The 72,089-nt window shown below is 33.4% G+C and overlaps 4 protein-coding genes and 1 non-coding gene across 7 annotated transcripts; 1 reads left to right on the top strand and 4 right to left on the bottom strand.

Moving 5' to 3' along the window:
- Positions 1–1,258: 1,258 nt before the first annotated feature.
- LOC131603721 (uncharacterized) lies at positions 1,259–7,296 on the bottom strand. The gene is made up of 12 exons (XM_058876139.1): positions 6,807–7,296; positions 6,157–6,317; positions 5,987–6,064; positions 5,245–5,324; positions 4,801–4,885; positions 3,713–4,132; positions 3,283–3,390; positions 2,482–2,549; positions 2,238–2,325; positions 2,028–2,099; positions 1,887–1,940; positions 1,259–1,637 (listed from the first exon to the last, which is right to left on the bottom strand). The coding sequence occupies exons 1-12, from the start codon at positions 7,207–7,209 to the stop codon at positions 1,557–1,559; spliced, it is 1,698 nt and encodes a 565-aa protein (XP_058732122.1). The 5' UTR covers positions 7,210–7,296; the 3' UTR covers positions 1,259–1,556.
- A 93-nt stretch (positions 7,297–7,389) lies between these two features.
- On the bottom strand, positions 7,390–7,462 carry TRNAA-CGC (transfer RNA alanine (anticodon CGC)). Its single transcript has one exon. It is a non-coding gene; the product is annotated as a tRNA-Ala (tRNA).
- Positions 7,463–14,947: 7,485 nt separating this feature from the next.
- On the bottom strand, positions 14,948–17,943 carry LOC131603720 (putative RING-H2 finger protein ATL21B). Its single transcript, XM_058876138.1, has 2 exons — positions 16,892–17,943; positions 14,948–15,579 (listed from the first exon to the last, which is right to left on the bottom strand). The coding sequence occupies exons 1-2, from the start codon at positions 17,637–17,639 to the stop codon at positions 15,095–15,097; spliced, it is 1,233 nt and encodes a 410-aa protein (XP_058732121.1). The 5' UTR covers positions 17,640–17,943; the 3' UTR covers positions 14,948–15,094.
- A 1,032-nt stretch (positions 17,944–18,975) lies between these two features.
- Positions 18,976–34,652, bottom strand: LOC131603719 (putative RING-H2 finger protein ATL21A). The gene is made up of 2 exons (XM_058876137.1): positions 33,716–34,652; positions 18,976–20,066 (listed from the first exon to the last, which is right to left on the bottom strand). Exons 1-2 carry the CDS (start codon positions 34,596–34,598, stop codon positions 19,603–19,605), a joined length of 1,347 nt encoding a protein of 448 aa, XP_058732120.1. The 5' UTR covers positions 34,599–34,652; the 3' UTR covers positions 18,976–19,602.
- A 1,450-nt stretch (positions 34,653–36,102) lies between these two features.
- LOC131603717 (uncharacterized) lies at positions 36,103–38,696 on the top strand. Of its 3 annotated transcripts, XM_058876136.1 has the most exons (3): positions 36,103–36,259; positions 36,510–38,291; positions 38,328–38,696. In XM_058876136.1, the coding sequence occupies exons 2-3, from the start codon at positions 36,574–36,576 to the stop codon at positions 38,548–38,550; spliced, it is 1,941 nt and encodes a 646-aa protein (XP_058732119.1). In that variant the 5' UTR covers positions 36,103–36,259; positions 36,510–36,573; the 3' UTR covers positions 38,551–38,696. The 3 variants fall into 3 exon arrangements, with proteins under 3 accessions (XP_058732119.1, XP_058732117.1, XP_058732118.1); XM_058876134.1 differs by having other exon boundaries at positions 36,510–38,696; XM_058876135.1 differs by having other exon boundaries at positions 36,116–36,259; positions 36,526–38,696.
- The last annotated feature ends 33,393 nt before the right edge of the window (positions 38,697–72,089 follow it).

Below are 72,089 nucleotides of genomic sequence, written 5' to 3'. Positions count from 1 at the left end.
AGTTATTTTTTTGTCTGGACAACTCGTGGTTTTTACTATCATATTGAGAGATTTTCCACGTTAAAATATTGATGTTCTTTTTTGCCTTTATCCATATATTTGCTGTTGATTCTAATAGGTTTTTCCAAGTTTGAGAAATTTTATATCTGTTGCGTATTGGTCTATTATTGTGTCTTAATTCTTCACCAGTTTCAGAGATGCATATCTGAATTCTGTCTGGTGTGAATACAGAGATGCATCTCCGGATCAAGTTGTGTAAAAAAAAACGTTTTATTAATGAATGCATGGGTGTACATGAAATGGAACCGGAGATGCATTTCCAAAATAAATATTGAAAAAAACAAAGAGATTCAACTCAAAGGTGTGTGATTTGGTGAGATGGATGATGTATTCGAAAATATATTTCTGAAATCAATATTTTTTTAAAAATTTTCATAAAATGTTTTTCCACCCCTTAGTGTGATTAACAATTCCCGAAATATACGTAGCTTTGAGGTTTGTCAATTTTTTATTTGGCATATAAGCTAGCATATGCCTTTATCTTATTGGAGTTGCACTTTATCATCACAAGCCATCTGTTTCTTTTCAGCCAACCTCTTACTATTATAGTAGCAAGATACCAGCGCATATTAGACCTTCAAACTTCCAACTTTTCTGGTTGTAGCCTTGTAGGACCATTTCTATAATAATTTCTTTATTTAGTAGTACTTCCAAATCATAAGACAACATGGAATATGAGGTGCTGTTTTTTCGTTCAATCTCTTCTCTCCTTGTTGAGAATAAAACGAAATTAAAAACAATGATACCCAAATTAACAATAAAAAAAGGAAATCAGTGAGGACTAATAATAAAACATGGAAATGGAATCATCTTAATAAATTTAACAATCATTGCATGAAAAATCGACCAACATGCTGGCGACGGTTGTCGGTGGTTAATCCAAGAAAAAGTGCTAGTAAACAATTTGTGGAATCCTACCTAAATTCAAGTGATGGACGACACAATGTGCCACAATATTTATCACATTTAAAAGAAAAAAAAATTATTTAAAAATAATTGTTACATTTAGTTTTCAATACAACCTTGTTTATTTTTTTAACTGTGCTATTTAATTAATTAATGTAAATCAGTTTTAGGTTGTTATTACTCTCTAATTTGTGTTTATGATAATAGAAATATATTAATCTGAAGTCTACCAGTTGATCAAGTTTTATCATTATATAATTAGCATCTTAAGAATTCAATGGATACATCCTGATTAATCGATTAATATTAATTCACACAATATAAATATACATAAGTTAACAATATAATCCTTATAAAAAACAGTACTAAGATGATTAACAGCGGATTTACAACATGGTGTCACATTTATGATCATATACAAGACAGCACTCCTAAAGACATGATGAACAATTTTTCAAAATTTGCTGCTAAAAAGATACATGTGACAGGAAGCTGTGCTCTTTTCGCTCAGTCAAGAACAGATCATTGAACAGAGAAGTGAGGTTTCAATTAATAATGTAGCGGCACGAATCAGATATATCCATATATCTTTAAACTTCGTCCAATGGCAGGGGCTGGGAGCTAAGAAGTCTTTCAGCCTCATCATTTGCTTCTGCTTGCATTTTCCATCTCTGCATAACAAAGTAAAACAACGTATTTATATTACAAAAAGCAAGGGCCGCGTTTGTTATATGGATTGAATTGTTACGATCGTATTAAAACCAAGAACATAATTGGTTTCATTGTTGGCTTTCTGCTTGGTAGTCTAAGAAATTTATTATAATTTTAGGAGGTATTATTTTGCATGATTTGGTGAAAGAAATTGGTCATGTTCACGACTACAATGCCAGATAATAGGCTTGCATTTTAGGAGAATATACCTCCTCTAAATTTTCAAGCTCCATGATTTGCTCTATCTGTTCGGTGAAACCATCCTGTAAAACAAGGATATTCCCAGCTAAGTAATTAAACTTCTATAGCAAGATTTCACGACACAAAGGAAATATTGATCAAGTGTTTACCACATCACTAGTCGTTTCAGCAGCAAGAACATCAGTTTCCATCTCCACTTCAATTTCAATCATTGAGGAAATCTGACCAAAGAACACTATTAACACTCATTTATTGATTTTTTATTTTATATACAAAAGCAAACAGGAGAACTGTTTTTTTCTTCTGTATTTCTAAGATGGAGAGAATGTTTCCTATTCATACTGTTAAAGAAAACATACCCTAGCAAAGCTAGCAATCAATTCAACTCGTCCCTGGAGGGAGTTCTGCAAGCTCTCTCGGACCCTTTTGACTTTATTTATCCTAGTCCTAGATATAAATTGATAATGTTAACTTCAGACAAGATCAAAGTAAGAGAAGGCAGACAATTAGCTAAACTTGAGGACATAGATCTTTGTTGGAGAAAATTATCATTTCATCAGATATAGTAGAAATATATATATGTATGATGGTATTGCAATTTACCGATAAGAAGGCTCTCCAACAGCAGAAATTTTATTTTCAAGTTGGCACATCCGGGCTAACATCCAAACCTACAAAAAAAAAATCATCAAATTATATAACTCAAACAAAAGGTATGTTTCAACAGAAGAAGAGGAAAGAAACTATTATCTTCAAAATTTCATACAATTTTACTCATCATTGAAATAAGATATAAAACATAAATTTTGTGCAAATAATTTCCAGAGGATGATAGTGACATTTTACAATTTTTCTATCAGCAACTAACAACCAGGTCAATTTTCTATCATTTCAATTGTGAACATATTTTGCATTCATTTCAATCAGGCTACTTTTAATCTAGAGCACAAACAGCAGCATTATGCATGAGATTTCATACAGATTAGACCCCGGTATGACATTGTGTTTTTCCTTCTTTTCTTCCAGGTAAGGAAGGCATGTGGAGCAAAACTTATGTGAAAATGCAGAATGATAAAGAGTGGATTATGTATGCATATTATTGTCATATAAAGTGCCATATTAAAAGCTTTTTGTTTAACGATGTAATATTGCTGTATGAAAAAGGAACTCAACCACGGAGGGGTTTTATTAGCAAGAATGTACGTCTGAGATGAAGCACTTCTCCCTTAATGAGAGAAGTTATCCAAAAGAATATAAACTTGTTTAGGAAATATAAGAGATGGAAAATTAGGATAGATAAACTGCTAAAATGTTGCCCAGCAAATATAACCGACCCCTTCCGCAAAAACAAGTAAACAAAGGTTAACATCACCATGCTAATTACAAATCATGCAAAATGCAAACCTCTTTTTCAGCAGCTTCTTTTAGGTCATTGATGCGAGACTGAAGCACGTCATATTGAGATAAAAGACGTTGTTTGATAGCAACTACTTCCACTGATCTTTGCGGCAGCTGTAATCATAAAGAAATATATATGAATTTTATTGTCTTTTTTTTTAGAGGAATCATACGAATCACTTTATTTCTTTTTAAATGTCTGTATTCAAGGATGTGCAGTGAAGAAAGAAAGCACAAACCCTTCTGTTTGGAATAGGAGGTCTTAATCACTGAAAGCGATGAAAGAATCTTCATAGTTAATATTTTCAAGAAAAACAAAATTATAAGGCATTGTCAACAGAATGCTTCTTGAGAAGTAAAACAAGTTAGACGGAGAGAAGATAAATTAGCATCTATCAATGGGAAAAGAACTGATGTCATGTATTTACTACAGTACCTGATTAAGCTGGGGGATAACAAAGGAATTCAAAGCAGAGCCAACAGCAAGAGATGAAACTGCAACAACTGACAGGAACTGAGGAAGACTGGGGTCAATAAATCCAGAGGCAGCATCACCGGTGGCAAACAAAGCAAGAAGTGGAAAGAGGATGGAGGGTTTAAGTAATGATGAATTTTCATCTTTCCTAGGGGCTCGTACAAGACGTGATTCCCGTCCATCTTTGTGGTTTGTTATGCACATAGCCTCACCAGGATAGAAATTTGGTGCCCTTGAACTTAATTTAATGGGGCCTAGATTTCTATATACATTTGATGGAGCTGCCACAGCAACAGTAACCCTTTCGCCTTCTTGTGCTGGTAGTTCGACTGTCTCAGTTGCAAATCTGTGAGTACGAGCCATACCTGAAGGGGTCTCCACCTAAATGGCAGGAGAAGAAAAAAAATGTACAGGTGTTATGAGTGACAGACATTATAAAGAAATCAGGAATTGACATGAGACTATTTCAGCAACAAGCTATGGAACACTAGTTTGAATTTCTAATATGTCAGAACCAGAGCCCATTATCTAGTTGATACAATAATACCAATACACAAACATTTATTTACTCGTGGAGCTAAAACCAAATTGAAAAGATAAATGAAGGTAGGGGACTAGGATTCATACAAAAGAAAGAAAATGACAAGATGCTGACACAAAAGAAATGTTAAAATTACTTAAAGCTAGGAATGAAACCTTTAACCGGTAAGGTACCTCCAAATGAGGTCCTGTGTGGAGTGATATCATAGCAGAAGTATTTTTATCATTGAGCAGGAGGACTTAATATAGGCATATAAAAACTTTCAAAATGGTCTCTTTTTTATGCAGAAAAAACTCTACTACTATGACGAAGGCATGAATTTATAGAGCTCAAAAGGTATCTGGAAAGGCTTATTATCCAATAGGTATTCGTTGTTTCACCGGCTTCTCATAACTAACCAACTTATACCCAAGTTATATATAGGTCCCCGAATAAAACTCCTTCATGATTATATGATCAGAAAACGACCTCACAAATGAGATGTCAAAGATAAGTGTAGTGTATATACCACAATAGAGTGAACAGCAGAAGGAATTCCCTGCTTCATCAGTTTCAGGAATCTTAACCCCTTTTCCCATGCTGTAATGTCCATGCTGCGTTCGGCAGGAGGAGATCCTTAGAAAAAGTGAAGACTCCATGATCAACACCGTACACATACAAAATGCTAAATTAACAAAAGGGTAAACATTGGTTACACTAAAAAAAGGGAGAAAAAGTAGCCAAATAATTTGAACAAATTAGGAATGATGTTTCCCATGTCAGCCATGTGATTCATAGGATAGTGCAAACTCAAAAGTGAGTTATTACGTAACAATGTATTATATCATCTTGATTAAAAAGAATTACATAAAAAAAATACTAGCCATGCTAATTAATCTTATGTAGTTTGGGTTTTTTGATCAATTGGTGAGATAAAAGAAAATCATAAGAGTGAATGATTTGACTAACCAACCTGATTTCTTCTGATTGAATACTGACTATGTTTCCTGAAACAAGTTCATATTGGTAGCGACACTTTGCACAAGATACTATCTGCAATAACAATGTTTATGTCCTCGTTTATCACAACAGGAGAATAAGACAGAAAACACTTCACACTTGATGAAAGCAACTTATTCCTAGTTCTGTATGAGTTGGGTATTAATCTTCATTGATAAAATGATTAAATCCCATCAAGGATTCTTGTTAGTGAGACAAGAACTATCAAACAATACTCAAATAGTGGAGCATATAAAAAATTTCTTAGAAGAAATTGAAGAGAAGTGAAAGAGAGTAACTAATGGAATAAAGCCTCCTTGTTAGCTTTGTTAAGGGAAACAAACATTGAATTTATTTTTTCATAATCACTCTCCAATCAACAAATTAGAACATTAAACTTATGTTCTTTACAAGGCGATCTTTTGGTAAGTTTGGACTAAATGGACCAAGTTTGGACTAAGTTTGGACCAAATTAGAACATGAAATGGAAGCTTGAGAAGGTAATATAGTAGTTGAGTTATCCTTTTAATACAGTTGACATTTGCACTAAATAGAAATTAAAGGACAAGCTCACTATCATCAACTTGTCCCAAGGATTAAAAGGTAATAAATTACACAATTCAAATATCTTGTCCAAAATCGAACTTAGTAAATTACCTAGGAAAATCAAACTAAGATAAATTACCGTTGGGTATAGATAAGGGAATAATAAATACCTGAATACCTTGCTGTGGCTGTGCAACTGCAACAGCTATCCGACAACTAGGACACCTCACTATCTTCCCAAAAGGAACCTGCAACAATTCTCAAAAATCAAAACAGGTACAATTTCTGTAGCATCCTTGACATGAAATGACAGAGACATAAAAATTCATTTTAACCATACCTCTTCAGAAGGAGACACGCCCACCTCACAGATATACTTAACCACACTAAGAGCATCTGAAACCCTCAAAGATGCAGCCAAACCCTGAATCAACATTGTATAAACACGTGCATTCGGCCTCGACCATTTCCATCTCTCAACTAAAGGACCATTCTCATCAACTGATCACAGTGTACACAGACACACAAATTGTCATCAAAATCAAATTCTAACTAACTACTAAAACAGCTGTTTCGATAAACAACTTAATTAAGCAATTATAGCACATTCACATTATCATACAAGTGCTTATGTAAGAATTATTTCTATATCACTTTTCATTTAAGCATATATTACATTTATTTTTTTCCATAAGCTATCACGAAAACAATAGAGATAATGTTAAGATTCTTGATAGAATCTATAAAAACTATAGAAGCGAGAAAATATATAAAAGTGTAATAAACTTTGTATAACTAACTCTCATACAGTGTAACCAATTTGTATCTAACTTGTAACTAATAACTAACTCTCATCTATTGTAACCAATCTGTAACTAACTTTCAACTTATGCTAATATCTCTAACAAAAACTATAGAACAAGTTAAAGCTGTTTTGATATCAATACATAATAAGCCCATTCATAGATACAGCAAAATTGGAAAAATAACCTTGATGAAAAGTGGAGCGCATGGAGTAGAAAACGGACAAAGCAAGCTGATGATTATTCCGTTCAAGCGATGCAGAAATAATAGAGCAACAATCCGAAGTAGAAACAACGCCGGAATTAGTGGAAGAGTGATCGGAGATTAACTGCAATGCTTCGTCGGCGTCTTTAGCGGTGGCGGCAATTCGGTGAAGAAGCTGTTGATCCAATAGATTGGAATTAGAGGTTTCATTCTGGCTAACAGAAGCTTTGAGGTTGAGGAATTTCGATGAGGAAGAAGTGAAAATCTGAAGCGGATGAGGAGCGTTGTTGCGGTTAGAACAAGTTTCAGAGAGCTTGAAGAGAGGATGAGAATAAGGGTGAGGAAGTAAACGAGAGAATGAAGGAGTAGAAAGGTTTAGAATCATAGCTGAAATGAAATGCAAAATAAGTTAGTTAGATTTTTGAATTAATAATATCGAATTGCATGATGGTTTGTTGTGAGGGATGAAGCAGAATAGAAGTTGTGGTGGCCATAGAATTCAAATGGATAAACTACAATAATTATTAAAAAAAAAAAAATAGATATTTCATCGAAAAATAAAATTTGGAGATGCGGGGAATCGAACCCCGTGCCTCTCGCATGCGAAGCGAGCGCTCTACCATATGAGCTACATCCCCATTGATGTTTCGTTTCGGACTAGTTAAATTATGTACAATACAACGCGCATATTAATTAACACTTTCTTAGCATGCTTTCTGCTGTTTCTGGAGAGCAAAATATTGATTTTTCTCATGAGTCATTACTAATGCATTGGCCTGATAATAACCAGAATTTATTCAACACTTTCATTACACACTTCACCAATCCCTCTGTGGGTAAAAAATGCTCTGCTAAGGCATTGTTCAACTGCACATTTTTGTTCAATAACCAAACAAAGCAAATAGTAACATAATCAAATCTCCATGTAGCCCAATTTTAAGCAATGCGTTATGAATAAAACTCCGGTTATGTTTATCATAAATTTTGTATGTTATGAAGCATGTCCTGCACCTTAACTATGTTTTTAATTGATTCACAATTATTTTGCTCAACGCTTCATAAATAGAACTGCAACGTAATATCAGTCTAACCTGATGAACAAATTGAGGACATTGTATTTTGGGAATCAGACCAATATCAATATAATTTACCTCACCAATATGTTTGGGATTCCTTTGAGTATTATTCATAAAAAGGAGGGAATTGTTACCAACTATATTCCAATTATTCTGATAAAACCCTATTTGGTAACCGGGCCCGATGCTTTCCACGGATCTGTATCAAACTATGAAGCACGGACACCCCGAATTTGACCCCGACACTGACACGGCGACACCGGTAATAATTTGAAAAAAATGATAAATTGAACGTAATCACAAGTGTCGGTGCAAGTGTCCGATACCGACACGGACACGGACACGCCTTTTTACAGAGGTGTCGGTGCTACATAGGTATCAAACACTATCTTTTGAAGTTTGATCTGGACGCGTGCAAAGACGCGGTCAGACCTACCCCGAATGGCGAGTTCGAGTCCGTGCTACTAGGAGAGAATTCGGCCAGGTCGGTTAAGGTCAGGTCCGGACTTTCCCCCGAGGTAAGATCCATGTTAATCGAGTGCCTCCAAGTAAACACCGACCTCTTCGCTATCTCTCAGCACGAGATGCCCGATATCAATCCCCAAGTGGCTTTCTATCAATTAAACTTGGACATCAGTTCCTGGTACATGTCCTAGCGACGGAGAAAACAATCTCTTGAAAAGGTCAAGGTCACCGAAAACACAGTGAGAGTCCTATTAGATGTCAAGTTTATTTCGAAAGTAAAGTATACTAAATGACTATCTATCATATTTCTAGTTAAGAAGGCTTCGGGCAAGTGGAGAATGTGTGTCGACTACACAACCTCAATCGAACATGTCTGAAAGATTCACATCTACACCCGAACATCGACCAACTTGTCGATAACTCAGCCGCTTTATCTCCTACTATCCTTCATGGATGTATATTTTGGATACAACCAGATACCAATGTTCGGACCTGACAGAGTAAAAATTGTGTTCATGAACAAGCAAGCCAATTATCAATACAAAGTCATGCCATATGGGGATAAGAATGCCAAAGCAACCTACCAAAGAATGATGAACAAAATAGGAGAAATGCTGAAAGTGTATATGAATGATATGATAGTAAAGTATAACACAAATACACTTCACGCTTAACATCTCTACCAGATGTTAAAAAAATATTCGACAATACAACATGAGGCTTAATAAAAAAAAGCACTTTTGCCGTAAGGGCCAACAAGTTCCTGGTTTCTTTTTGACAGACCGAGGGATTTAGGCCATTCATAATAAATGTGAAGCATTTATCCATATGAAGGCCTCAACCTCGAAAAAGGATATTCAAAGTTCATCTATGCATTCGAGTCCTTGAAAAAGGATCCTAGCTACCCCTCTGGTACTTACTCGGCCATCGTCGGGGGAGGTTTTGTATCTTTACCAAGCATCTGCCAAAGAGGAAGTCAGTATCGTCTTCATAAGAGAAACATATATCGGACAAAGTCATGTATATTTCGTATCGAAAGCCCTAGTTGGAGCAGATACTCGATATCAAGGTTGCCCTAGCCATGATAGTGGCATCGCAAAAACTCAAAAGATATTTTCTAGCGCACTCCATAGTGGTTTGGACAGATTTACCACTAAGGCAGGTGCTCTACCGACCAGACTTGGCTGGGAGATTGACAAAATGGACAATTAAGTTATCCGAGTTTGAAATTTATTTTGAAGCAAGAAAGGCACTAAAAGCTCAACTATTCACCGACTTCCTAACAAAAATGACCCCAGTACTGTCGGCACCAGAATGCACCTGGGTGGTTTTCATAGATGGATCATCTAATAGTCGTAAAAGCGGAGAATGGTTCATTCTAGAAAACTATTTCGAACTCATGATAGAAGTCTCGCTGAGATTCAAATTCCATGCCACTAATAATCAAGCTGGGTATGAAGCAGTATTCACTTGAATATCATTAGCCAAGGAAGTAGGGGTTGTGGAACCTTGTTTTGCAGGTAATATATCTTTAATCAAGGCATCGCCTTTTAATGATGACAATGATGATGACAACTGTAAAGACAATTGTAAAAGCATCTATAAAGGTAAATTATAAAGTCAACCATAAAGATAACTAATGTTAAGTTAAGCATAGATAAGTTAATCATAATATTTAAACGGTTAAGCATACAAACTCAAGGTATATGGTTGTGATGAATTTAAGATGGCAAACAAAGTGCCCTATCTAAAGCCTCAAGAGATATCAAGTAGTATCCACACAAAAGATAATATTTGGAAAATGTCTTGTAGTAGGAGTTAGCCTCCTAAGTTAGTAATTGAGTGACCTTTTGTAAAAACAAAAGGGCTTTTCGGGAAAAGTATATGGCTACAAGCACGCACACACACTAAAACTTTTTTTCAAATACATTAACCAAAAGAAAACATTTTCAAAAATATCTTTAAGTTATGCCATATGACTTAGGAGCAGTAGAAATAGCTAAATAGAAATATTTGATCAATCTAATCGATTAGGCCTTTATGGTAATCTATTAGATCAGTTCAAACTTAAGCCCTAAGCTATTTAGACAACGCATCAATGATGTGCAACGACTAGCAAGATCTCTTTTCATTTTTGAATGACCAGTAACAACTATTTTTTATGATCTAATCGATTAGGCCAAGCAGCTAATTGATTAAACAACAGTCAAAATAATTAAATAAGAATAGGAATTTCGTTTTGGGAATTCCTCTTCTCTATAAATAGAGGTCTCATTTCTCCTTTCAATAATCCAGAAATATGTTTTGTTACTTCCCTCTCTCACATTTTTCTTTCTCTAAAGTTTTATTTAACTTTATCTCACTAGATGTTATAGCCAAATCCTTTTGTGAGAAAATTTCTTTGTGAGTGAGGATATCAATGTAATTCTGGAAGGTTAATTGTAAAATTCACCAAGAAAATGTTGTCTATACACCTTCGTGAAATACAATCAATTTATGGATTAAATATGTGGTTCGAAGCTAAACCCGATGAAAGTTTTGGTTTGGGATTGTGTGATCAGTTCCTATATAGGTTGAAGTTTATCTAGTTTTGATAATCTTCTCTTGGTTCTTGGTTAGCCGGTAACACCATGATTAGTTAAAGATTATCCGATATTAAGAATCTTCCTAGGTTTAAGATCAGCTCGACTAATATCTCAGAGTTTATTTGGTTATCCTGTTAAAACAGAATTGAACTCAAATATTTGAAACTTGAAGACTAACCGCTATAAGATCCGTGTTCGTGGAAAGGAGACTAGCCACTTTAATTTGTAGTTGGGAAGGGAGAATGACCATATCACTCTCAGCAATTTATTTGAGAAAAGACACAAACGCTCATATCCATCATTTTGTAATATTTGGTTGAAGATCAACCACCAATTCCTTGTATAAGGGGGGTTCATGAGCCTTTCTTACTAAAAGTTCTCAAGTATTATTGAAAACCCTCAACATTAATTCTTGGGGAGAGGAACATGTCCTTTAATTTTGACCGAACCTCTATAATTCTCGGTGTCCTCATTCTATCTTTTACTTTATGCTATTTATTTTCCGTTGCTTAATATTAGAAAATGATTTTAAAACTTTGATTTAAATTAATTTGCCAAAAAAAATTCAAAACCAAGCTTTTACAAACCTCACAATTCACCCCCTCTTGTGTGTGAAGTTTAAAGTCCAACAAGTGGCATCATAGCCTAACTCATGTTTAAATGACTAATCGTCTCACGAAGAAGATGACTGCCTAACTCATATAAATTAAATATTTTATATAAAAAATAATAGTTAATGGTCTGGTCTACTCTACTCATCAAATTAATGATAAAGTAGTGGGAAGACCCTATTTTCCTTTTGGACTGAAAAAGATAGACATAGATCTTTTAACTAAAGAACTTTTAATAATGTGTTTTTGATGACAATGAACTCTTCACCATTCATCATTATAAAACCACCAAAGAAATGTGGGATAATCTGGAAAGGATCTATGAAGGTTCTTTAAAATATCCGACAAGAGAAGATGAACACACAAGGCAAAAAAGAAGTAGACGTTAGCTTTAAATGTTTTTCCTAGATCGAGTCATATAGGAAACTTTATTGAATAATTATTTTACTAACAAATATATAAGAAATAAGAATTGTACAAATCAATCCAACTCTTAAATCCATATATAGAAGCCTTCATGAATTTCAGGAAAAACCAAGAAAGAAGGAGATCATAGAGAATATGAACAAGCCGATACTTAAAGATGAAGTCGAAACCAAATAATCGTCGTCCTCATCTTGCTCGTATTATACAAACCTAGTTCAATCCTTTGAAAGATCATACTCAATCATTGAAGAATCAACATTAGATGAAGGATCCTCTTGTTAAAAAAGAAAACAAGGAAGATGAAGAAGGTTCTTCAACATTAGAACAAAGAAGAGGAAAAGAAACATCAACCTTGGGGAGAATCATGAAAAAATCATCTTCAAATAAAGAAGATAGAATATGCATAAAGGCACCCAACGAGAAAGATGAGATCTTGATATTAGAAAATAGAGATCTCAGAAAAGAGAAATTTCCAGTACTCACACTCTAAATAATTATGTTTTAAATTAAAAAGCTCTAAAGGTAATCACCTTAGATCATCTATAACTAATGCACCTGGGCCTAAGAAAAATTACGGGCACCAAAGGTGAAAACCTATTTGCTTTTTCAGGATTGCTTTATAGCTCAGATACCAAATGATTATTTAAAGTTGTACAAAGCATCAATATACTCTAGAAGTATACATAGTTTGAAGTTTTTGATCCCGATGATGAACTATGATGATGAATGTCTACCATTATGATAAAGAAATACCTTTGAGAGTAATCTCAAGATTAATGATCAGTTGAATAATAAGTTTGTAATAGACTTATTCATTTTTGGTTTATCGACTCTCGCATCCAACAATGTGTGGACAAGAATACACCGTAAGGTGTTCTTATCAAGAATTATTTCGTGAAAGTGGTAAAATTATTTTAAGGTTGAAACAACCAAGAAAGTCTGAATAAACACTTGAAATAATTATTTTATTTAAAATCATTTTTGCTCATTTAATTAAAATCACGCCTTACCCATCAAAGAGCATTTGTGTAAGTTTCCTAGTTAAAGGAGCAAACAAAGATAAATGAGGGTGCATAAAGATAAAATTGCCCAACACAAGGTCCAACTAGCGCAAATATACTAAAAAAAGAAAGAACTAATCGATTAACATCTTTTGCTAACCAATTAGAAAAGATCCTAAAATATATTTTCAGAACAAATCAAAGCTCATCTTGCTCGCCAAGCAAAGCAAATCCCAACAATTATGAAGATCTCTTCCGAAACAGAAAGATTGAGAAATCTAACCGATTAGAATACAATCTATTTGATTAGGACGTCCAGAAAAGGTGGGTTTTGATCTAATTTTTGGACATCATAATTTTCATATCAAAACCCTTCAATCCACACACTCAAAAAGTCCAAAAGGTCTCGCTATAAAACGGTATCATTCCTTGACTCATCTTGCATTACATTCCTTCTTTCCATAATTCTTTTGTAATTACTCTTGTAAAATCATCATGAACCCTAGAAAGATAGGTTTCAACTCTAGCCCTATCACCGATGATTTCACAACCAAACAACAAGTAATAAGATATTTTGCACAATTCGCAAACTAAACTGTCATGAGAATTTATACCCTATCTCCAGAAGAGTTCAAAGAGTGCAACTTCTTCAAAAACTTTGAAACACTCAACCTCATTGATTTTTTCTATACCCCCTCTGAAAAGATTTATACCTATCTTGTGAAGATGTTATTCTCAAATCCCCGTCTCACTGATGGAATACTTCAGAGTGAAGTAAGAAATCATAGAATAAATCTTACAATAGAAGAATTTGAAAGGTTACTAAATCTCCCTCACAAAGACAAACTTCCCGAGCTTGGAGATGAAGCAAATAGGTACAACTATGCCTTAGTCGCATCCTCCCTAATGAAAAACCCTTTAACTCACGTATCTTATCCACTCACAACCAAGTACATTCTCCCTGAAAGTAGGATGACTGACTATGTGATAACTCACATCCTCTTCCTTAGGAAAGGAAACTTTGCTCTCCTTATCCAAATTGATGTAGAAACCGTTTGGCTAATAAAAAACAAAGTCAAGATCAATTGGGCTCAACAAATTATTGACTACATGCGAGAGATCAGAATAAAAGGAACACAAATTCCTTATGGACAAATAATCACAAAGATCCTGAAGAAAAATATATACAACTTTGAAGGAGAAGGATATACCGAAGGATAAACAAAAATAGGAACCTCTGTCTATCCTCAATGAGTTTGAGCTAAAAAAACAAGGAAAAGTCATAAAAAAGACACCCTCAAACAAAGGAAAGAGAAAAGCATTGAGACACCAATAAAAATCAATAGCTTAGACGACTTCTCCCATTTACTCACAAGCCTTGACTATCTAAAAATCCTTAGTAAAAAGATGGATGTTCTCAACGACAAAATAGACTTTATAGTGAAACACTTCATACCCAACCAAAGCCAACTACCTCCACATCTATTTCATCATGATGATCTTGAAGAAGAGTAGTTCCATTTAAGTTAGAATGCACTTTCGTTTTCTGATTTTTCCTTTATGTACTTGTTTAAATTTTTGCAGTACTTCCCTTCTTAATTTCAATTTAGTAATTTCCGTCTTGTATCTTGAAAATTCAATAATATATGTTAATTTCAATTTAGTAATTTCCGTCTTGTATCTTGAAAATTCAATAATATATGTGTGATGTTTTTCCTTTTCTAAAATTAAACCTAAAAGACGTCTAGGTCAAACACATGGCAATGCGTATGAATTCTAGTGGAGCTCCACCAACTTAACTCTGCAACTTTTCTTATGTGACTATGAGTCATATCAATTATTTAGGTTCATTTGCTAAATCAATAATATAGCATCATAGAATTAGACTTGAATGTATAATATATTTTATTTAAGATAAATTAAAGTGAATTGTCAGAATTATTTTCCATAACCAAAGAATTAAAACTAAAAAAAGATAAATAATACTTTCTCGTATATATCATCTCTGAAAATAAAACAAAAATTTCACAATCGTATAACACATGTAATGACTCTATTCTCAGTATATAACTACATTAAATATATAAGACTTGAAGTATGCCCAGTTCATCGTGAAGATGTCATTGGTGAAGAGTTTGGGGATAATAACAATGAAGATAAATAAGGAGTGGTAGAAGAATATGGCTCTGGTGAATTCCTACATATAGGACACGTGCCATTCATTTTGAGCCACTCATCAATACAAGCAGCATGAAAATAATGGTTGCACTCAGGTATACTTCTCAATGTCTCTTTAGGTTCATATTCAGATAGACAAATTGAGCAAGTATTGTCACTAGGCTTCAACAAACGTCCACTTTCTCCGATAAGAATTTTAGGATACTTTTCAATAGTGGCACCATCAAGGCCAGTTACAAAAGAAGGGAGTGGTTCTAAGGAAATTGTTATTGAAGGATGATTTGAGGTTCTTTGGTTATGAGGTAAGAGTGTCCTCATCTTACCACGTATAAAGCAACAAATTACAACTAGACAGAGAAGTCCCGGTAGTCCCACTCCTATTGATATGCAGTATTTGGCACTTGTAGACAAACCTGTATCAAATATGTTATGTAAATCAATGCTACAAACAACTTACTAGAAGAACAATAGAGAAGTTATTAGTTATCACTCTTAATATTCAAAGCAAAAACACAATAAAAATACCTTTTTAAGAGAACACTAATTAGCAAGCTATTTAATATCAAACATTTATGGAAAAAAAAGTTGATTAAATAAAAAATTGATCCAAAATTAAATCTACTTAGCATTTGAATGAAATAATAAGAGTCTCTTACAACTTAATCAGAGATTATGTATTTGAATTCAACTCTTGATACATAACAGTTTAATTCTCTTGAGATAGAACTTTGTCGTGCCTATTATAGTCGCTCCCGATTTGAGAGATTATTCTCTACAATTACATGCGGATAATATCCGATTTATATTAAAAAAAGTCAACCTGAACACTAGAATTTAGAACTACTATTTCAATATCCCTTAAAGATAGAAAAAAGATATGTTAAAGAAGGGGTAGCTTAATTGTTTTGCTTCATTGTTTTAAAGTTTCATAATTGACAATAATACTTTTTATGTTTTTAATTCTAACTTATATATTAGTGTATAGAAGTGGCTGATACTTATAAATCAACTACCTTAAAAAAATAATTAAATAATGTATATATTTTGTGTGTCCAAAAGATATTCTTAAAATGAAAAAAAATAATTTTACACAGTCAACTAGTATTTTACTAAATCACTAATATTTTTAAGTTAGTTGTATAATCTAGCTGAATCATGAATATCTGATATGAAAAAATTATTTTACACAGTCAATGCATTACTTTTATTCTTATTTGTTTTTATGCTTAAATGTTTGTTTCCACATAAAAATTGATTTCTTATGTTCAAATGTATGTTTCCACAAATGTTTGTTTCCACATAAAAATTGATTTCTTATGTTCAAATGTATGTTTCCACATAAATATTGATTTGTATAATAGATGAGGGTTGAATGCCTCATCCTTGTCATTCGGTTTCAACATGTCATAAATCATGCTTCTATTGTTCAATTATATTATTATAAGGTAACCTAAAAATTAATTGAAAACGATATGGTATTATTCCTTCTTTCTTGTTTCACACTCCGTCTTTTTTTGGGTTTATACATAAGAAATTATACATCATGAAAATTGATTTGTCACACCCAGCCACTAACAAAGTTCCAAAATTTCATGATTAACATTACTTCATTTTCTGGCCTTAATTATTTTCTAAGAAAACATCAACTATCAAAACCGTTGGTAAAACGTTAATGTCATGGTTTTGTTGAGAATCAATCATAGCCATAGAATGAAAAACACATACCTCCATTGGAAGGACTAGGGAAGCATTCAACTTGAAGACCATTTGTCTCATCATCAGAGAATCCACAAACTTGACCATTAACTGCACATTTCTCACATCTAGGTTTGTTCCACACCAACTCAACATCACTATTAAGATCAACCCAAAATGGCCACATAGTCATATCCATCCTCGGTAACGGAACAAGACCTCTTGAAATCACCTCGCATGTTTCAGACAAAGTTGTATCCTCAATAGGCTCTCCCCATGAAACAACAAGGGACGTGTCCGAATCATGTTCGCTTAGACAAGAAACCGGTGTTATAGGAAATTCAGATGATACGTTGGAAGGACAACTAAGAAGAGTGAGATTATACAAGCGGTAAATTTCCGGGTTTAGTTTGAAAGGAGAACCAGAAAGGTTGAAATTATTTCCTAAGTAACGTTTTGGGAGACAACCTTCGGGGTCGTTGACTTGGATTGTTTGGGTTTTGTAGTCGATGTTGTTGATGATTAAGTTGTTTGTATTGGGGAGGCTGAGGATTGTTTGTGTTTTTTTGTGGCATGAAAGTTGGAAAGATGGATTTGGATAATAGCTACAACGAGGATCTTGAATTTGAGTAGTTTGTGTTAAATCGAAAGGAAAAGTGATATCAATATCACCGCATGATAAGGTTTTGCAGATTGTTTGTTTGGCTTTAGAAGTTTGAAGGTCGAAAATAATGAAGATAGTGAAAAATATAACAGGTGTTAGAGTTGAGGAAGCCATTAGTAAAAGAATTTGAGAGAGAATAATAATAATAATAATATATGAATGATCGAGTAGAGAAGAAAAATTAGAGTAGAAATGGAACAAGGACTTTATAAGTCAATTTTTAAATGAGTATTTGTGAAGAAAAGTCAATTATGAGAATTGAATAGAAGAGGCAGCGTGTGGAACATGGCTAGAAATTTGGTAAAGTAATTGACCAATAATGTTAGATTATAAGAATGGACCAAAAACATTAATGCTGTGCTGGAGTCATTTCTGACTTTAAAGTGGCAATGCAATTTCAGGAAAAGTGCTATTGCTAGCTTTGATTTTGGATTTGTTTTTTAAAATTTGTTTTACATTAATGAAAAATAAAATGATTTATATTTTAAATCTATTTTTGAAATGTGAATTGAACGTTTATTTTAATATACCTTAAAACTATTGATCTGATCATACTCTTGTTTGACACTGCTATGCTTTAGCAATACTATTGACCTGATCATAGTCTAGATGCTATTCCACTGCTCTATATTTAAACTCACACTGTGCCAGCTAAAATTGTCAAAAGCACTTGAGATTCTGAAGCAACCACTATTCATTTCATTCCATTTACAAGTATCATTTCTAAATTCATCTCTAAGAGGTTTATGGAGATGAACTTGTCAAGCATATCCTGAGTGAAAAGACTTTTAAGAAGGTTCCAATTCCAATCACCACTATCAGTTATAAGATTTGAAATAGTCTTGTGACTTTGATCAGTTGCATTAGTAATAATGAAATCCTTCAGCACAATGCTAGGGGCTAACCAACAACCATCCCAAGCTCTAATTCTTGGGTCATCTCTCACTGACAAAACAAACATGTTATCAAGCAGGGAGAGCCAGGGACCAATCTTCTACAATTTTCTTCCATAAGCTGAAATCTTGTGCCTTTGCCTCAACTCATTAAGAATACTGCATTTGTTATCATATTTTCCTCTCATTACTTTACACCAAAGAGCCTTGTCTCCACTCTTTATTCTTTTTAGCATGAGCATCAGTGTTTTTGGAGAACAAGATACTAGATTTCTTATAGCCGATTGTCTGTCATGAACTACTACAGGAAACCTCTAGCACCTCCATAATGCAAGCCATTCTGTTCTCTGTATCTTTTCCATTCCAAACAAGAGAAGGTCAGCAAACATGAGGTGCGATATGTTACGACCAGTTTTGTCAGCTTTGACTCCTTCCCATCTACCCTCTCCTACTTTCTCACTAATCATATGTGATAACTTATCCATAGAGAGCATAAAAAGGCATGGAGAGATAGGATCTTCATGTCTAAGCCCTTTTTTAGTTGCAAAGTAATCTCCTTTCCTACCATTCGATAACACCTTCATGTTCATAGAATAGATAGATTCCATAACAATTTGCCTAGTCTTTTTTGGAATACCAACTTCCCTTAATCTATTCCTGATAATCTTACTTCCAAAGATTCTATTATAGAATGCTTATTTCCTAGACCTTATTTGAATCCAATGGTTAAGGTTATGTTTGAAAAATTTGTGTCAATAAGGCCAAAGAAACATTTAAGTGTTGTTTTTGTCTTGCTTGTTCAATGTTTATTATTGCTACAAAAAAAAATGCCCATTCTTTTTTATTTGGAATTGACCAACTTGGTTGCAACTATAGGCGTTAATGCTTGTCCTGAGAGTTTTTTGTATATGTAAGTCAAGCATATAGTTACTTTGTCTGTTATACTAATACTTGACACTAGTAATTTCCAACTGTATACTCATGAAAGTGTGTAATATGTTTGATCCTATTCTAATATTGACTAAAAACTGTTAATTCCAACCATGACTAAAAATTGTGCAAAATTCTTCAAATTTTGCTAGATGAATAGATTGCACTTACCTTATCCAGTTATAGCTAAATAATAACAGTAATATCTAACATACCTATAAGGACTGAGTAGTATGTAATCAGAATAACAATTATTACAAAGTCGGAGATACAGGCAAAACCGAAGCAAACGAGGTAGATATCTCTGGAAAATTTCTACACAAAGGGCAAGTAGCATTTGTCTTGAGCCATCCATCTATACAATTAGCATGAAAATAGTGCTTACATTCAGGAATAGTCCTCAATACTTCATTGGGCTGATACTCACAAAGACATATGGAGCAAATATTATCATCAAGCCTAGGCAATCGTCCACTTTCACCAAGTTGGATTTTAGGATACCTTTCAATTCTTGCATTATCAAGGCCCATAAAAACAATTGGGGGATGAGGCATAACCAGAGTTGAAAATTCTGTTCCTGTTTGACGTTGGTTTTGTGCTTGATTTCTTGTGTTCTTATTGTTGCATAGCATCCATGTTAGTATAATAATACCTAGCAGTGCAGGTATTGCCAGACCCATACTTAAACCATACTTCACTTTCTTTGATAGACCTACATCTATATACCTCAAAAGAACAAAGAAAAACAAACAAATAAGAAACTGCTATGTAAGTAGGATCTATAGGACCAATAATGCAGATTCTGAAGTCAACCGTTCAATTTTTGTGTGTAAAAAATAAAAATAAAGAAAGCATTACATTTTCTCTCATACAACTAATCAATAAAGTAAAGAAATTAAATTATAGTAAGAGTAAATATGAAAAACCTATGGATGTTGTTAATGTGAACCTAAAAAAAAATAAAGATTAACCTTTCGACCTTTCACTCACCTTTAGACTATTTTTTTCAACTCAATATTAGATATACAATTGTCCATGATACTCTTAAGTTAGAAATCCTTTGAGTGTTTTTATAACAGGCTGAATCAAACCTTTTAAATTTTTCAGAATCGAGTTGAACCAAATTATTGATTTGGTGTACCAATTATAAATTCTAAACAGATCCGAACTATTAATATATAAAATTTTCCAAGGCAAACTATTTGCTATGAGCCTATGATGAACTGAATTGTTATATTATATTTTCTTTTAATTTTTGTTTTTAATATAACAAATATTTTTTACCATCCAGTTTATTAGTAAGCATTTTTAAAAATAATTTTTGAATGAATTTTTTGCTTCATTTTTAATCGTTGTATTATGTAATATAAAGGTGTTTAAATATTTAAATTAGTCAAAATCTCAAACCTATCAAAAATAAAAATCATACAAGATTAAAATACTATTGAATATTTTATGATTTTGGTTGATTTTTGGATTAATTTTTCAAAATTAAACTAATAATTCAGATAGTTCGATTAATAGTGATTTAGTTCAATTTTTGAAATGTTTGGAAAAAATTAGTTTGATTCTTTAAGTAGATATAACTCAAAAATCACTTGAGTGTGTGCACTTCCGCGACAAACTTATATGTGATTAACAAATTGAACCTATGCGCATAAGGAAAAACTAACTTCATTGCTTAAACTTTTTTGAGAATCGATTATAGTCCGAGGTTTATTTGGAAGGAGGCCATAAAGGTGAATCTATAAGAGAAAATACAAAGATATAAGATGATGAATGAGAAGAGACTACAAATTCTTGAAAGGACCGGCGAAAGGCCCAATGAAAGAGTCTAATTATACATGGTCCAATTGAGATCATCCAACACATAAAGACGACAAACGTAGGATTCAAGGTACACTTTTCTGATTTTCATTTTTTATTATACTCATCTTAGACTCTATAACTGACTTAGGTGTTGGAATGCTAAACTTTTTACTCCACCCACCGCTACCATACTGAAGATTAGAATAATTGATTCCAGAGTCATATGTCATCAGTCAATACCAATTTTGGTTCCCGTAGGGAACAATGGGGCCGTATGTGGGAATTCGACATCGGATTCCTGCGAAATTCCACGATCAAACCCCGTTTGGTCCAAAGCTTCCACAAAGGAATCACATACGAAGTTCATTCCATCTCTAATGTTACAGTAGAGTAAATCTTTCTCTAACTTTCCTAATCTGACTATCGATTCTAAAAACAATAATTTAGAAGATACATAGAAAAACTTTAGGACGAAGACGATCCCTTTGTTATTTTTAGATCTCATCTTATCTGAAAGGGAAGCTGAAAGAAATTCGGATTAACACCATTTCATTTCAAGAGACGAGTATCCACCGCAAATTCAGAATCCTTGGAACGATGAACACAAAAGCATATCTCCTACGCACTGGCCAAAATAGACAGAGAAAGGAAACCCCGTAAATAAGGTGGGTCCATCGACCAAAGATGAAGGACGAAGACCGATCAGATTAACTCCTACCATCCAGACAAATGAACTGATGCTCGCGACAAAGAAGAATCCATTCCCTAGAGAAAGTCGAGGATATCGCTAGTGCAAGAAGACTGTTGGAAACCAATTCTATCTATGAATTAAGATACATGAAATGGATCTCTTGTGTCGTACTAGTTATGACACTTCTGAGAAATGAAGTTCTAAGCGTGTTAATCGTACTGACCTCAACGAAGCATGTCCTTCCCATTGCAAACAAACATGTAACCACCTCGTCCAGATACAAGTTATTACCATATATGGGCGTTTATCCTAGGCTAGGTTGGATACTCAAGTTCATACCATATAGCAAGGAAATAACATTTGTGATTAGACAAGCCATCTACCCATACAATGGGACACCCTTTTGATTGGATGAAGCAGTTGCAACATACCAAAGGAAGGTGGATAAGACCTGTAGAAAAAAGATAGGTGAAATCCTAAGGTTAAGTCGGAGCTCGTATCATTTTAAAGATAAAACTGATCGATAGACAATCGTACGTAGACTTCCTAAGGTCGATTATCCAAGGAAACATGTTGATGCTTCTGGTACATAAGATAAATATATTTTAAAGTTTTTTAATGCTAAATAAATAAATATTTTTCCAAGAAGGAATGTTGTACGTATGAATACTATTATAATCCTCGGAACCAAGACATAGACTATGTTTATGAAACATGATCCCACTAGGCGAAACACGCTTGAAGCGCAACTGGTGCACCCTCTCTTATGAACTAGCCACTCTAAGAGTGTAGGCAGTGGAGCCTAGAGACGTCCATCTGAACTAGGACATAACTTGGGGGTCGGGGCAGGAACCATACCTTTGCTTGGGGACAGTCCCTAGTGACGCTGAAGAAGTGCATCCATTCTCCTTGACTAAGATATATAAGAACTAAGTTTAGTAGTTACTCTGACTCATGTCAATCAGGACCACCAATTTCAACGAAGATACTGAATCTCATTGGTGACATAGGCAATAACAAACTTAAAGGATTTGTCAACTCTCGCTCAAGATGAACTCAAAGAGGATAATACAAGTGGTGTAAGACCCTAAACATTAAAATTAAATCACATTAGGGGAAATAACCATGAGGTGGCTCAAAGCTGAGAATTAAGTCAAGAACAACCCACATCTCAAAATCATTTATTGGTTTGGGTGGACGACCTTGATCGCCGCCTCATTGAAGTGGGCGAGGTACTCCCTTGGAGATTTTGAGGTGCTTAGACGAATGTTGAAAAGGCTGGTAGCAGCCATCTTTCGTGCCAGCTTTCTGCAAACTAGTGGACTAGCTTCTTCACCAAATCATGATAGTTGTAAATGGAGAATAGAGGCATGCCCATACACCACCTCGGGGCCTCATCTCTGAAGGTTTTAGATAGGAGTATGCATTTCAAGCAATTAGGAGCTCCAATGATTAACATCTGCGTGTTGATGGAGACAACATATTCATCATGGGTGCTGCACCCATTAAACTTAGCCAATGAAGGCGGTATAAAATTCTTTACAATTGATGGATTTCATATCTCATATGAGAAAGGTTATGGGTTAAATATCTCCATCTCTTCTATAAGGCTCACCTCTTGCTGGCATTGTTGGATATGGATGACATTATCCTCCAAAGTTTAGTTCTAGTGAAGTAGGTCATCTATGACAAAATGCCTCTTTACCATGGCGCTTTCCTCGCCGTCAGACTCTTCGTTGGCCAGAGTTGTTGCCTTTTTGTTCACCATGATGGACAAAGAGGTTGAACGCGAGGCACCAATCTGGCTAAATATAGTAATGGTTTCTCTTATCAGTTTTATCAGGGTGGCACGGTGGGCGCTATTTGGACTTGCTAAAAGTATAATACATGACAATCCTAATGATTAAGCATTGTCATGCTTTTAGAGTTTGTTGTAAGGATTAGAGCTAGCTCACGCAAGAAGGTGGAGAGCTCTGTATATGTGGTATATGCGTAGATTAAATTGGATTCTTCTAAACCTCGGGGTTAAGGTATTTATAATAGTCCATGAGCCTGGATTTCAGGCTCCTTGGAAATAGCAACCACTTCTAAGAGTGTGGGAATGAGGCAGTTTGTTCCATATTATTCAGGACAATGTGATATATTCCTCTGTGAATCCCATTATGCATTGTTGTGGAGTGGGACATGTCACTTCCACATTTCTCCTAGGGGGCAAGTGATTTGAGAAATGGATGCCCCATCAAAATGATGGGCGCCCAAATTAATAAACGAGTAATCAGAAAGTTGTTTAGACGATATGTTACGCCTTTCTCCTCTCACTTAGTCTCTTATGGATGCTTTGTAAATTTATCAATACACATTGACTTATTTGAGCTTACTTAGTAACATAAGTTTTTATGAGACTATTTGTTTTTGAATATTTTGTGAAAACAACTTATGATATTATGGTATTGTTAATAAAAAAAAATTAACTTATTTTTATAATTTTTTCAAAATAATTAAGCTTTAATTTTGTATTCTAATTCAAAGAATAAAATGTAATATAATAATAATAGTAATTGAATTGATAGAATTAAAAAAAAAAATTATTTATAATTTATGGCCAACCCTTAAGGTTTTAAAAAAACATATATATCTTTTCTATTTAAAAAAAAAAATTCTAATTTGACTTTAAACTTGTACATGGGCTTAGTCAAGACACCTATTACGTGGTAGGGGTGTTCGCGGTACGGTTTTGACTTAAAAAATTATTCAAACCGTAAGAAAAAAAAAGTATGTGGTTCAGTTTGGTTCGGTTGACTTTTAGAAATACGATAACATTGACTTTCACTATTATTTTGACACCTCTCTCAAAAAAAAAAAAAACTTTGGTTAATAATTTGGTTAATAATGTGTAAACAATTTATACTTTGGTTAATGTGTGTCATGATATTAAAAAGTAGTCTTGCATGGTAAAATAAAATTGCTTATTTGAGTGTTAAATAAGGTTAACATAGTTTCGTCGCTATGACATCGAAAAATAAAATCATACCAAATTAATCACCTTTGGTTAATAGTGTATTAAAAGTTGGTTAATTTAGGCTTTGTTTGGTAAGACGCATTTTTGAATTTAGTGTTTATAGTTTATAAACTCATATGACAATTTAGATATATTTAGTAACGATTTTTATATCACGAACTAATAGTTTATTTTACTAGCCTATAACTTATTTTTTAGACGCTATTTTAAATAGTTTTTTTAACTTATAGTTTATAACATATCATTTTTTCTCTTCCTTTTTTATCCTTATTATTTTAATAAAAATTCTCTTTTATCCTTTATAATTTATTTTAATTTAAAATGAAATAATTATGCATTAAATATCTTCAGGGCCGACCCAAATAATTTAGAGGCCCTGTTTCAATTTTGTTATTTTTTACAATTTTTTTTAAAAAAAGTTAGTAGTATTACTTGCTTACTTGACTATCTATTTTAACATATATATATATTATTAATTAAAAGTATATAATTATAAATACTATTATTAAAATTTAATAAAATTATTTTATAAACATAATTAATTAAATTGATAGAACATCGTGGAAATACTTCAGAAAATTGATTGAAATTTAAATCAAACAATAACTAGTTTCGTTAGCATTAAAAGAAAATCTGCTATTGAAACATAATTATTGTTAAATAAAAAGTAATGTCCTTCCATCGAATATTTAATGTTTGGAGAAAGATTTACCTATAAAACAAATAACTCACAGCTTACTAATTCAAAGATTGATTTGCACACTTGATGTGGGACCATTTTTTTTAGCCATATGCAAATTAAATTATAATTTCCAAATTCAAAACTGAGGCCCTTTAATACCAGAGGCCCTGTGCAACAGCCCTTGTTGCACATGCTTTGGGCCGGCCATGAATATCTTTCATGTTATTTTACATTTATAAATTATTTGAAGTGCAACTTTTACCAAACACTTCAATTAACTTATTAGTTATCAGTCTCACCCATCAGTCATACGTTATAAACTATTCGTCATCAGCTATAAGTTATAAACTATATGCTATCAACTAGCTTATCAGCCAACCGCTATTTTTACCAAACAAACTCATAGTATATAATTTGATTAATGAGATCTCAAACATAAAAAAAATCATAAATTATAAAATAAAGTTGGTTAATAAAGTGTAAAAGCTAGCTAGGTTAATACATTTCATAATTTAGTGTCTAAAAATAGTTAATACTATAAATTTTATTGGTTAATGAAATAGTGGTAATGGTTAATGAATTATAAGTAAAATATTATTTACAGTATAACTGGAAAAAATAGAGATTAATCTTTTGACCTTTGACCCATATTTATTGAATATATGGTTTGTTCATGTTACTCTTAAGTTAGAAATCCAACTCTTTGAGCGTTTTATAATCAAGTCGAATCAAACCTTTTAAATTTTTTAGAATTGAACGAAACCGTATTATTGATTTGGTGTACCAATTATAAATTCTAAACAGATCCGAACTACTGATATATAAAACTTTCTAAGGCAAACTATTTGCTATATAATGAACTGAATTGTTATATTTTCTTTTAATTTTTATTTTTAATATAAAAAATATTTTTTACCATCTAATTTATCAGTAAGCATTTTTTTAAACATACTTTTGAATTAATTATTTGCATAATTTTTATCGTTGTATTATATAACGTAAGGTATTAAAACATTTAAATCAGTCAAAATCTCAAACTGATCAAAAATAAAAATCATACAAGATTAAATAATATTGAATTTTTTATCATTCTCGTTGATTTTTGGATTAATTTTTTAAAATTGAACGGATAATTCATATAGTTCGATGGCTGTGGAAAATTAATAATGAGAGGTCCGGGTTGTGGATTAAAGTTTTGAACGAGAGATACGGAGGGAATGGGGGCATCATTAGCATAAGCGACAGGCATAGCTCATTCTGGTGGAGAGATATATGTAGCACGGATATAGGGAATAGCATCAACGCAATAGAATACTCAGTTAAAGAAACGTATAAAGTGTTGAGGGCGGAAGATGGGACTGAGACTAGCAGTATGTGGACAACCGTCTGGCATAAATCGGTTCCGACCAAAGTCTCATGCTTAGTTTGGCGGTTACTCCATAACAGACTTCCAACTAAAGATAATCTATTTAGGAGAGGAGTCTTAGGTTTGGATAACACTTTATGCGTCAGCAGGTGCGGTCAGGAAGAATCGGCGTCCCATTTGTTTTTCGCCTGTCCTCTGTTTGCAGGTGCTTGGATCCTGATAGTCAGGTGGCTTAGAATTATGGATGTCCTACCTATTGAAGGCAGGGAACATTTTGAACAATTTGGCTATCTCACAGCTGGTGGCAAAAAAGAAGAAAGCAGAATTAGAGTGGTTTGGTCCGCGTGTATCTGGTGCATCTGGTGCATCTGGAAATCTCGGAACAATAGTATTTTCAAGAACAAAGAAACGTCTGCAGAAAAAGTTTTCGAAGAAGTCCAAAGAGTTGCTTGGAATTGGCTGAGTAGAAAAAACTTACCTGCAAAATGTAATATGTCTCAATGGTTCTTGAATCCAAGGATACTACTAGGATAAGTAGAGTCGGTCTCGGAAGCAGGATTGTCTGTGGGGGCATCTTCAGCAGCAGAGGGATGTTACAGTGTTGAAGTTTACGGTCTCTGTTGGTAGGAGCAGGCGCTTCGTCATCTGGTCGGGTTAAGCTTTGGTTAGGTGACAAGAACTAGAGGCTAGGTGTTGGAACAGGTGGAGTCATGCCTCTTGCCATTTGCCTAATTATCTCTTGGTACATCTCAAACCATTCGTGGACAGCGGTAGATCGAGAGAGAGGAGAACGGTGTACTCATAAGGGCTGGTCTCGGTGCATTTTTGGTTGTTATCGTCACTAAATGTGATGGTGTCGGAGCTGGCTGTTTATCGGGTGGCGTAGCTGCGTCTGTGGACTACCGTCATCTTTGGAGGACAACTTGGCTCTGGGAGATTATGTGCAACTTCACAAAGGCTTCTACTGTGAATAGTTGGAGATTGGATACTGAGTTTGGAATCTGAGGCAAATCTAAATGTAACCCTGGCACAGAATATTACGCGACGGGAATTTAAATTATCAGGTTTTGACGACGCTTGGTATGGACTTTTCTGAGTTATAATGCGTTTGTAGATGCGGTGATAGCAGTGTTCTGGGGCTGAGATAACTGATATTTATCCTGGTCTGGAGGCTGTTCCTGTGTTCAACTAGCCTGGTTTGCTTGGTCGAAGCGGGAATTAGCGCATTGCTGTTCAGCTCTAGGGGGTATGCATTGAGGTCTTCGGTGCAGTGTTTTAAAAACCGGACCGGACCGGCCGGTCGGACCGGTCGAACTGGGAACCGGCCAGGTAACCGGTATGGTTCAATAGTCGGATCGGGTATGCCATCAAACCGGTGGGAACCGGTGAAAACCGGGAAAACCTGGAAAACCGGAAAACCGGCGGTTTAATTGCTTTTTTTTTTGTTTTTTTTTAAACTTTTTTTTTAAATTTTTTTTAAAACTTTTTTTAAACATTTCTTTTAAACTTTTTTTTTAACTTTTTTTTTTAATATATTTAGTAGTGTATTACTTAAATAGCATTCTCACATAGTTTTTTTCGTTAGTGACAAATTAAAAACTTTATTGTCTATTTGTTATCTTTGCTAATAAATTTTCTTAAATAGCATAAACATATTGAATTTTATTTGTTTTTCTTTTTAGGAGATCCTATTTTGAATTAAATTTGGTATATATTGGAGTTATTTTGTTATAAACTATTCAATTAGATTATGTTGTAATTAGACTTTGTTTAGATTATGTTATAATTAGACTTTGTTTGCAATTAGACTTCGTAATTTTTTACTATTTTTTTTATGTGTGATACCTTTGCTTAAAATTTGAATTTAAGTTATGAAATTGTGAATTTATGATATGATATTTTTAAAAAATTTAAAAGCTAATTATATTTTTTTAGAGACTGAATGATTCGGTTCGACCGGTTTTATACCTATATAATGACATGTCTATTCAACCGAGTTATCCGGTTTGGTCGTGCGGTTCGACCAGTGACCAAATGGTTCGACCGATAAACCAGTGACTCAGTACCCTCACCGGTTCGATGACCGGTCCGGTTTTTAAAATACCGGTTCGGTGTATTATTGTGAATCAATCGCAACTAGCCGTTATGCATCAGTGCCTGTGCTCTTCTTATAGTTTGTGTGGCTGCATAACACAAGTCAACCTCGTTTGTTGTATGTGCCAGCATTCTATCGGTTGGAGTTGGCAGTACGCTTGGTCGGGCGCTTAGCGGTTGGAGCTTCATGTTGGTTGTCCGCTTATACGTTACGGTGTTGGTAGAGGGGAGTGGGCAGGGTATCAGCTGTTTCGATCTTCCATCAATTTCTGAGTCGCCCCGCATATTGGAGCAAGTCTGTTATTGTGGGGTGTTTTTTAGGTGTGAACTCTCAATTCCTGAGCTATAATTATGTGATTATTGCTGCTATGTGGTAATTCATGGTTGAGGCATTAGTACTGATAAGCTGGTCTATAGTTGTATTTTATTCAGGATATCTTCACTATTTGATGTATTGAATACTGGCATGTCTCATGCCTTTGGTTGGTAATATACTTTTGTTGTTTCAAAAAAAAATAGTGGTTTAGTTCAAATTCAATTTTTGAAATGTTTAGAAAAACTTAGTTTGATTCATTATGTAGACATAACCCAGAAACCACTTGACTGTATGCACTTTGGCGACAAACTTATATGTGATAAACAAAAACTTATATGTGATAAACAAATTAAACCTATGCACATAAGAAAAAAACTAACCCCATTGCTTAAACTTTTTTGAGAATCAATTGTAGTCCGAGGTTTATTTGGAAGGATGCCATGAAGGTGAACCTATTGGAGAAAATACAAGAATATAAGATGATGAATGAGGAACTACAAATTAGTGATAATGACGGTTCAGAACCGACGAAAGGCCCAATGAAAGGGTCTAATCATACATAGTCCAATTGAGATGATCCAGTACATATAGACGACACACGTAGGATTCAAGGTACACTTTTTTGATTTCTATTTTTCATTACACTCATCTTGAACTCTGTAACTGACTTAGGCGTTGGAATGCTAAAATTTTTACTCCACCCCCGGGCTATAATATTGATGATTAGAATCACTGATTCCAAAGTCATATGTCATCAATCAATACCAATTTTGATTCCTGTATGGAATAATGGGGCTGTATATGAGAATTCGACACCGGTTTCCAGCGAAATTCCACGATTAAACCCTGTTTGGTTCGAAGCCAAACCACAAAGGAATTACATATGAAGTTCATTCCATCTCTAATGTTAAGGTAGAGTAAATCTTCCTCTAACTTTCCTAATCTGACTATCGATTCTAAAAACAATAATTTAGAAGATCCAGAGAAAAACATTAGGACGAAGACGATCCCTTCAATATTGCCAGATCTCGCCTCATCTGAAAGGGAAGCTGAAAGAAATTCGAATTAGTGTTATCGCATTTGAAGAGATGAGTATCCACCACAAATTTAGAATCCTTGGAACGATGATCTTCTATTGAAAATTCAAGATTTTGATCCATCATAATGATAGGCCATATCAGTTTATGAAGCTCAATCTATGTTGAAAATCAACAACGTCAGAATGTAGATCGAAATAAACACAAAAGCATATCTCATGCACAGTGGCCAAAATAGATCGAGAAAGCAAGCCCCGTAAATCAGGTGGATCCATCGACCAAATATGAAGGTGGAAGACCGGTCGGATCAACTCCTATCAACCGACCAAATGAACTGATGCACGCGACAAAGAATAGTCCAATCCCTAGAGAAAATCGAGGATACCGCTAGTGCAAGAAGACTGTTGGAAATCAATTCCATCTCTGAATAAAGATACATGAAATGGATCTATTGTGTTGTATTAGTTATGACAATTCGAAGAAATGAAGATGTAAGCATGTCTATCATACAGACCTCGACCAAGCATGTCCCGCCCATTGTAAACAAACAGGTAACCACCTCGTCAAGATATAAGTTGCTACCATTTATGGGCGTTTACCCTAGGCTAGGTCGGATACTCAGGTTCATTCCATATAGCAATGAAACAACATTCGTCATCAGACAATCCATCTACCCATACAATGAGACACCCTTTTGATTAGAGGAAGCAAATGCAACATGCCAAAGGAAGGTGGATAAGACCTGCAGAGAAAAGATAGGTGAAACACTAAGGATAAGTCGAAGCTCTTATCATTTTAAAGATAAAATCAATCGCTAAACGATTGTGCGTAGACTTCCTAAGGTCGATTGTCCAAGGAAACATGTTGATGTTTCTGGTGCATAAGATAAGTATATTTTAAAGTTTTTTAAAGCTAAATAAATAAATATTTTGCCTTGAAGGAATGTTATACATGCGAATACTATTATAATCTTCGGCAACATGACATAGACTATGTTTATGAAACATGATCCCACTAGGCGCAACACGCTTGAACGCAAATGGCACACCCCCTCTTATGAACTAGCCACTCTAAGAGTGTAAGTAGAGGAGCCCTAGAGACGTCCAACTAAACTAGGACATAACTTGAGGGATGGGGCAGGAACCCTACCTTTGACTGGGGATAGTCCCTAGTGACACTAAAGACATGCACCTACTCTCCTTGACCAAGACATATAAGAACTAAGTTTAGTAGTTACTCTGACTCGTGTCAATCAAGACCACCAATTTCAATAAAGAAACAGAATCTCACCGATGAGATAGGCGACAACAAACTTCAAGGATCTGCCAACTCCCACTCAAGATGAACTCAAAGAGGATAATACTAGTGGTGCAAGTCCATAAACATTAAAATCTAAGCACGGTAGGGGCAATAACCACGAAGTGGCTCGAAGCTGGGATTTGGGTCGAGAACAACCCACATCTCAAGATCATTTATTGGTTTGGGTGGACGGCCTTTGATCGCCGCCTCATTGAAGTGGGCGAGGTACTCCCTTGGATATTTAGAGGTGCTTTGACGAATGTTGAAAAGGCTGGGGGAGGCCATCTTTTGTGTCTGCTTCCTACAAACTGGTGGACTAGCTTCTTCACTAAATCCTAATAGTTGGTGATGGAGAGTCGAGGCATGCCTATATACCACCTCGGGGCCTCATCTTTGAAGGTTCCAAAGAGAAGTATGCCTTTCAATAAATTGGGAGCTCCAATGATTGACATTTGCATGTTGATGGAGATAACATGTTCATTCCAGACGCTGCACCCATTAAACATAGCCAATGAAAGCGGCTTAAAATTATTTACAATTTGTGCATCTCATATCTCATCTGAGAAAGGTTAGGGTCCAATATCTCCACCTCTTATATAAGCCTACCTCCTGCTGGCGTTGTTGGATATGGATGATATTATTCTCCAAAGTTTGGTTCTAGCGTCGTAGGTCATCCATGACAGAGTGCCTCTTTGCCATGGCGCTTTCCTCGCTGTCAAACTCATAGTTGGCCAGAGTTGTAGCCTTTTTGTTCACCATGATGGACAAAGAGGTGGATTGCGATGACACCAAATTGGCTAAATATTATAATGGTGGCCTATATCAGTTTTATCAGGGCCGCATTGCGGGTGCCATTTGGACTTGCTAAAAGTATAATACATGACAATCCCTAGTGGTTAAGCGTTATCATGCTTTTAGAGTTTGTTGTAAGGATTAGAGCTAGCTCACTCAAGAAGGTGAGGAGCTCTGTATATGTGGTATATGCGTAGATCATATTGGATTCTTCTAAATCTCAGGGTTGAGGTATTTATAAATGTCCTTGGGCCTGAATTTCAGGCTCCTATGAAATAGCAACCACTTATAGGAGTGTGGGAATGAGGCGGTTTGTTCCATATTATTCAGGACAATATGATATATTCCTCCTTGATTCCCATTTTGCATTATTGTGGACTAGGAAATGTCACTTCCATATTTTTCCTAGGGGGCAAATGATTTGAGAAATGGACGCCCCGTCAAAATGATGAGCACTCAAATTAATAAACAGGTAATTAGGAAGTTGTTTAGGCGATATGTTATGCCTTTCCTCTCTCACTTAGCCCCTTATGGACCATTAGCAAATATACCAATACACATTGACTTATCTGAACTTATTTAGTAATATAAATTTTACGGGACTATTTGTATTTGATTATTTGTGAAACCTACTTATGGTATTGTTAGAATTTTTTTTTACTTATTTTCATAATTTTTCGAAATAATTAAACTTTACTTTTGTTTTCTAATTCAAAGAATAAAATGTAATATAATAATAAATATATTAATATTTATTTAAATAGATAAAATAAATAAAAAAACATTTTTTATAATTTATGGCCGACCCTTAACTAAATAGGTTTTTTAAAAACATATATTATCTTTTCTATATAATTTTTTTTTCTAATTTGATGACTTTGAACTTGTATATAGGCTTAGTCAAGACACTTATTAGGCAATGTGTTTTATTTTCACCCCTAGTCCTTGTCTTTGTACTTAATTTTCTTTTTCTTTCTCTTTTTTAATATTTTCATTGACGTACCAAAAATATCTTTTAAATATTTAAATAGGTCAAACAAAAATCCTAATGACTAACCTATATAAAAATCTAAATTGCAGCTCAAATTAGTCATTAATGCAAAATTCATCAGAGATGTGATGCATTGATGAACAATTATACTTTTTAAAGACTAGATTAGTTTTTAAAAAAAATTTCAATCAAGAAAACATTTTTTATAGATTTTTTTAGCAGTAAAAAAGAATTAAAGTTGAACGAAATGAATGAAGATAGATAATTTGACCTTGTTTGGGAAGATCATAACAAGCAAGACGAAGAACATCTTCCCCAACCAAACCACACGTTCCTCCACGTTCTTCACAACTTCCACAATCTGGATTATCCCACTGCAACGGTATATTTGAGTAATAATCATTCCAGAACAACCAGTTTGTGTCTTCAACTGGCACCATAGCCGACGTAATAAACTCACACAAAGATGTCCATGGAGTTGCAAACGGAGTATCGTCAGACCTCATAGCCACCACCGGATAATCAACGTTCAAACAACTTATGCGATGTACCATAGATGAAACAGTTGTATTCGAAGGACATTTTAGGAACGAAACATTAACAAAAGTGTAGTAATCACTTAACCGAAACGGTGAATCTTTAAGGTTTAACATGAAATCATGATGATGGTCAGACATGAAACGTTTGGGAAGACACTTGTTTGGATCGTTGACCCAAACTGTTTGGTCAATGAAAGATATGTGTTTTACGACAAAGGTTTCGGAGTTTGGAAGAGTGAGTAAAGGTTCACTGAAAGTGGTGGTGATGGTGTTGCTACAGGTGAGTTCGAAACCTGGGTAACTACATAGATTGATTTGGTTTGGCTGGTTTGTTGAAAACGGGAATCTGATTGGAAGTCCAAAGGTTTCGCATGATGATGTTCCACATGTGAAGTCTTCACTTTTTGTTCCATGTAGTGATACGAGGATGATTGAGGAAATTAAATATGAGAAAGTTGTCATTCTAATGTAAAGTGTGTTTGTTCTGGTTTTAATGGATGGAGGAGAATTCATATGGTTGCAACAAAAGGTGAGAGGAAGCGTTGCTAAAAAGTCTAAACACCACTTCACCCAAAACAACAAAACAAATACTAAATCCAAAAACAAATGTTTCATGACTTGTTCGGCAATTTCTCTCTTTTTTTCAACTAATGTACTCCTCTGCCTCTATTCTCTAATTATATTTTATACTGTGTTTCTTTAGAAACTTTGATGTGCGTGACATTTTTTAAGCTTTGCGCGTTTAATGATAAGTTTTGAAAATGTCTACTAATTAGATTCAGTTTTACTATAAGTTTTAAATATATTCAAAGGTGTGGTTTTCAAAAAAAATAAATAAATCAAAGTAAAATGATGACTGAATTTTATCAAAAGTCTCATATCAGATAATATATGGCTGGAATATGTTCTTATAAGTGAGGACAATCCTCTTATTTTAAGTCGGTTTTGTATGATTGAGTTATGCTCAATCACATTTCTTAATATGGTATCAAAGACTGAGTTTTGCCCTAGAAGCTAGTTATGTAGGATTGAGTTAGACCAACCACATTTCTTAACATAGTATAAAAGTCTGGCTTAAATATCTGATTGGCCACCTGCTACCAGGTTTCTGTTATCGGGCCACCCACCATTTATTTCCATGTTCTTAATTTATAAAACAACTGGAAATAATTACTAAAAAATACACAACCATATCAAGAAATTATGAAAATGATGCTTAGAAAGTAGAGTTCTAAGTCAGGAAAGTTACTTATCAGGGTGAGTTCAATGCTCCTTCTCAGCTACCTTTAGAGAAATAAGACAATGCCTTTAGCTTTCTTGAGTTCCCAAGTGTGTGAATATGTGCTTATTTTGTCATGAAATGCCTTGAGTCTCTCTACCCAAGTCAAACTTGCAAGTGATGAAAAATGGAGTTGGATGGGATGATTTGGTGGTTACAAATGTGTGTCAATGCATATAAAAGTTTGTATATGATGTATATATGATGTTTCAATCGAAAAAAGGGTCAGAACTTGAGAGAAATAAGAGTTTCAAATAGGTGATTTCACATATGTTTTTTTAATTTTTTTCTTCGTGATTTCATTGTCTTAGTGCGACGTTGTGTTGGTCGTCGTCTTATTGCGACATTATTTAATTTTTCTATTTTGGAGTGGTGTTTGCTCGGTTCAGATTGACAATTTAGTTTCGACTCAATGTATATTCAACCGATGATTTTGACGTCGTCAATGCTGCAGACTTGGAGACGTGAGTATTTTGAGCATTTCAATTTCGTCATATTTGTAGACTTTGTCACATTTGTATGCATTTTGCCATTATATGCTATTAATGTGAGTGTGGTGAATTTGTTCAAAAATTCATCTTTTTAAATTATAGCGATTTTGAATTTGAATTATTCAATGCATTCTATCAATTTGAATGAATGTCGTTCTTAATAAAAAAACTTCATAAATTCAATCTAACATAAATTTCAATCTATTCATAAGATCTCCATAACTTCCAAATAAGTATTGGTGTCACTTAATTAATAAAAATAAGTATTGGTGTCACTTCATAACTTCATAATTATTCAAAATAAGTATTGGTGTCACTTAATTAATAAAAAGAAAACACTTGGGCCAAAATGGCCCATTTAACAAACCTTTATCCAATCCACACTCTTCTCTGCGACCAATTCCCCCAACTCCCACAGAACCCTAAAACAAAAACACTCGCAATTTCACTCCGATTCCGCCACGTGACGATCGCTACTTCATCTCCTTCACAATCACTTCCTCAAGGTTTTTCGATCTACTTTCTATACTCTTTCTACGTGTTTGCGTCGCTACTGTTCTTTCTCTTTGTTGTTATGTTGATATGTTCATCGCTATTTCAATGAAATTACTATCTATATTATGCACTATGTTAGGAACCATCCTCGTTGATTTCTAAGCTTATCTTTTACTTTACTCTCAACAAAAAACAATTGTTTATTATCTGATTGATTTGTTTGCATGAATTTTACTTATTTATAGTTTACATTTGATGCAGGTTGGATTTGTCACAGGGTTAAAATTTGGGGGAGTTCTTCAATTTAAGTTGAAAGATATTCTGTATGCCAGCCACTGCTATGGCTGTACATACAAAATATCGTCTCATTACTTACTCGTCGGAGATTGTAGATGGGCAGCCGATTTTTGTTTCGTCGAATTGTAGTCCGGCGAAGGCGTTGAAAAAGGAGCCGGCGGGTCATTCTTTTCATTCTGCTGCACTTAAACTTCTCGGTGTTAAGAAAGAAGAGATAAAGGATGATGGTAATAAGAAAGTTGTTGATGATAAGGATCAGGCGTATTTGCCGTCGGATTCTTATAGTAGTAAGAGTAAGAAGAAGAAATCCGGTGAAGAGCAGGAGCAGGATCATTATGCATTGTTGGGTATGAGTCATCTTAGGTATCTTGCTACGGAGGATCAGATTCGGAAAAGCTACCGTGAGACTGCGTTGAGGTTTCATCCGGATAAACAGGCTGCTCTTCTTCTTAATGAGAAGACTGAAGCTGCGAAGCAGGCGAAGAAGGATGAAATAGAAGCTCATTTTAAGGCGATTCAGAAGGCGTATGAAGTGTTGGTTGATCCTGTGAAGAGGAGAATTTATGATTCGACGGATGAGTTTGATGATGAGATTCCCACTGACTGTGCTCCACAAGACTTTTATAAGGTGTTTGGACCTGCTTTTATGAGGAATGGGAGGTGGTCTGTTACTCAACCGATTCCGTCTTTTGGTGATGACAAGACTTCGATAAAAGAGGTTGATAATTTCTACAATTTTTGGTACTCCTTTAAGAGCTGGAGGGAGTTTCCGCAAGCTGATGAGTTTGATCTTGAGCAAGCTGAAACTCGTGATCATAAGAGGTGGATGGAAAGGCAGAATGCAAAACTGTCAGAAAAAGCTAGGAAGGAAGAGTATGCGAGGGTCCGTACTCTTGTTGATAATGCTTACAAGAGGGATCCTAGAATATTGAGAAGGAAAGAGGAGGAAAAAGCTGAGAAGAAAAGGAAAAAAGAGGCCAGGTTCATGGCGAAGAGGTTAGAGGAGGAAGAAGCAGCCAGAGTTGCAGAAGAGGAGAAACGACGAAAAGCAGAGGAAGATAAAAAAGCTGCTGAAATTGCTTCTCAACTGAAGAAGGTGAAAGAGAAAGAGAAAAAGCTCTTGAGAAAAGAGCGAACACGTCTTAGAACTCTATCAGGACCTATTTTGTCACAACATATGCTTGATATTTCTGAAGATGATGTAGAAAAAATTTGCATGTCATTTAATATTGACCAAATGAGGGGTTTGTGCGAGAAAATGGAAGGCAAAGAGGTGTCAGAGCAAGCAAAAGCTCTAAAAGACGAACTGAGTTGCAAAAAAGATGAGGTTGATGAGAAAAGTAATCAGCAAAATGGCTCTGTCAAAGCTAATGGCAGCATTAGTATTCTTGCAGTCAACGTAGAGAAAAAAGAGAAACCTTGGAGCAAAGAAGAGATTGAGCTATTGAGGAAAGGAATTCAAAAGTTTCCCAAAGGAACTTCAAGGAGATGGGAAGTTGTTTCAGAATACATTGGTACCGGAAGATCTGTTGAAGAAATAATGAAAGCCACTAAAACTGTTCTCCTCCAGAAGCCCGAAACATCCAAAGCTTTTGACACATTTCTTGAGAAAAGGAAACCTGCTGTCACAATTGCATCTCCACTCTCAACCAGAGAAGAATTGGAAGGGATGCCAATATCAACGGTTACACCTGAAAATAGTGCTGCCACCTCAACACCAGCACCAACAACAACACCTGCATCGACCTCAACACCAGCACCAACAACAACACCTGCATCGACAAACAATAGCAACTCCGAAGATTCTCAAGGAGTTTCAGAACCAGAGGCTTGGTCTTCAGTGCAGGAGAGAGCACTGGTTCAAGCTTTAAAAACCTTCCCAAAAGAAGCTAACCAGAGATGGGAGCGAGTAGCTGAAGCTGTACCTGGAAAGACGGTGATTCAGTGCAAGAAAAAATTTGCGCTGATGAAAGAAAATTTTAGGAACAAGAAAGCTGCAGTTTGATTTAATCATTCATAGCCCATATCTATGGTATTTTTTCTTTTTGCAATTTAGATTATACCCGTCTAATTATCCATTGTCCATTGTTTTCTACTACTTAACTCGGAATTCATTTACTTATTTATATATGTACCATTTTTGGTTCGAAAGGGAACTTTTCTTCTTTAAATTTTGTTTAATTCCCATTGATCTTTCTCACTGAAAGTGTTTATAATAGGTTCTAGCCTCTAGGTTATGTGTTTATGAGGTTCTAGGTTCTGAGTGTTTAATTCCCATTTATCTTGTCAATGAGTGTTTATAATCTTGCTAGGGAGCTCTCTACTTTGTGTGGCAAGTGAATTTTTTTAGTTAGGTGCTGTCATTTTTATGTACCTTTTGTTATTTTAGTTAGGTGCTGCTATGTACCTTTTTGTTTAGGTGCCAGTTAGACTTAGATGTCAGATGAGTTCAGTTTAGTTCCTTCCTCTATTTGTTTTGAAGTTTCTCTGTTGAGTAGTTTATGGATCGGTTGCTATCTATTAAGTAATGGCAAAGTCATGTGTTTCCAAAGCGTGGGTTAGTTATCTGATATAATAGTGTAATTACTAGCTTACGACATTATCATTTGAATGCTGTTTTGGTAGACTATAGTGGGATAGTCACTACTACTATTGAATTTACTTCCTTTTGTCATGGTGTGTTATAGATAGGAATGTGATATTAGAGAGAGAGCCTATTATCAATGTCTTAATTACTACTTGGGATAGAGGGAGTAATATTCACTAGAAACACCTGTGTGAACCTATTTTGTCGCTGATGGAGAGAACATAGACGGTCTTAGGGCAGCATTAGTGTTGTGTAAATTGTCTGTACCACGCTGAGAACATAGTAGTTTACATTGAGTCAGAATGTTGGCTTCTCAAAACATAGTGTACCTTGACTGAACTAGGCCAATTGTTGTGTGTGATTCTCTCATACCTTACTCTTAACAATTCAAGTATAACAAAAACACACATTATTTATTTTAATTAAGTTCGAAGTCATTATTACGCTTGAGAATGGTGTCATCAAAAGAAGCTTCAATAACATATTATTTCATCAGAGTATGCACTTGATATAAATATTACCAAATTTAAATTTAAATTTTTAATAGGGTTTCAATTTAATCCCCTTTCCTTGTGATAAATACTTCTACTTAAAACTAATAATCATTGTTTGTCATCAAAATTGTTATTTAACATAATTTATTTCAAGTACATTATGATATATTAATATCAACAAAGCCCAACTAATTAATTAAGTCTCATAATTATCCATAACTCTAACTCCTCATTACATAATCATTACTAAGCTTATGTTACTAACCTAATTGATCATCTTACAAATGAACAACAGTATGAATTTTATGATGACATGCTGCAATGGATTTGCAAAGAGGCCACCAAGTTGGGGTTTGGTGAAGAAGTGCATTTGTGACATTGGGATGTGAAAAAAGTGATAAATATAGACCTCTTTTCCGGAATTTCAAACTAGATGAAACCGGTTAAAAAAAATGTGAATGTCCATTATGTTGTGTGATTATTGGTTGGCAAATAATAAAATGGAGATTGAATGTGATATGTGAATTACATAACCATGATGATTTATGTGCAAAGTTAACTGGTCATTCAATTGCATGTCGCCTCTTGCCGGAAGAGAAAAAATGTGTTTTTGACATGACATTGTATTTGGTACCTCCCAAAAACATACTTGCAACTTTAAAGCGAAAAAGGCTCTGGAATATCTCAAATATCAAGCAAGTGTACAATAGACGTTATCAATACAAACACCTCTTGAAACTTCTAGATGATAATAATCACGTATCTAGGCACCGGAGATGCAAGGATGGAGTAATACTAAGATATATATTGGACTCATCCTATTCTTGAAACTTCTAGATGATAATAATCACGTATCTAGGAACCAGAGATGCAAGGATGGAGTAATACTAAGATATATATTGGACTCATCCTGATTCCATAAAATTGTTCAATACGTTTTTTACTATGCTTATAATTGATTCAAAATATAAGACCAACAAGTACAAGTTTTCACTATTAAAAATTATTGGTGTTACGTCTACTGAGAAGACATTATGTCGGCTTTGTATTTGTAGAGTGCGAAAAAGAGGACAATTTTGTTTGGGCTTTAGAGGTTTGTCGGTCAATGTTGAAGGACCAAGAAGAAATGTCGAAAGTAATTGTTATCAACTGCGATACCTCTTTAATGAATTCAGTTGCAAAAATTTTCATACTTCTTATCCATTACTTTGTAGGTAGGGTTAAATCCACTGTAGGGATAAAATAGATAGAGACCGAAGATGAAAAAATGATCAAGGCGAACGTTATTGTGAAAAAAATTATGAGTAGAAATTTTATAAAAAATGTATGATCTATATCAAGTTATCATAAATTCTGTTAAATAATTAATTATATTGACAGCTTGTTTTGATTATATATACGAGCACAGACTTGTAAAATAGCAGTGTTTAGCGTAAAAATGTAAAAAATATATTTATTAAAAAATACTATAAATTAAAGACACTTTGTTTATTCTTTTAAAAATTATTACTTTAAGCAAATTCTCGTTCAAAGATATCTGCAAAATAATAAAGCAAAAGAAAAGTAATCGAGATGAAATAAAAAATTAGAGAATACAAATATATATATATATATATATATATATATATATATATATATATATATATATATATATATATATATATATATATATATATATATATATATATATATAGAGGAGGGATATTCTTACTCCAGGAGTAAGTTATTAACACTTACTCCAAATCTGGATCATTGATTCTTCTCAATCTAATGGTTAAAAGTAATAAGTAATGATTTTCTCTCTCCACATTTAATTACTTAATATTTTTAACCATTAGATTGAGAAGAATCAATGATCCAGATTTGGAGTAAGTGTAAATAACTTACTCCTGGAGTAAGAATATCCCTCCTCATATATATATATATATATATATATATATATATATATATATATATATATATATATATATATATATATATATATATATATATATATATAACTATTCTCTCTTTCTATTTCTTTTACATTTTGTTGTTATAGTAATAATTTTATTTTGTAATGTGCTAATTGATTTTTTCAGTTTTATTATTAGGATATTTTCCAATATTTTCTTTAAAACTTTATATTTTTGCGGTTCGTTCTAATTTTATTGCTTTGGCTTTTCCATTCATATTTTACTAGTTAACTAAAAAAATCTATTTTATTATTTTATTGTTATTATGATGCATAATTTATTAGTGTTGGTCTTTTTTTTTTTCTGCCATGTTTTATTTTTACATAATAGAAAAAACTATTTTTTTTATACGAGAAAAAACTAAATTGTTTAGTTGATTACATAAAAGAAAATAAAAGATATTGTTGAAAATATAAATGCAATAAGACATCTTTTTCATTTGCCCCTCATATTAGAGAAGATCACAAAACGTGGTGAATTCCATGTTTCTAAGTTTTCTTTTCCCTGCTCACAAAACAGAAGAAATTTAGTAATTTTTTCAAACTTCTTTCTTTGCAATTTCTCTTAAAAAAATCTTTAAATTATGTTTAGGAGTTTGAAGGAGGGAGGGGAGGATTGTATTACAAGATGAATGTGATTCATCTTGTTGGTGATGAAAATGCAGAATGCAGAGAAGATGAAGAAAATTCAATATGGAATGTATTTCCCGCTTCTGTGTTGTTTTCATACAAGAGTTACATAAGAATATATATGGAACTATATTGGGCCTGACCTAACATGTTTAAGCCCAATAATAATAGTACCTAAGGCCCAGTGGACCTATTGTTTAACACCCCCCCATAAACTTGAGGGTATATTGTATGTAACCCAAGTTTACAAACATTTGAATTAAACAAAGAGGGGTCTAACGGTTTTGTAAACAAATCTGCGAGCTGTTGTGATGAAGATACCGGAAGTAATTGGAAGAGTTGCTGCTGAAGCTTTTCGCGGACAATGTGGCAGTCGATCTCGATGTGTTTCGTCCGTTCGTGGAAAGACGAGTTATTAGCAATGTGGATTGCGGAAGCATTATCACAATAGAGAAGAGCTGGAGTTTTGAATTGTATGTGGAGTTCATGTAGTAGATTGGTCAGCCATTGGAGTTCGCATACGGTTGAGGCCATAGAGCGGTATTCAGCTTCGGTTGAGCTGCGTGAGATTGTTGGTTGCTTCTTTGATTTCCAAGAGATGAAGGAAGAGCCTAGATATATGCAGAATCCAGTGATGGATTTTCTTGTCTCGGGGCAGGTGGCCCAGTCAGAGTCGGAGAAAGCTTTGAGTTGTAGAGTAGATGTGCTGGAGAAGAAGAGACCTTGAGCTGGAGTGCCTTTCAGATACCGTAAAACACGTAGAGCACTGTTGAAGTGTAAATCTGTGGGGTTGGACATGTGTTGACTGAGTTGTTGTACAGCATAGGAAATGTCAGGGCGTGTGTTTAATAGGTATATTAACTGGCCAATGAGTCGTCTATATTTTGTGGATTCAGTAAGAGGAGTGCCGTCTGTTGTTGTGAGCCTTGTGTCACGTGTCATTGGTGTCGAGGCAGGTTTGCATCCAAGGAGTCCAGTCTGTGATAGGAGATCAAGAGTGTATTTGCGTTGGTTGATGTGTATGCCAGATTTGTTGCGCGCAATCTCTAGACCAAGGAAGTATCGTAGTATTCCTAAGTCCTTGATGTGAAAATGCCTATGAAGAAGAGCTTTGGTGTGATCAATGATGGTGATATTTGTACCTGCAATGAGTAGGTCATCAACATAAATGAGCACAAAAGTAAGGTTGTGGTCATAATAGTTAATAAACAGAGAGTGATCCGAGGAGCATTGTGTAAAATTGTTCTGCAAAAGAACCGTTGATAATTTTTCAAACCAGAGTCTACTAGATTGTTTTAAACCATAGAGGGATTTAAGTAATCTGCAGACTTGGTTAGGATATGATGGTGTGATTCCTTTAGGTAGAGCCATGTACACCTCTTCATGCAATTCTCCATGTAGAAAGGCATTGTGTACGTCTAGCTGGAAAAGGTGCATATTTAAAGAAGAAGCTAGAGCAAGGACAAGTCTTACAGTGGTTAGTTTAATGACAGGAGAATAGGTGTCAAAGTAGTCGATACCTTGGATTTGAGTGAAGCCTTGAGCAACTAATCTGGCCTTGTGTCGTTCTAATGAACCATCAGATTTATATTTAGTCTTATAGACCCACTTGCAGCCTATACACTTCTTACCTGGTGGCAGTGGCATGTATTGCCATGTTTTGTTGTTTATTAATGCTTGCAGCTCATCATTCATGGCTTGTTTCCAATGAGAATGTTGGCTTGCTTGCTTGTAAGATGTAGGATCAGAGGAAACAGTAATAGCAGACACAAAATTGAAATATGCAGGAGATATTGATGTATATGAAATGAAATCTGATATGTTATATATAGCATTAGTAGTGTAGTTATTGCATATGAAGTCTTTGAGATGAGCAGGGGCAGATTTGGCTCGGTTTGATTTTCTGATTTGGGTGGTAACAGGTGGATTTAAAGTAGTAACAGGAACAGGGTTGGTGTTGTCATTAGTATGGGAGGTATTATCAGTCTGATTTTGGGGAGAAGATGGTTCAGTTTGGGTATTATTAGTGGTATTCTGACTTAAGGGAGTAGGAGAGGTATAAGTTGTATCATTAATGAGGGGAGTATTAGTATTTCTGGTTTGGTGGTTATCAGGAGTAGTAGAGGTGGATGGGAAGTCAAAAAGGAATGGGGTGGTAGTTGTTTCAGTTTCATTGATTTGTTGTTCAGTGTGGTTTTGTTCAGTGGAATTATATGGTGTGTATGGGAAAATTGTTTCATAGAATATACAGTTCCTAGAATTGAAAATTTTTCTAGAATGAAGATCAAACAAAAGGTAGCCTTTTATGCCTAAAGTAAATCCTAAAAAAATACATTTAGAGGCCCTAGGGTCTAGCTTATCTCTTTGTCTTTGGAGGGTGCTAGCATATGTGAGACAGCCAAAGGTCTTTAGGTTGTTGAATGTGGGAGCAGTATGGAAAAGAAGGCTATATGGTGTTTTATTTTGTAAAACAGGGGTGGTTAATCTATTAATGAGATAAGTGGAATGGCATAATGCATAAGACCAAAAACACTTTGGCAAATTGGCATGAAATAGAAGAGCACGAGTCATATGAAGCAAATGCCTATGTTTTCTCTCAACAATGGAGTTTTGTTGAGGTGTCTCAACACAACTCCTTTGGTGGAGAATACCTAAAGATGCATAGTATGCAGGCATGAGAAATTCTGACCCATTGTCACTTCTGATGGTTTTGATGGTGCATTTAAAATGTGTATGGCAATATGCAATAAATTGTTTGATAAGAATACGGGTTTCAGATTTAGAATGCATGAGAAGAGTCCATGTATATCTTGAGTGATCATCAACAATGGTAAGAAAATATGTGAAATTATCTAATGAAGGGATAGATATAGGACCCCATATGTCCATATGTATTAGATCAAAGCAATTAGAAGAAACAGAATTACTTGAAGAAAAAGCAAGTTTGCATTGTTTAGAAAGATGTCAAGCATTACAGGCAGAGTTTTTATGGTATGAAATGTCCTCAAATTGTTGGGACATGTTATGTAATACATCAGTAGAAGGGTGGCCTAATCTATTGTGCCATAAGGCAATGTTTTTAGTAGAGACAGTAGAATTAATGGAAAGGTTTGACTGTTGTAAAGCATGAAAAGAAGCAGTATTGTTGATAGGTGTTTTGTGCAGGATGTACAGGTTATGTGTTTGTGTCACAGGTCCAATCCTCTCCTTGGTATACACATCCTGAATGATACAAGAATTGTGTGAGAAGGAGACGATGTATCTGGAATTGTTACACAGTTTTGAAATTGAAAGAAGGCTAAACCTAAATTCAGGTATGTAGTAAACATTGTCTATTATGAAGCAGTTATCAAAAATGATGGTACCATAGTAATGAGCAGATAAAGTAGTGTTATTAGGCATAGTAATGGAAATAGGAGATATGGGTGTTATATTGGAAAAACAATGAATGAATGGACATACATGGTGGGATGCGCCAGAATCTAATATCCATAGAGAAGGGTTAGTGAAGATACTACCTGTTTGTGTCATACCTGAAATAAGAGGAGTGACAGGGTTGTCAGGCTTGTCTGTTGTGGATGGTTGTGTAGCTTTGCGCGATTGCTGTAGGAGTTGTACCAGGTGTTTGTAGTCTTCTCTTGAGATGCCTATGTCCTTGTTTGGATTCTGAGCAGCTTTGTTATCAGAAGTGTTCTTGGGGTTGTTATTTCTATATCCAGGAGGGAAGCCATGCTTGAAGTAACATGTGTCTATGGTGTGATTGGTTTTCTGGCAGTTTGTGCACACCATTTTGGTATTGTAATTGGTTTTAGGTTTTGGTTTGGTGTTGGAATCGGTGACGGCAAGGATGGTGGGTGATGCAGTTATGGAAGTGATTTGTTGCTGGGCAATTAAAGAGTATATCTTGCTAATGCTAGGAAGAGGATCAAGGAGCAAGATTTGGGTGCGGATATTGTGATAGCTATCGTTCAATCCCTTCAAGAAACATGTCGGATATTCCAGGTGTTTGTAATTTCGTACAGCTCGGGCTAGATCACAAGAACAGGGAATAGGGCAAGTGCAAGAAGGAATGGGCCTAAGATCCTCTAATTCATCCCATAGGGTTTTTAGGGTAGTAAAGTATGCAGATAGTGTTCGATCACCCTGTTGAATAGAGTGAATTTCACGGAGAAGATCAGAGAAGCGAAAGTGGTTACCTTTGGTGAATCTTTCGCGGAGGTCTTCCCAGAGATCGAAGGCGGAGTCGAAGCATATTGTGCTCTGAGCGATGTGAGGTGATAATGTCCGATTGATCCAAGAGAGCACCATGCTATTGGCGCGTTCCCAGAGTTCATAGCTGTCATCGGTGGGAAGAGGCTTCTTGATTTTGCCATTGATGAAGGAGAGTTTGTTCTTGGATGTGAGCGCTCGACGCATCGATTTGCTCCAACTGTGGTAATTGTTCTCGTCAAGGGGAGGGGAAACGATCGTAGCACCGGGATTCTCTCCAGGATGGAGGTAATAGGGATTTTGTGGATTTAGGGTTGGATCTGTGGATTTATGTTTTGGTGATTTTTGGATTTCAGAATCATGATCTGAATCTTGATCCGATGCCATGGATGGAGGTTGAAGAAAGAGTGGGGAAGAAAGGGATGAATGTTATGTGTAGTTTGTGTAGCGGAAGCAAAAGAATCAGATGAAAGGTGATTTGGTCACTGATACCATATTACAAGATGAATGTGATTCATCTTGTTGGTGATGAAAATGCAGAATGCAGAGAAGATGAAGAAAATTCAATATGGAATGTATTTCCCGCTTCTGTGTTGTTTTCATACAAGAGTTACATAAGAATATATATGGAACTATATTGGGCCTGACCTAACATGTTTAAGCCCAATAATAATAGTACCTAAGGCCCAGTGGACCTATTGTTTAACAGATTGTGAATAAATGATTAAAAAATAAATTTTTTTAAAATATTTTTATATATAATAATGAAAGAGTGCGCACATTAACATATTTTTATTTTTAAATATACATAACAACATAAATTATATTTGAATATTTTATCTAAATTCTTTAAAATCATACTAATTCTTTCTTGTTCAATTAAAATAATTTCAAATTTTTAAATAAAAATAAATTCTCCAAAATCTTTCATATCTAAATTTTTTTGTTATTCTTTTTTTGGTTAAATATGTTTTTGGTCACTATAAATATTTTAACTTTGGCTTTTAGTCTTTATAAAAAATATATTGACTTTTAATCCTTATAAATTACTTTTGCACTCACTTTTGGTCCTTCTACATGGACTAAATCTGAGTGCAAAAGTAATTTTATAGGAATTAAAAGTCAATATTTTTTTATAGGGACTAAAATCCATTTTAGATAGTTTTATAGGGACTAAAAACATATTTAACTTTTTTTCTTTTTTTTAAGTTTTCTCTTCCATTTTCTTTCAAATTTTCAAACAAAATTTTAAACTTTGTTGGAGAGTTACGAAGGGAGGAGAATGTTTTAAAAAATAAAAAATATAAAGAATGCTTAAATCTTATATATATATATATATATATATATATATATATATATATATATATATATATATATATATATATATATATATATATATATATATATATATATATATATATATATATATATATGAAATAGAGATTAATTGTCACTAATCAGTGCATCACAACCATAACCATTCACAAGTATACTTAATATTTTATATGTTATTAAAAAAAGTTAAATATTTATAAAACTTTAACGGTTATAATTCATAGACGGTGTAAATTTTACTCTTTCAATATATTTCAATTAAATTCTATAAAATAATAAAAGAGTGATTAAAATTAACATTTTTCAAAATTTTAAAATATTATAACAATATCATTTATATTTGAAAGTATCCTTTTTTAAAATCTCTCATTTCTCTTTCCCTCCATACTCGCAAATAAAACATCAAAGAACTAACCTATATTCATGTCAATTAACCAACCTTTATCTTTAATCAATCAACAAAAACATAATCATTTAATTTAAATGGTCCATTATGTTGATTATACCATGCTAATATGATAGTTTTTTAAGTGTAAAACAAAATATTAATAAGGGATGAAAATCACCCAAATTCAAAATCAATAGTTAAATCCAGACTAATGATATCTTAAAGATAAAAATTCATATAATTAAAAATCAACTTCTCTTGAAATTAGACCTGATCTCATACTGCTAGAACCACTGCTAGCAAATTAAAATTCATCAAGAAAGCACAAAAATCACAAGCTAATATCTACTTAGAATTAAAGTAAACACTCAATCCACTATTAATGCAGATAAATAATAAAGTTTTAAAGACAATTAGAGATTGCAAGAGTTCATCTCTAATATATTAGAAATCAATATTAATATTATTTTCCCCAACCATTTTCAATGTTTTTTTAGCTCGCTTAAAATGTCATTATTACAATTACAAGCTTGCCAAATCATAAAAAAAAATCATCTCCAAATTTAATTTTGAATTTGATATCAAACATAGTTGAACTAACAAATTGTGATCAACTAATTAATCATTGGACAACCTTTAAAAAAATCACTATACAAGAATTAAACTAGCTAGAAATCAAGTGTTTGTAGAAATGGTGATTCGGTTCTAGGAATAGTAAGTAACTCACGAGCAACATCCTTGAATTCAAGAACACTTCCATTGCATTTTGACAACAACTCAATTGCTTGTTGCTTTGTTAATCTAATAGTCACTCTAATTCCCTCTTTTTCTACTAATCCATCATTACTAATACATCTTCTCTTCTTAAATTCTTCATTCTTTTCTTCTCCCAAAATGGTTGGTTCTGAATCTACAAACCGAACCTTTTTCTTCACTGCCTTGCATGTAGGTTGTTTTTTGGTTAACTCATATTTGTATACAACTTTTGTTTGCTCTACTTTTACCTTTTCATGTGATGCTTTAATTTTAAAGCAAGCAAACATGATTCGAAACCTTTCTAACTAGAAAAAGTTCTTAAGGAAGAAAAAATTGTATAAAATAGTTTGAAAGTGATGAATGATAGGATTTTGAGTATTGTTTGTTGAGGCATAATGATTTATATACTGAGTTAGATAGACGTGAAGTGTCAATTGGGGCACACAAAAATAATAAGAATATTGACTGGTGTTGATTAATTTTACTATAAATATTTTGTTAGCAATGGCAAAAGGTATCAAACCAAGAAATTTAGTAATAGTCTAGTCAATAAGCTATTTAGTCAGGCTATTGACTCCTAAGAATAGAAAGTGATGTGAAGAATGAGTAGCACAACGCGGTTTGAATAGAATTTGAGTAAGAGCTTAGGCTAGGCCTATATGATGTGATAAACATGGTTGGCTTTTTATGTAAAGTGTTAATAAATATTTGTTCTCCAATCACAATTCAGATAATATTTGTAAAAGTAATTGATTCTTGAGATGGAAATTTAAATTTGTGATTGTTCATTTAAATAAATAGAGTCAACACTATTATGAATACATGATTTTACCTCAATTTTTGAGAAATGATACTAATCATGTCCCAACAACCGCATTTTTATATTTTCAAAACACACACAAATTTATGTCTTAATTTGTTTTAATACTCAAAATAAAAAGTTAGTATTTATTGTTGGTGATTTTAGTATCATCAATGTATTTTGGTAGTAATGTGATTTACTATAGGCCAATGTAATTATGCGTTAAATTTGAAACGAGTTAGGGTAGTGCGGAGTGCACGCTCGTCGAGCCAAACGTGTAATTGAATATGAATAATAGAAACGGGGTTCTAAGGGGCGTAGCCCCTGGCGGGGTGCAAGGCAGCGCCCCGTTCGGGAAATTCGTTTGAATAGTTGCACCCTTTCCCAACGGACATAACAATTCGTTTGAATAGTTGCACCCGTTCCAACAGACATAACTGTTTTTCCGAAAAAGTGTGTCTGTTCGTTTCTATTATTAGTCTCCTATATAAGGAGTCTTTTGGTCTCGATTTGGAAGACGAAATTACATATTTCCTCTCTACATTCTGATCTGTTCTCCATTGTCAGAAACAAATTGTTCTTCAAGAATTATCCCCGCAAACATTTCGTGAACCCAGACAAGAATAGGGTCGAAATACTTTGTTCAGAAAGTGAACAAACACGATTCTTGAAAATATCCAGGATTATCATACAAATCTCTAACAAACGAACAAAGTATTATGTTTAATGGCAACGAGGCTTTCTTTCAAGCATCAAAGGATGAATTGTTGTGTTGTGGACACATTCTAAACACAAGATTAATCACTATTATAAATCCGGGTACGTTTTATTATTTCTTATAGAAATTAAAACACCATAAAAAAAAAATTGCTATAGAAAATGAAGAACAAAATTGACATTATGGATTCAAGTACGCTCAATTGTTTTTAATAATTGATATTTGAATAATGACTATATTTGTCAATGTAAAATGTTATGTTGATCCTGTACGAAAATTATTAAATTTTCATATCGGTTTAGAACTTTCTGTTGCATGCACATGTTTTAAGTTTGAAATTTGTTACTTGCACATAAAGGTTCGAAAACAAATTATAACGCTAATGTCCAGAAAAACCAAATTAATTGAATATAACTTTGTTTATATATTATTGATGTCCAGTAATAATGTTAAGTGGTCTAAGTAGCACTAGTAGCATATTCATAATGAAAAGCAAATACAGTATATATATGCTGTACGAAAATATATTAGAAAAGGGGCATATTTATACATCTTTTTGGTTTTGGGCAAGTTCAATTAGGAAAAGTATATTTTCTGGATTTATGTTATTCGGTATAGTATCACCATGTTAATTAACAGACAAGATTTATTTTCTACCACGAGACCAGGGGATGTGTTGCCTTAAAGGAGACACTACAATAATATGGGATTGGTGGATTTATTTTCTATACAAATGAAAAGAGACTTGTAGTCAAATTTGTTTATATATTTCTGTCTGAATAATAAATTTGAAATAAAATGTTAGATAGGGAAATAACATGTTTATATTCAATAAGATTTATTATTATAAGAAATATGAAGATTATTTAAAGATAGTTCATAATGTCTCTGAAATTTGAGTCTTATGTAACTATTAAATTCTGAGATGTTGAATTTTGAGAATCTTATCTTGGAGAATAAATAAGGAACCTTGTGAGGAGGCTTTACCAAGGGTTGTTGAAAAAAAAATAAAAATCGAAAGTTCATCAATGATTGTTGGAAAACAACTTGAACTTAGAATAAGCGGAAAGTCTAAAAGGCTAAGAATCTAGGATCGAAAAAAAAAAAAATAGATTGTCGACACATTTCTTGTATCTAGTAGAAGAAAATAATGAGAATTTTGTTTGTAAGATTCCTATTATCCTTCGAGTGGAAGTTGATCCTAAAAAGTTACAATGAAGATGTAATTTCAAGGAACTTCTCAAGTGGATGTTTAGAAGGAAGTATTATAGTGATGATACACTAAACATCTACAAGAATTGATTAGTAACCAAAGGCTTCAGACAAAAAGAAGGAATTGATTATTTCGATACCTATGCTCCAGTTGCCCGTATCACTACTATTAGATTGTTGATTGCCTTGGCGGCTATTCATAATCTAGTGATTCATCAAATGGATGTCAAAACAGCATTTCTGAATGGTGATTTGGAAGAAGAAGTGTATATGAAGCAACCTGAAGGTTTTGTAATGCCTGGTAATGAGCATAAAGTGTGTAAGATAGTTAAGTCGTTGTAGTGGGCTGAAACAAGCACCGAAACAATGACATTAAAAGTTTGACTTTGTCATTGTAAGATTCTCCGATTAAGGAGGAGACACACAAGTTAGAGGGAGAATTTTCAATCTTATCAAAACAAGAATTCAAAGAGTTTGTCATCATCAAAAAGGGGGAGATTGTGAAGTATATATCTTATATCTAATTTCGATGAAGACAAAGGTTATCAAAGAGGAAAAAGGATCAAAAGTTTCATGCACATCAATGATGAAGTTGATCAAGAAGGTTGAACATAGAAATTCAAGTGAAGATTTGAGAGAAGTGAACATAACCAAGGTACTCATTGCAATTTATATATACTATTTTAAATTGCTCTTAATTTCATCTCTCACTTCATCTGAAAACCTTCTTGCATCATCATGCATGATTATCTAAATATATTTCTTCATCTAATTCTCGTGACAAGTGTTTGTACATAAAGTTGTGTAAGAATATTTTGATATTCTTTTGTCTATATGTTGATGACATGTTGATCTTTGGCACCGACCAAAATCAAGTTGAATAAATAATGTTGAAGATTCATCCTCTACAAGTGGATGGGTGTTCTTGCTTGGGGGAGGTGCCATCTCATGGGCTTCCAAGAAGCAAACATGTATAAATAGTTCCACAATGGAATCTGAGTTTGTAGCATTAGCTACTGCTGGTAAAGAAGCAGAATGGCTAAGGAACTTGGTATATGAGATTCTGATATGGCCTAAACCGATATCACCAATTTCTATCCGTTGTGATAGCAGTGCCACACTGGCTAAAGCATATAGTCAAATATACAATGGAAATTCTAGACATTTGGGTATTAGACATAGTATGATTAGGGAATTAATCATGAATGGGGTGATATCTATTGAGTTTGTTCGGTCGCAACAAAACTTAGCTGACCACTTGACGAAGGGGTTAGCAAGAGACTTAGTGAAGAAGTCGGTAATTGGGATGGTATTAAAGTCCATTTAAATCTATTAGTTATGGTATACCCAATTCCCTTCTAATACAACGTTAGAAGCAGAATTCAATGTGGAAAGATCATAGTTAAAGATTGGAGCAATTGTGTTTATCTTCCAAGGTATGTGCTCAGACCTGCAAGTGATGGCTAGGTTGAAGTATATCTTCTTAATGGTTCTTTTGAAAAATTGCAAATGCAGGTGCAAGATTAAAAGGATCACCTATGTGAGCATGAAGTTTTGCCGCTTCAAGAAGCTTGGACTTGGCTTCCTATATGCTTATTAATGGATAAGGACACATGGCTTGTAAAGTGTCAAGTATGAATAGTAGAGTATTGTAAGAAACATATGTGTACTATATCTTTAGATATTCAAATGGATTGACGGGTTCAATCATTATGACACCCCGATTTTCGAATATTTGGAATGTGTATTTGTACTAAGATGAAAATTCAATCGTAAGACATTTTCTTCTATGCATTTGTTTGATCGTTATACCTGTAAGTAAATCAAGGATTATACTAAAATGGGGGGAGTTTGTTGGTGATTTTAGTATCATCAATGTATTTTGGTAGTAATGTGATTTACTATAGGCCAATGCAATTATGCGTTAAGTTTGAAACGAGTTAGGGTAGTGCGGAGTGCACGCTCGTCGAGCCAAACGTGTAATTGAATATGAATAATAGAAACGGGGTTCCAAGGGGCGTAGCCCCTGGCGGGGTGCGAGGCAGCGCCCCGTTCGGGAAATTCGTTTGAATAGTTGCACCATTTCCCAACGGACATAACAATTCGTTTGAATAGTTGCACCCGTTCCAACAGACATAACTGTTTTTCCGAAAAGGTGTGTCTGTTCGTTTCTATTATTGGTCTCCTATATAAGGAGTCTTTTGGTCTCGATTTGGAAGACAAAATTACATACTTCCTCTCTACATTCTGATCTGTTCTCCATTGTCAGAAACAGATTGTTCTTCAAGAATTATCCCCGCAAAGATTTCGTGAACCCAGACAAGAATAGGGTCGAAATACTTTGTTCGGAAAGTGAACAAACACGATTCTTGAAGATATCCAGGATTATCATACCATATTTCTAACATTTATCTCAGTTGGAAATTCCTATTAAAAAGTTAGTATGCACATAGAACTTATATACGCATGTTTTCAACAGGAAACAAATCAGTCAGGAGTATTTTAGACACAAACTTATATATATATATATATATATATATATATATATATATATATATATATATATATATATATATATATATATATATATATATATATATATATATATATATATAGTGACATAATACACATATTTTCAACAAGGCAACACATGTATTGTTTACTACCCACTTAAAATGACACATATATAGGGGTGATCGTATCCGAACCAATCCAAAAGCAAAATCGCAAATCGAACCAATCCAAACCGAAATTGTAAAAAACCGCGTTTGGTTTGGATGATTTTGGATGATTTTTGGACTGAACCGCGCGGTTCGGTTTGGTTTGCGGTTTTTATTTCACAAAACCGAACCAAACCGAACTGAACCGCATATTTAACTTAAGTTTTGAATATTTCCAAATCCAATTGCACACAGCCACACCTCACATTTTGAATTTTAATAATTAATTTATTAACTTAAATTTTGGCATAATCCACTTAGTTTTTGTATTTTATTGAGCTACATATATATGTAATTCTCTACTGTCTAATATATGTATTTCATTTATAATGTATTTTTAGTTCTCTACTGTTCTTATAATATAATTTCTTTTGTATGGTATAATATCATATATTATATTGACATTGAATTACTTTCCTTTTTCCTTTTATTTTAGTACATTTTTATTTTATAGTGTAAACTGCAATCCACCGAACCGATCCTAACCGCATTGGTTTGGTTTGGTTTGGTTTGGATGACTTTTTAAAAATCAACCGAACCAAACCGAACCGCATGCATTTTTATCTCGCGGTTAGGATGACTTTTATGCTTAAAACCGAACCAAACCGCACCGCGAACACCCCTACACATATAGAGTTACATCATATTAATCTAGGTTATTAGACAACATCTCATGAGAAATTAATTTAAATCATAAATAATATTATAGGAATTAATGGGCCCAACGTGAACATGTGTCATGTATATCTTCTTGTGTGAATGATGTCTCATCATTAAACACTTATAATTTGAACAAAATTTAAATTAGGATAACAGAACAATATTTAACTAGCTAATAATAAATGATCCTCGCCAAAAGAAACTCAAGCAACACTTAAGGGACTCGCCCTAGGGAAAAAAATTATTCAGACAAGGTGACATGAAAGACAGACATCGAACAAAATTATCCAATTAAAGCATTGAGTCCTGCAAATCTTAAGGGACTCACCTCAAACAATGTATGAGGGGATGAAACCGTCAACATCTCTTGGTGCTAAGCCCCGCAAGGACTCTTTACCAACTCATGGAACAACATAAAATCATTAAATATACCCCATAATGTGAGAGTATTATCATTAAAGAGACCCTAAATGACGATATTGCAAGAACAACACTGTAGATTGTACTAAAACAAAGACTTAAGAGTGATAAAGAGGGAATCAATCGTTTAAGTCTTGCCTTAGGAACTCAACTTTATGGGCATCATTTAGAAATAATCTTCTTGAGCATTGAACCAGATATCCACCAAAAACGACTTTTGTAGTGGATACCTGAGAGCTCGCGAAACACTTGAACAAAATCACTTTGCCCTATTCTAAGACCTCGTATTTAAGGGATTGCGTAATTTGATAATTTTACTGGATCTTAAGAAGGAAAACCAATAAGTATATGACACAAGCTCATTGCCTTAAAATTGGCCGAGCGCCCAACGCATGGTGATATACTGCGTTAAACGAGGTATGAAGTCGTCCAACACGTTGTGATAGTCTGCCTATTTGAACTTGGGTCGCCCGAACTAACTCCCACTACCTATTTTCTCAATAAACATGAGTTAAGATGTTTCTTAAGGGTGACTGATTGGATCGAGAGTTAATGCAGAAACTATCTCCTCCGTAATTCAAGGGAGAACAAATTCCTTAATTTCCACGTTTCTTATAAGGCAGTTAAGGTAACCGCTCTCTATCCCAGGTGCAAGAATCCTTCTATATATACCTCATTCCCCAAAAGGGAGAGAGATATATCCAATCTCTCATGCAAAAACGAAATACAAAACTCTCCAAGTCATACGTGAGCGATCTCTCACTACATTCAATAAACATATAATTCTTAGACAATATTCCTACACAACACAACAAAAGATTGTCTCTCATTATACTTTTAGTGAGAACAATAATGTTATTTTTAACAAAACACTATAAGCCTAAACCTTCATAGGCCTAACAATGCTAATGTAATAGTTATGGTTGATGTAAAATTCCCATGCGTTCCTAATAATTTAGAATATGATATCAAATTTAGTTGAACCAGGACTAGCTATTTTATTCACATAAACCCTCCGGTCACATTTATAAACAACAAAAATTGTTTTCACGATTATTAAGAAATTCAAGTGTAGTGCACTTTATAGACTTTCTATAAAAAATGTTAATTAAATTTACTATAATGTTCACTTTATTAAATTTAATAAAATGTTGGAAAATGAAATAGTAGAGTACTCTCCATTTTTTATTATGAGTCGCTTTGGAAAAATAATTTATATTTAAATATAAGCCGCTTTACAGTTCTAATGAATAATTAATGATATTTTTTCTATTATATCTTTAAATATTTATTATTCTCTCATTTCAATTATATAAATTTATTTTCTATATGTGAAGAATAATTTTATAAAAACCTTCATAAATTATAATTTTTATACAACAATTATTATTTTTTTAATATGTGTGAAAAGTCCAAAAGATCACTTATAATAAAAAAGGGAGACATGATATCAAAAATTACAACATTAAATGATTTATTATTAATTGACTTTTGCTTATAATAGTGACCAAAACTGAAGCATTTTTGTTGCTTATAAATGTGACCGGAAGGTGTATATAGTAAACAAAATGTAATTAATAAATTAATCATTGTACAACCTTAAAAGAAACTAAAAAATGAAGCTAACTAGAAACTAATTGTACAAATGCTAACTCACTTCCCTTGAACAGAAAGTAACTCACGAGCCACATCTTTCAATTCAAGAACACTTCCATTACATTTTAATAACAACTCAATTGCTTGTTGTTTAGTTAATCTAATAGTCACTCTAATTCCCTCTTTTTCTGCTAATCCATCATTACTAATACATGTTCTCTTCTCAAATTCTTGATTGTTTTCTTCTCCCAAAATGGTTGGTGCCGAATCTACAAACCGAACCTTTTTCTTCACTGTCTTGCAAGTAGGTTGTTTTTTGGCTAACTCATATTTGTATACAAGTTTTGTTTGCTCTACTTTTTCCTTTTTATGCGATGTTTTAATTTTAAAGCAAGCAAACATGGTGAAAAGATGAAAAAAGTTATATGATAATTGGAAACTGATGAATCTAACTAATTTAGTGATGTTTAGTGTGGCAAAATGGACAATAGAAGAATGGTTTATATAATGATCATTTGGTTGAACGTGAAGTGTTAATTGGGGCACACAAGAATAATAAGAATATTGAATGGTGTTGATTAATTTTGTTAGTCAAGTAGTCTTTGTCATTTTGCTAAGAAAAGAAAAAATTCACCAATTTCCATTTTTTTCTTCTTCTTTTAATCTCTTTTGAAGATGAAACCATGACTCCTAAGAATAGAAAGTGATGCGAAGAATGAGTAACACAACGCGGTTTGCATAGAAATTGACTAAAGGCTTAGCATTTTGTTCTACTAAAATGTTAATATTGGCAAAAATATTTGATTGTTCTCCAATCACAATTTAGATAATATTGGCAAAAATATTTGATTGTTTAAATCTAAATTTAAATTTGTGATTCTTCATTTTATATTTATAGTATTAGTGCGTAAGACACTTTTAGCGAGGAGAGAATAAAGAAAATAGAAATTATATTATTGAATTGAATTGTACAAATAATTATACAGACTATGACTATTTATATACAACTCTGATTGGGCTTGGGGTTACCCAACTTAGATTATATTTGATATTATATTAATAATATCAATTCAAATAATATCTCAACAAATCCCAACAATATCTCAACATACCCCATATAATCCAAATTGTCGGACAACTCTAAAAGTAGTTAATCTGAACTATTCCTAATTTCTTTATCAAATTTAGGAATATGTTGATCTTCAATCCTTTGGTGAAAATGTCAGACAACTTTGCTTCACTCGAGCAATGTCTAACTTCAAATTCACCTCGATTTACCTTTTCCCTCAGGAAGTGAAATCTAACTTCGATATGCTTACTCCTTCCATGTAGAACTGAATCCTTTGTCAGATTTATGGCTGACTTGTTGTCGATTTGCAACACAAGAGTTCTAATTCCTTCATCATCAACTCATTGAACTTCGACAAGTTCTCCAAGCTATTTCCAGTTACCAACAAGTCATCGACATATAAGCAGATGATTGTTATGTTTTATGCCACAACCTGAACATAGACACCATACTATGATTTGCATTTGACAAATCCCAATTCGACTAAGTATGAGTTGATCTTCTTGTTCCATGCCCTAGGTGTCTGCTTAAGACCATAGAGTGCTTTGTGCAACTTATATACTTTACTCGCTTCTTCTGAATCATAAAACCAGGAGGTTATGTGACATAGACCTCTTCGTCTAATGGATCGTTCAAAAATGATGACTTCATATCTAAGTGAAATATCGATAAGTCTTGGTTGCTTGCCAATGCTGTGACTAATCAAACAGTATCCAATCTTGCTACTAGAGCAAATACTTCAGAACAGTCGAGCTCTGCTCTTTGAAGAAATCCTTGAGGTACTAATCTTGCTTCATGTCTTGCATTCGACCCATCAGCATTGTGTTTCAGTTTGAACACCCACTTTACGTCGATAGCTTTTTTATGTGCTTGCAATTCGACTAACTTCCATGTGTTGTTTCTCTCGATTGCTTGTAACTCTTCAACCATAGCTAACTTCCATTGTTTAATCTTTAAAGTCTCGCTATAGTTGATTGGTTCAACAAAGCACACTAGTAAGATACATCTAATGCCCAAACACACAAGTAAGGGACGAAAATGATTGATTGGGGTTAGAGTAATTAGCTAAGTTGTATATCCCACACTACGCCAAATATAAGCTGTAGCAGCGCAGCTACTAAAGCGCTTTTAGCAAAAGCGCTCTCGTATGGTTCGCTAAAAACAAAATTAATAAACAAGGGAAAATGATGCAAAAAAAGCGCTCTGGTAGGGGGGGTATGAGAGCGCTTTCAAAAAGCGCTCTGGTAGGGGGGTATGAGAGCGCTTTTAAAAAGCGCTCTGGTAGGGGGGGTATGAGAGCGCTTTTAAAAGCGCTCTTATAGGGTGGGTGCTACGAAAGCGCTTTTGGGATAAAAGCGCTCTGGTAAGGGGTGTTATTAAAGCGCTTTTGAAAAGCGCTCTGGTAGCCCATTTAAAAAATTATATTTTACAAACACACGCGTTTTGTTTCAGATCCAAAACACGCGAACCTTCTTCTTCCTTTCGTTGCTCCGTCTTCAAACTCCCTCCCTCCAGCAACCGTCTCCTCTCCGTCGTGACTCCCTCACTGCCGCCGTCCTCACTCCCTCTCCAGCCTTCAACCGACTCCGCCGCCGCCTTCCTCACTCCATCTCCAGCCTTCAACCGTCTCTTCTCTGTTCAGGTTAGGGTTTAACCAGTAAGCGCTTATCTCTCTCTCACTCTCTCTAGATTTTCTTTCTCTCTCCGAAACTTGATCCAATTTTCCTCCATATTCGTCTTCTCTCATATCTGTATTGAACCGCAACAATGAAATTGCAATATTCATTACAGTTTTTCAGGATCTACGTTTTTCATGTTTATACTTTTGATTTTCGTGCTTTTTGGTTTTGGTGATGAAATTGAAGTTCTGATTCGTTTGATCTGTGTTTTTCTGGTTCGTTAGGGTTTATTTGAATGGGGAGAGGAAATATCGTGATAAGGATGATTGATAATTCTATGAGTAGGCAAGTTACGTTTTCGAAGCGGAGAAACAGTTTGTTGAAGAAGGCGAAGCAGCTTGGAATTTTGTGTGATGTTGATGTAGGAGTTATAATCTTCTCCAGCACTATACAACTCTATGATTTTTCAGGAATCCAGTTGGTCCAAAGATGCAAGTTAATGGTAGAGGGCATGCGAGAATGATAGACCTACAAGGGCTCCATGTAAGTGAAGCAATTCACGTGCTGAAACATGAACTGGGTGTGCTAAGAGGCACAACCAGAGCTACAGAGCAGCGTTTGCAGGTTTAATTTTCTTTTCTGCTATATCTGTTTCATCAACTTTTACATGATTCAAGATTTTCTATATGTAGTTAGTAATAATCACGTTTTTCTATTGTAGGTTGAGCTTCAAATAGTGGATGGACTGGTAAAGGATAGAACACAATGTGCCCCTGCCGATTATGTTCCACAGAATATGAATCAAGTAATTGTACCCCGAAATCTTCTGTGGCAGGATCCTTCGGGGTACAGTTACTTGATTCATATTCTGTGACACAATACAACATAGCTCAGGTGACTACTGGTTCTCCACTAAAGCATCAATACAACATAGCTCCAGATAATACAGGAAGCGTACATTGGTTGCATAAGAACTCGGAAGTTGTTTCCCATTTAGTTGTTTTGGTTTAGAAATATGTGAATTGGTTTAGTTGTTTTGGTTTAGAAATATGTATATATGTATTTTGATTTACATTAATGGTATATAATATAATATAATACTTTTTTTGTATATAATCGATATCGATTATAATGGTATATATCGATTAGAAATGATAAATTATAGGTTCATGAAAAAATACTGTCAAAAAATAGTAAATTACAGGTTCTGAAATATTGCTGTCAAAAGTGCAGGTTTAGAAATAATAAAAAAATTATAAAAATAATAGACACCTACAAAAGCGCTTTTCCAGAAAAAGCGCTCTCATAGGCCACCCTACGAGAGTCCTTTTTCCAGGAAAGCGCTCTTATAGGGGGTCTACCAGAGCGCTTTTTTCAGAAAAGCGCTCTTATAGGGGGGTCTACCAGAGCGCTTTCAAAAGCGTTTTTGTTACCTACGTCAGCGCTGGCTTTCACAGCGCTTTTAAAGCCAAAAAAAGCGCTTTTAAAGCCCACGCGTGTTGTAGTGCCATGGAAGTTAAAGATTAAACAATGGAAGTTAGCTATGGTAGAAAGTTGATTTTGAATGGAGATTTACCTGAAGTTGAAGATTATAAGAATAAGTATTCTTAATTTGTATCTTTTAATCATATGTGTCCATCATTCAGGTAACAATCTATATATTTAGCAACTAAAGTAACATTGCTATTATGTTTAATAATGTTTATAGAATGCATGGTAGTGAAGTTCAGTTACACAAGGTGTCAACCAAATTTTAGGTCCTATGACTATTTTTTTGACCGGTGATATGCTAAACACAAAAAGGACGACAATTGAGGAGTTGATAGAGGCCAATGAGGTATATGACAACATCCATGTAAACTTATTATATGCAAAGATTATTGTTGTGCATGGAAAAAATGATGATGGTTATGCAAGAGATTTGAATGTTTTTTGGAAAAACTAATGTTATTCAAAGAAAAGGTAACTAATGGCAACATCAGTAATCATTGGAGAACTTATGCTATAAAAAGAGGTGTGGATGATGTTGAAATCATTCAAGAGTTTAGGGCCAAACATAATGTATAATGATTTTTTCTTAAAATTAGACCATATATATGCGTTGAGTTTTCATGTAATTTTTACATTGAAATATAACTGTACCTAGAAAATGGGGACGAAAACAACAACATCATTAAAATATTTTATAGAATGCCTTGGATCGAGTTGACAAGTTTATATATTATTTTAATAAATATTTTTTATATATATAGTTAGTTTTTCTGCCGGGGACGTCACAACATGCGATGGAGTGGAAGGTATGGAGGGATCTCCTTTACCGCTAGTAGAATATTTCAGTTATTGATCATTCTATCTTTGAATTTTCTTGATAAATTATGTTAGTATGCAGTCAATTCCCATATCCTTGATGATAGAAGAGTATAATAGTATTATTTAGTAGTATTATTATTAGTATTATTGTTATTATTATTGAGCTTTTAGTAGTGTATGGGCTTTTATATTATTAGTATCCATTAATAATGTTATATAATGTAGTCTCATAGAGACATTTGAGATATCAATGAAAAGAAATGAAGTTTAATTTTTATAACTTAGTTTTATCTTTCTCTTAGTTTTACAGCTTTTCATAGTTTTATTAGGGTTAGGGTTCTAGCTTCTTAACATTGGTGCTTTCATTCCTGAACTTCAATCCCTCCATGGCATATTGTTACTACAACCATCCATTTTCTCCTTCATGCACTCACTCACATTATTCCACTACAGCAACAATTTCTGCCCCACCATTCATAAACCCATTTCCTGCATATTATTATCCAACCTCATATCCTCCATTTTCAACCTTTATTCCTTACACCCCATACATAACATACCATCAACAAGAACCCATAGTTTCTGCTCCACCTCAAGAACTATCATCATCTCCAAATTTCCTTTCACAGCCCGAAACACTTCAGCAGTTAGAAATTCTAAAACAATATATAACTGAGACTCATGAAATCTCAAACAGATCTAGAGAGGAGTTGAAAGAACAACTCCAAAATCTTTCTGATTCATTCAAAAAAACACATGAAAAATGGAAAGAGCAAAAAAAAGTAGCAGAAAATTTTGATTCCCTGAGATTTTCTCCGGCGAGATTTCTTGCTTCTTCTCCGGCAGCATCTTCGGCGATGACGTCAGATCCGACAACTCTTCCGACAACAAATTTGATGTCATTTCGGGCAACAACTCCGGCGAGTGTTCCGACACCTTCTCCGGAGAAATATCTGTCATCATCTCCGATATCATCTCTTCTGACGAAACCTTCAGATTTGCAAATGCCTTCGGCCATACCACCATACCAGATTTTTTTTCAAGAAGTTTTGTTCACTGATATGTCTCCAAAATCATCTCCGGCACCGCCTCTCTGGCCAAAGCTATGTCAAAAAGTATCATTTATACTTCCGACACTGTTGCCACCTCCAAAACCACCAGATCTACAACATCTATGGAGAGTGAATAATATAATTTTCTGTTTCAATTTTTGGAGTTCTTCTTGGAATAAAAATAGAGAGAACATGTTAGTTTTATTTGCAGAAGAGAAAAAGAAGATGGAGAAAGAAAGAAAAGTGGAAAAAAGAGAACTGTACTCAATTTTTATTACAGGAAAAAAAAAGTTGGAGATGAGTGAAAGAAGAAAAAGGGGTTCTGTTTCTAACAAGAAAAGAGAAAACTCCATACAAAATTTCTCTCTCCAATTTCATATGGTCTCTTCAATTTCATTTGCGACAAAAAATATCTATTCTTTCAATGCCAGCTATCTTTTTTATTCAAAAGAAAATGAACGTGTCAATTCAATGTCAATTCAATGCTATCCTTTTTCTCCACTAACCTGTACTCCACCTCACCTCCTTATTATTAGTACTAGTATGTCCTCCATTTCCTTATCATTTCCACTATAACCACACCCATGAAATACTTGTCTCCCACTTTCCATTCATCCTTTCATTTAGTTGTTTTTCTAGCTCAAAAAATATATATATTATATGTGAGGAAAAAAAAAACTTATATTAGTGTTATTTTAGAACCTTGAGGACAAGGTTCAAGTGGACCCCGCGGCAATGATAGAGGAGTATAATAGTACTATTATTTAGTAGTATTATTAGTATTATTGTTATTATTATTGGGCTTTTAGTAGTGTATGGGCTTTTATATTATTAGTATCCATTAATAATGTTATATAATGTAGTCTCATAGAGACATTTGAGATATCAATGAAAAGAAATGAAGTTTAATTTTTATAGCTTAGTTTTATCTTTCTCTTAGTTTTACAGCTTTTCATAGTTTTATTAGGGTTAGGGTTCTAGCTTCTTAACACTTGAGCTTGCAACAACTTCTTTTCAGTAGCTCGTAGACCGTAGTAGTAGGGGTACGATACTGATTGATAAAGAATAAAGAGTAATTAGCTAGGTTGCTTTGCTTCCAAAAACAAAAATAGAGAACTGAATTCAAATCTAAGTTTTGTGGTCAGTCTTTCCTTCGGGTGTTCCCAATCAGAATGAAATCTAAAGGTAGGTTGCGTATATCAGACCACGAAAGCAATTAGGTTAGCGAAGCTACACTCTCATGTGGACATTAATTGTTTGAAATCATGATATCAATCTACATTGATTGTGGAAAAACTTCCATGAAAATACAACCATAACTAACTTCCATGGAAATCATGACATCGGTCTACAACCATATATCAACCTTACACGAAAAAAATTAAAAAACAAATATATAAAGGACCAAAATAAATAATTTTTCTTAAATTTTTGTTCATTGATTGTAGCTTGAATGCTGATGTGATAATTATGATAGGTGTAGAATTTACACGTGTCTAGTAATTTAGAATATGTTGAGCTAACTATATTCATTTACATATAAAACAAATTATAATCAACTAATCATCGTACAACCTTAAAAAATACCACTATACAAAAATGAAGCTAGATAGAAATCAACTGTTTGCACCAATGCTGACTTGGTTCCCTGGAATAGAAAGTAACTGATGAGCAACATCCTTCAATTCAAAAACACTTCCATTGCATTTTAATAACAACTCATTTGCTTGTTGCTTTGTTAATCTAATAGTAACTCTAATGCCCTCTTTTTCTACCATTTCATCATTATTAATGCATCTTCTTTTCTCAAATTCTTTATTGTTTTCTTCTCCCAAAATGGTTGGTTCTGAATCCACAAATCGAACCCTTTTCTTTATCTTGCATGTAGTTTGCTTCTTGGTTAACTCGTATTTGTATACCATTTTTTTATTTTTTTGTGATGATGTTTTTTTAAGACAAGCAAACATGGCTATAGAATTTTTTTTTAACTAGATAGTTCTTAGTTTCTATCAAAGGAAGGAAGGTAAAGGATATATATAAGATAAATGGAAACTAATCAATGAGTATTTTGAGTGTTGTTTGTTGAAGCATAATGGAGAATTCAATAATTATTTATAGACTAATTTGGTTGAACACAAAGGTACATATCAAGTGTCACATGGAACACATTAAAATATTAATGATGAAGTAGTCAAGTCAATAATCTATAAGACTGCAACGTATTCTCTCCGGGTGTGCTTAATTTAATTAAGAAATATACGTAAAATATTTATCAGAAAAAAACTCACTAACAAATGATATTCCAAAGAATTATATATCTACTTAATATAAATGTAAGGTTGTGATGATGACAACCCTAGACACAATCTGCTGATGTGGCATTCTCACATAATTTGATGCTTATGTGGCATATTTACAAAGCTTCTCAATATTTCCATTTTTTTAAAATATTTTATAAAATTTTACATTTCTTTTAGAGATAAGTCTTTATAAAGTTTATGATAATCTAGATAAAATTAAATTCTTAAAATAAATTTGTGTTGTCCCAAATATTAATCTGGCAAAAAAATATTTGAGCCAAAATTTTTTATATAGATTAAAATTCACAAATAAATTTTACAACTAATTACAATTATATATTGTTAATTTTAATAAAAAAAACTTATAAAAGTAAGAGCATCCTTTATTTTGTGGAGAAATATAAATTTCATGCAGTGATGTGCATATTATGATATCCTCTATCTTTTAAGATATAGGTGATATGATGATAAAATAAATATAAATTTATAATGTAAATGAAAACAAAAATAGTTATATAATAAATTATTTACTACTTATTAGGATGAATACAAAACTATTTACTACATATATAAAAAATTGTAAGTTTTTAATATATAATAAATATTATATATAATAATTAAAACTTCATGTTCTTCTCATTTATCTTATACATAATATATTATATATGTCTCTAAAAAAGTATTTTTTGGTTTTTCTTTATTTCGAATCACAGACACTACATAGATTAATCAAATAGTATATTTTATATAATTATATTATATGTATTCATAAATAAATTTTATATAAAGTAACAAATAATTTTATTCTTACTCGATTTATTTTATTGAAAAATGTGTTTCAACAATAATTACTAATTTTTATAAAAATCTCATTATTAGTGTTTAATGTTATCATCAATAATTTTACTAATCTCATTATTAGAGTTTAATTTCATTATTATTGTGATTATCCATTATAAAAATCTCATTATTAGTGATTAATCTCATTATATAAAGAATAAACAACAAATTTTTCTAATCTTATAAAATGTATTTCAACAATAATTACTAATTAAATTACAATTTATTTTTGGAAAAAAAATCAGTTACAAATTGTATAATTATTGCAAAAATTAATGTTTAGAAAATAATGAGTTTTATGAAACGACGATTCATAATATCATTTTATTATTCTAAAAGATAAATTTGTTTCCTTTCTTCCTTAAATAGACAATTTCCTCTCACTTTCTCTCTCCATGTATATTTTAGAATTTGATGAATAACTTGACAAAGTTTGAATGAATGAGTGAACTATTCTATACCGATTCATTATCTAATCTAAAAGCTTTTGGAAGGTTTTCAATATTTTTTTACATCTATTTAAATCTATTTCATATCCATATTTTTTCGAATAAATTTTATCTTACTATTTTGATTATATTTCATAAATACTATTATGATCATATTCAAATTCATTTCATACTCATATTCATATTGTCTAATATAATTTCTAATTATTACTCTGCATGTTTTGCATGTTTTGGTTTAATTTCTTTCCTCTTTCTTCACAATTCTACAATGGTACGATTTGTGCTTAGTTAGGATATAAGTTCTAATTTTCTTCTATACTATAAATTTTAATTATTATATTAATTACAATAAATTTACCGGTCTTTCAATTCTAAAATTTACCTGTTTCTAAATAACAATAAATTTAGAAAATAGAATATTTTACTTAATTGACGTTACTTAATGATTAATTGTCTTTTTTTCTTATTTATTGATTATGTATCACTTTTTCGTAAAATATAATTCTAAAACACTATTATTTTATAAATAAATTTAAATATTAAAATTTTTAATTTGATTATTCACCTTTGAAATTGTTTAAAGATGAAAAGAATAGTTATTGAGCACTATTGTTCTATAAATTTATGAATATTATATATTATTTCATTTTTAAAAAATGGTCTTACAATATATTTTATCATATATTTTATTATTATATTCATAATCATGTGTATATAAATGTGTGATATTGAATTATCATCATTTAATATGTATTTTTTTAGATTTTATAGTTATATAACATATATTTTTTACATTTTATAGTCATATAATAAATATAATAACTATAATTTGAAGTTTAAAATATTATATAAAATCACAATAATATATAATAGGTCAACCGCGCAACGCGCGGGTTATATACTAGTTGTATGCTAATTATTGAAGGGTCAATCGACCATATGGTTTTAAATTTTAGGGTTTAATATTTGTTGGTGATATGACCACGTGGAAAGGGAATATAACACACATGGGCTGCCAATGAAATTTGTGTTCAATATGTCAATTAATAAAGCTGAACTTCATTTGAAGCTTCCCTTCCAATGACTTAAAATGCTCTTTGTACCCTTTTTTTTTATTTGGAAGACTATTCTTTGGTTGCATCTAGGATGAACCATCAACCAATGGTTCATGGTGAACCATAAAAAAAACCATGAAATTAAGCTATTCTACATCATGTTATAATGTACCACTCACATAGGATAATTATTTCTTTGTTCTTCTCTCTTCCTCTCACGCTCTCAACCACCACTATGCTTCTTATATCACAAAAGTTTATTTATTTTATTATCTTTCTTTCTATTTCCCACATTCTCTTTATCTTCTCCCAATGTCATTTACGTATCGGTAAGACTTATTCAATCTAACAAGAAAATTGGAATGCAGATTCAGGGAATCATCTTTATGAAACATTATAAAATTAGTGCAATTCAAATAATAAATAATTTATTGGTGAACCATTTGTCCAAAAGCTAACTTAAATCCGGATATTTGAATTTTGACTATTTAAATTTTCATAACCTGTATTTATTTGTCTTCAAATGCATCTTTTCTGGATTAGAAAATGGTAAGATGTGAGGAGGGATTACAGAAGGAAAGACATGTGAATAACCATGCCTCAGTAGTCAGGAGCGACCAAAGGGTGCCGTCGTGTCGGTTTCACAATTTGCAACATTTATTGAGTGTGTATGTCTATATTAAGATCTAATATGACTGTTTAATCCAAGGGTTGCAAGTAATGGCACATGGGTGAGGAATTTAATTGGACCCTCATCCTAGAAGCAACCCTATTCTTTATATTTTTGCTTTTGGCTCTGTTTGGTAAAACTAGCTGATAGCTGATAGCTGGTAGCTGATAGCTGATAGCTGGTAGCTGATAGTTGATAAGCTAATGTGAGTGTTTGGTAAATTAGCTATTTCATTAGCTGATAGATACAAAATGACATTAATGACATTTTAATTAATGAGGGTAATAATATATTTTAGTTAAAATAATAAGGGTATTAATGGAAGAAAAACTCACAAGCTAAAAGCTACAAGTTCAAAAGCTACTTCAAATAGCTTTTGAAAAAAAAGCTAAAAGCTAGTAAAAAAGCTACAAGCTAAAAGCTAAAATAGAGTTACCAAACAAAGCTTTTTTATTAATACGAGCTGAAAAGCTAAAAGCTAAAAGCTAAAAACTCTTTTTTATGTCTTACCAAACAGACTCTTTGCATATTTTCACAATTTTTGCAGGAATTCTAATCAAGTGAGGAGCATAAAATTGAAAGGTAAGAAATTTTTTCTATACAGCAAAGTAAGTTTCCCATACGACAAAGCAAGGGCGTCTGTAAGATTAGCACTCTAACATTTTAATTAATGAAATTAAAGAGGTGTAATATACAAAGAGTGGATGAAAAATGTGTCGTTTAAGACGCATAAACGTACTTATATATAACAGACATCTAAATTTCCTCTTGGTTGGCACAACACGGAATGCGTTAGACCGTCAGATTGAATACAATGGCGGGTGATGAGTCAGTAGTCGGGATTTGACGTGTGGTTCAATGTTGAAGGTTTACATCTTGTCACTCTTATGAGGATATTCTAGATTGGGCCTTTGGTGTTGGACTTGTCTAGTTGGCCCTTTTGGCCAGCTCGGAACAATAACTCCTCAATCCTTGCTATGATGTAGGAAGGTAGAATTGTGATCGAAGCTCTATAACCGACCTCAAGATTGATCTTCTTCGTCATCTTAAAATATCCTGACAACTCTCCATCTTAGAGGTTAGGTCGAAATGTGTTGAGAGAGAGGACATGACATTGGGAACATGCGTATAAATTTGATAATCTTAACTAAAACATTCCGTAGTGTAAGTTCTTTAGAGCACTCAAATGTACAATTGTTACAAGATTGATGTCAAATCTGCATCATTAGTTACGTTTGCGTGTTTTTCTCTATCTTTGGCTGCAAATCATGGGGTCACGTGGTACTAATATATAAACATCAAACTGAAAAGTTTATCCTCTTTTCATATTCCTTTTTTGCTACACACTTAATATTCTTCTTTTCCCACTCCTATGCTCGACCCACCATGCCTCTGTTTTCCTTCTTTCCGATCTTTCTTTCTCTACTCTGGCGATATTCTTGAAGTTCAAGTGATTTCTTCTCCTCTCATATAAAAAAATGTGGGTTCCTGAAGGTAATAATCTTTATTTCACTTTTTAATGTTTTGTTTGTCCTTTGCTAGCATACTTAGTGTGGTTACCATGGAAAGCCTAAAGGTTGATGTTGTTGTCTAATGGGAGGGTACATTTGGTGGCATTGATCTTAAAGAAGTCTCTAGGGTTTTTCCTTCCCCAAATTTTCCTTCCCCAAATTTTCCTTTAATAAACCCAGGGCATGTTGGAGACTTTAAGCAAGATCAGAAAGCTTAAACTTATATTAGAACATACTAGCGTGATTTTGATTGTAATCCAACTGAAAAATGAAGTTTGGTGTTGGATAGAATCACATTTTTGCGCTTATACTTATGATCATTCTTTTTATCAATTGGTAGTGAAGAAGGAATGGATTAAGGGAACTAGCTAAATTGTAGGGAGTTCAAAGGTGAAAATGAGTTGTTATGGGTGTACCAAGAGACTTTAGACATGATTTTAGTCTTTGTCAATAAATGAGGTTTAGACAATGCTTTAAGCAAGGTGAGTCCCTCCTCTGACTCAACAGAGCTTTCATAGAAGATGATAAGAGGTTGTGACGATGTAGAATGCGTTCTTCCCCTACACAAATTTGTATTCTCTAGGATATGGTTTCAACTTCCATCCACTACTAATAAATAACACATCTTACATCAGACGCGAAATAACTTTTACTTCGGTTACACATGCAAGGTAACAAAGAGTGACATGGAAACTTGTCACTTTACCCCTCGGTTTTTGTGAATCTGAGGTTAGCAAGCAAATGGTCACGAGTTTGATCCATAGCAACATCATATTTTTGTTTTCAAAATTTTGTAGCGTGCGTCATATCCTCTCGGTTTTATTTAATAATCGAGGTAATAAGGTATGTTTTTACCCCAATTTTAAGTAATAATCGAGGGTTTAAATCTTATTTATTGTCATATATAATTTGTTCTAAATCTCATTTTCAGTGGACTGTATCAGAACCATATAATTATAAATCTTGTAAATATATGGTATCAAATTTACATTGTTTTAAATCTTATTTCCACTAGCCTATATCATTTTTTACACAGAAACTATGAATTGTGTGACAAAATCAAAATCATATAATTTTAAATCTTATAAACACATAATAATAAATTTACGTTGTTTTCAAAAGCAAATGTACAAATTTACATCATTCTCATCAAGACAGAATACAAAACCTCTCTCTATGTGTGTGTGAGATTATATCATGATTGCTAATATGATTATAATGATCGATGTCTAATTAACACGTATCTAATAGTTTAGAATGTGATATGAAGCTTAGTTGAGCTGGCTAATTTTATTCACACATAAAACAAATTGTAATCAATTAATCATTGTACAACCTAAAAAATATATATACAATAATACGTTAAAAATCAAGTGTTTGTAGAAATGGTGACTCGATTTCCAGGAATAGAAAGTAACTCACGGGCAACATCTTTCAATTCAAGAACACTTCCATTACATTTTAATAACAACTCAGTTGCTTGTTGCTTTGTTAATCTAATAGTAACTCTAATTCCCTCTTTTTCTACTAATTCATCATTACTAATACATCTTCTCTTCTCAAATTCTTCATTGTTATCTTCTCCCAGAATAGTTGGTTCAGAATCTACAAACCGAACCCTTTTCTTCGTGGTCATGGATGTAGGTTTTCTTTTGGTTAACTCATATTTGTATACAACTTTTGTTGCTTTGTGTGACTCTCCTAATTTTACCTTTTTAAGTGATGATGATTTTTTAAAGCATGCAAACATGGTTCAAATTTTTTTGTAACTATATAGAACTTTGAGTTTTTTCTATCAAATGAAGGATGGAAAAAAGTAATATGACAATTGGAAATTTAAGAGGAGGATTATATGATTTTGCTGAACCATAATGGAGTAATGATTTATATACTGAGTTCTTTGAACACAAGGGTACATGAAGTATCAATTGGTGCACACTAAAATAATACAATAATGAATTAGTCAAGCTAAACTGCTTAAGTGATTGACTGTAGCTTATCTTCACGTGTGCTCAATTTAATTAAATGAAAGTTTGAAAAAACTTAAATACCAAAATAATATAATGTTTAGTGGTATTATTTTAGGTAATTAACTTCCTTTTATATTTTAATCATGGCAAAATAATCGAAGATCTTATTTTAGCACATTTTAACACCGATAAAATTTTTATGAGATTTTATTTGAGTA

Source organism: Vicia villosa, linkage group LG5 (assembly GCF_029867415.1).
Source record: "Vicia villosa cultivar HV-30 ecotype Madison, WI linkage group LG5, Vvil1.0, whole genome shotgun sequence".
Taxonomy (NCBI): Eukaryota; Viridiplantae; Streptophyta; class Magnoliopsida; order Fabales; family Fabaceae; genus Vicia; species Vicia villosa.
The sequence above is the reverse complement of the archived record's forward strand: the minus strand, read 5'-3'. Positions and strand labels throughout refer to the sequence as shown.

Bases quoted from the DNA above. Each gene is read 5' to 3' on its own strand.
- LOC131603721 (XM_058876139.1), bottom strand. From the start codon at position 7,209: ATGATTCTAAACCTTTCTACTCCTTCATTCTCTCGTTTACTTCCTCAC. The intron at 2,100-2,237 runs GTATGTTTTCTT...TTCTTTGGTCAG, and splicing joins TGATTGCTAGCTTTGCTAGG to ATTTCCTCAATGATTGAAAT. The intron at 1,941-2,027 runs GTAAACACTTGA...CTTGTTTTACAG, and splicing joins CTGAAACGACTAGTGATGTG to GATGGTTTCACCGAACAGAT.
- LOC131603720 (XM_058876138.1), bottom strand. From the start codon at position 17,639: ATGGCTTCCTCAACTCTAACACCTGTTATATTTTTCACTATCTTCATT. The intron at 15,580-16,891 runs GTATGTGTTTTT...TATTTGATACAG, and splicing joins CCCTAGTCCTTCCAATGGAG to GTTTGTCTACAAGTGCCAAA.
- LOC131603719 (XM_058876137.1), bottom strand. From the start codon at position 34,598: ATGAAACATTTGTTTTTGGATTTAGTATTTGTTTTGTTGTTTTGGGTG. The intron at 20,067-33,715 runs GTCAAATTATCT...TGAGGTATATAG, and splicing joins TTATGATCTTCCCAAACAAG to ATGTAGGTCTATCAAAGAAA.
- LOC131603717 (XM_058876134.1), top strand. From the start codon at position 36,574: ATGCCAGCCACTGCTATGGCTGTACATACAAAATATCGTCTCATTACT.